This window comes from Peromyscus eremicus, chromosome 8b (assembly GCF_949786415.1).
Source record: "Peromyscus eremicus chromosome 8b, PerEre_H2_v1, whole genome shotgun sequence".
NCBI lineage: Eukaryota > Metazoa > Chordata > Mammalia > Rodentia > Cricetidae > Peromyscus > Peromyscus eremicus.
This window is the reverse complement of record NC_081424.1, coordinates 32,018,821-32,090,909: the sequence shown is the minus strand read 5'-3', so window position 1 is coordinate 32,090,909 and position 72,089 is coordinate 32,018,821. Positions and strand designations below refer to the sequence as shown.

Below are 72,089 nucleotides of genomic sequence, written 5' to 3'. Positions count from 1 at the left end.
GTGCCCATTCAAACATTGGAGTCTCTGATGTCAGAGGATGGCTGACACTGACTGCTTGACTTGTCTACTCTAAATAACTTCTTGTTTAGTGACCATCGGGGTTGATGCTCTCCTTTGGACACTAACGTGAAATACAAACATCTTCACTCAATAGCTATTCCTGCTCCCATTTTCTTCATCTGCGTTGCATGATCTCAGAACTTCCAGCCCTTCATCTTTATCTCTGTCTCTTACCTAACTATTTGTCACTTCATGGATTTGTATATTTTATAACCTTGGATCGTTCTTTTTCTAAAAAGAGAGAGAGGGAGAGAGAAATAAGTTGTGCTGTCCAAAGACAGACCTCTCATAGAGATCACCATAGAGAAAGCTCATAATGAGTCCCTCCTACTTCAGCTTGCTCTACATACTGAAGGGGACAGCTTGCAATCCATCCTTTGTTTTTTCCCCTCTTTATGAAGCAGACACAGGCGAGGCTTATATAGCTCTGTGCACATGTTGAAGAGATACTGCTTATACTGCTTAGTAAGTCATGGTGGCTGACATGGCAGTCTGGCCCACCAGGATGTGTAGCTTATTTGAGCCCTGGTGTGGTTTTTGCTGAGCCCTGAGCATAATTGAATCTAAATACTTGGGTTCAAACACATACATACATACATACATACATACATACATACATACATACATGCATACATACATATACATATATGTATATATATATATTTCAGTTCTTCATTCTTATTTTTATCATCTCTAAATGAGAATTGAGTAAAATCTCTTCTATTTCTGCAATATAATTTTATATTTTGAATAATGCTAGAAGACATTGGTTAATGCCAAATACTTGCTTTAAAAATCAAGGGGTTTTTCTAATAGCTTTATCTGTGTACACCTCAAGAGACCTTTTATACTACTGTGAACAACTGAGTCATCACTACAACAGGCTCTTCAAAGCCATAAAACAAACCCCTCTGTACTCACAATAGCAATATTTTGAAGCATTCTGCATTCAGTTTCTTGTACCAACTGATATCACAAAGTATACATTGAATTTATAGATGTTAGATGTAAACTATAGAATACAGGATTTCCACTACAGCATCCTTCTAAATGAATCACCCAAGCGCTCTTGGCCATATTGACAAAGAGAAACTCCATCACATCAATACACTACCATAGGCCCCACTTAGAACTTCTGAGGCCTAGTGTGGTCTGGTGCAGTTAAGTCTACGAGAAAGGAGAATCATGAGTGGATTTTACTTAGGCAGCACTCTAGAACCAACTTTTCTGTCTTTGACATCTTATTAATAAAAGAATTGAAGAACTATTCAAGATATATTTTCCCATGCTATGAAAGCACCTTACTGGTACTGATGTATCTGATGTTAGTGAAAGGAATTCAGTCTCCTGGTATTAAGCACAATGTCAGCTGTGATGCTGTTTAAGTTAAGGAAGCTCCCCTCCAGTCCTAGATTTTAGAGAGATTTGATTTTCAACGGGGGTTAGTGTTTGGCATCTGCCATGTCTGAGATTTGATTTTCAATGGGTGTTAATATTTGGTATCTGCCATGTCTGCATCAAGTGATCATCATGGGACTGTTCTTTTTTTAGTCTGTTCATATGGCAGATTTTCCTGATGGGTTTTCTAATATTGAATTAGGATTGCATCCCTGAAATAAACCCTGCTCAGTCATGGTACATAATTCCTTGTATGTCTTGCTAAATTCCATTTGTTAGTACTCTCTAAAAGAGATTTACATCTATATTCATGAGAGAGATTTGCCCGCATTTTGTCTCTTTCACCCTGCCTTTACCCCCAGTATCCAAGCGGTACTTGCTTCATAAAATTAACTGGAAAATAATTACTCTCTTTTATTTCCTGGAAAAGATTACATGGACATGGTGTTAATTCATTACATATTTGCCTAAGTCAGTGGTTCTCAGCCTTCCTAATCCTTCCTAATGCTGCAACCCATTAATACAGTTCCCCATGCTGTGGTGACTCCCAACCATAAAATTATTTTCGTTGCAACTTCATAACTGTAATTTTGCTACTTTTATGAATCATAATGTAAATACCTGAATTCTACAATGGTCTTAGGTGATCCTTGTGAAAGGGTCATTTGATCCTGAAAGGGGTCACAACCCACAGGTTGAGAAACACTGTCTTAAGTGATTTTTTTTTTTAAATTATTAATTCAGTCATTACTGCTTTTTAGAACTAGTCATCTGTTCCAGCCTGTATAGGTGCTTTGTGGTAGACTAGCATATTACTTCTAAGTTACCATGCTGTTGAGTGTAGGCTTATCAATAACATTCCCTTTCGAGCCTTTTGACCTTGTATAGGTATGTTTCATTTCTAGTACCAGTAGCCTCTTGATTTTGCTGTTGGGATCTGCCAAGCAAATTGTTATTCACTTTATTAAGTTTTTCAAAGGTCACCCTCCTGCGTCATTGCTCTTCTCTTAAATTTTACTGACTTCTACTCTTACTACTATTGTTCTAGATGCTTTGAGTTTATTTTCCTCTTCTTTTTCTAGATACTAAAGTATGAGGTTAGTATTGATAATTTGTTTCCACCATCAGAGTAGAAGCATTTTGGTATTATATTTCCTCTCACAGAGCTGGTTTAGTTGTGTTGTACACATTTTACATAGTATTTGTTAATTCAATTCCATTCAGTAAATGTTCCCTTTTTCTTAAGAAGTCTCCTTTCCTCCATGGAACATTTAGAAATAGTAGTTCAGTCTTGAACAAGTTAGAAGAATCCCTATTATCTTTCTGTTGCTGGTACCTGGTCTGTCTCTATGTGGACAAATAACAGTTTTAATGGGATTTCATTTTTAAATGTGTTATGTTTTATTTTATTGTCCATAATATGCCCATGATATAGTCCACAGGTTCTTAAAGATATGACTTATTCCCTGAGTTCTTTGGTGGCATATTCTCTAAGTTTCCATTAAACTCTGTAATTTTGACAATATTTTTTGAGTCCTTCAATATCTTGGCTGAATTTTTATCTGATTTTCCAATCAATTATTGCTACAATCTTTAGCCGTTAACTATAGGCTTGTCCATTAATTTTTGTGTACATCCGCTCTATCTTCTCATGAACCAAAGCTTCTTCTTACTCACGTTTTAATCAAACTCTCACCAACCCCTGTGACCATGTCTATTATAAAGAGATGCTTCGAATTCAGCCCCACGACCTTTATTACCCGATTGCTTGGCTGCTACAAAATGACTGCTCTGTGCTTATGCTCGATATAGAGGAAAACAACATTGTAAGTGCAACCCAGCTGGCCTGCTGTGTTTGGAAGGGCTCTGCTAGAAGAGTGCTGCTTCAGGCCACAAGGAACCATCCTTTTAACTGATGCTGTTCAAGAACAACAACAAAAAAAATCAGAAGAGTTCTTTCGTGGAACTTATAAGACAGAACGGCAATTGAGGGACCTCACACAACCACCACGACGCCACCCTTGGGGACACTTCTCATGCCTCGTCATAAAAAAAAAATGTCTCTGAGATCTTGTTCAGATCTTGTTCAACAGTGCTAGTGTCTTTCTGGTAAATCATCTTAAAACACATACAGATCATTCATAGGAATTTTGGTCATCTTCTGTATTTTGCCCTTATTTTTTGATTAAGACATTTTGAGGTTAAGCATTATGATCAAATCTGGGTATTTCTTTGTGTTTTATTTAACTTTTGGTTGGAGTTGGGTGCTCAGCACTCCTTCTGGTTCTTCTTTTTATCAACAACCATTGTCACCCTGCTGCACTGTAAAACCTGGAGATTGCTCCTCTGGTCTAAGTGTGTTTGGGTACCTATTCTAGCCTCCTGCTGTTCTTCCTCCTCCCTAACCTTCCTAACTGGCTTGTGACAACCTCTCTATTCTCTAAGCAAATCTGCTGTTTTAGCCTCTGCACATCAGTGAGAGAATGAAGCATTTGTCTTTCTGGATCTGGCTTCTTTCACTTAGCACAGATTCCTTTAGTTCCACCCAAGAAACAGGATTTTACTTGTTTGTTTATTTTGTCACAAGATCTCACTGTATAGCCCAGGCTAGACTGGAACGTATGTTTGTCGGCCTCCTGTATGCTGCATTTATGAGCACATGCCACCATTCCTAGTATGGGATAGTTTAATAATATTCCATTGTGCATGTATCACCACACTTTTAAAATCTATTGATCAATAAATTAATGGACTTCTGGGTTGATGCATGGCAGTTGTAGACAGCAGTAATAATCATGAAGTGGTATAGCTTGATGGGTGAATACTTTTCTCCCATGTACAGAGCCTTAGGTTGGATCACCAACATCATGAAAACAAAGCACAGAACTACAGGTATCCTCTTGGCATAATAATTCTTTCCTTTGGTATTATTCAGTACCGGAACTTCTGGGTCATGTGGTGCTTCCAGTCACAATTTCTTGAGGCACTCCACACTGTTTTCCATCACAGCTGTACTGCTTTATATCCCCAGAAACTGTCTATGGGGTTATTGTTCTCCGATTTCTCAGCAGCATTTGTTACTTTGAATCTTTTTGATTATAGCCATTCTAACTAGGGTGAGATGATATTTCACTGTGGCTTTAGTTAGGATTTCCCTGACATGAGCAATACTGAGGCGGTTTTTTTTGTTTTGTTTTGTTTTTGTGATTCTGGCCATATGCATCTTTTCCTTTGAGAAATGTTGTTCAGATCTTTAACCCATTTTTAAACTAGACATTTGTTAACAATTTAGGCTTTTTGTTTGTTTTGATTCTCCCTATATCCTGGACATCAACTGCTTGCAAGTGTTTTCTCCAATTCTGTAAATAGTCTCTTTATTCTATTGATCATTTTGTTTGCTGTAATCCTGCTTGTCTAGTTTTGATTTTGTTGCCTTCATTTTTTAAGGTCCATTTCACAAAAGTCATTGCTAAGGCTAATGTTGTGGAACCCTCTTCCTACATTTTCTTTTAGTAGTTCCACTGTTTCAAGTCTTTCATTTAAATCTTTAGTACACTGAGTTTTATTTTTGTATTATGAAGTATGGACGTCTAATTTAATATTTCTACATATGAATATGCAGTTTTTAGTACTATTTATAGAAGAGGCTGCCCTTTCACCAATGCATGTTTTTTTTTTAATTCTAAGTCATCTTTATAGATGACAAGCTATATAAGAATCCAATATTTCTTTGTGAGTACTAGCTGTTGTTTAGATCATGAGAGATGATGCTATTCAGGGTGATATTGTAATGGAGAGTGAGCTATTACAGTAGTAATATCAACAAAATGGCATGCTTATTATTTTAGAATCTAAAATATATTACATTGGATACTGTGAAAGTAAGTGTAGAGAAAATTAAGTATGATGACACCATTGTTTCTTAAAAAATTTTTCCTGTTTTTATTAGCCAACATTTCTTACACATGCCGCTAAAACTATAAACCACAGAAAAAGAAGCTAGAAAACTGAGAGTTCATGCTCTAAAATGTTGCCAGCAATGTAATCATCAGAATGAGAAAATCGAAACCTAGTTACTTATAACCAGTTAATTGATGAAGAATTGGTGTTCAGAATAGACAGAGAAATGCACATTTCTGTTTATTCTTTTTTTTCATCCTATATATTCTGATCATGGTTTCCCCTCCCCCATCTCCTCCCAGATCAATGGATATAATCTCATGGATTTCTTTGCTTTCCTTTCTGTTCTGTTGGTCTATGAGTTTAGTTTTTAAGTAGGTAACATGTTGTTTTCCTGTCGTGGCTTTAAGGCATATTTGAAGTTTGAATACTCAGAAGCCTACAAATTTGTTCCTTTTGTTCATGATTTCTTTGCCTATTCAGAAATTTTAACCAATTTCAATAGCATGAAATGTCCTATAACCCAATGGAAGAGATGAACTTGAATACAAGAAACAAACTGAAAGTCCTCGACCATTTCAACAATTTCTGTTCTAGTTTGCATTCTGTTACTGTGGTAACACCATGACCAAAAACAACTTGGGGAGGGAAGAGTTTAATTTAGCTCACAGGCTGTAGTCCATCAAAGGAAGCCAAGGCAGAAACTCAATGAAGAAACCTGGAGGAAGAAATTCAAGCAGAAGCCGTGGAGGAACACTGCTTACTGGCTTGCTTTTCTAGCTATGCTCCATCTACTTTCTTACACAACCCAGGACTTTCTGCCCAGGGACAGCACTGCGACTGTGGTCTGGGTCCTCCCATATCGATCATTAAACAAGAACACGTCTACAGGAAGTCTGATGGAGATGTTTTCTCAATTAGATTCCTCTTCTCAGATAACTTGGGTACTCTGCTAACTGTAAAATGTTTTAATGACAACAGAATACTAAGTTTTATGAGTATGTTTGAACAAATACAGACATTGGGGAAGGAAGAACCTTTTTTTTTTCTTTTAAAGAATGCTCTCTTAATATGAAAAAGGATAGTTTGAGGGTCTATAGAGAGAGCTCCAAGTCAGCCAGTGTTACATAGTGAGACCCTCTCTCAAAAGACACCCAACTGAACCTAAAGGAAGCTACACACCAGATGGCTTTGGGAAGTGTCCTGTTGTTTGATTTGAGTCAGCCCTAGTTGTTCATTTGAACTGGCGATGGTTTTCAGCATGGTGCTTTAAGAATGACCGTGTGACACCAACAGGAGGGGAGGGGGTGAAGAAGGGGGAGAGAGGTGAAGAAAGAGAAGGAAGGAGGAATGAACAAAGGTGTAGCTAGAGTTTTTCTGCCTGGCCCACAGTCAGGACAAATCTCTCTCACCCGCCAGTCCCATAGCCACTCAGACCCAACCAAATAAACACAGAGACTTATATTGCTTACAAACTGTATGGCTGTGGCAGGCTTCTTGCGAACTGTTCTTATATCTTAAATTAATTCATTTCTATAAATCTATACCTTGCCACATGGCTTGTGGCTTACCGGGATCTTCACATGCGGCTTGTCATGGTGGCGGCTGGCAGTGTCTCTATCTCAGCCTTCCACTTCCCAAACAGGAAAGATGAAGGGAGGGAAGGAAGAAAACAAAAGAAAGAGAAACAAATTCAGACATTTCAAACAGTCAGCACTTGTGGGGAAAAGCCATTATTTTTCATTCTGTGAGATTTAAATAATAAAGTAAAGTAAAACAAATTGGACAATGTCACGTGTTTATATATTTGTTAATTGCCTTGCCAGGCTTCATTCCATTCATCTGGCAACAATACCCCAGCAGATGCATTGAGGGGCCCAGCTCTCATACATGCTAGGTCAGTCAGCTAACATCTGGCACAGAATGTTAAAAGTCCAAGATCCATAAAACAGTCTTTGTCTCTGTTCCTCATCCTTATTCACCCTGTCTGAACTGAGAGATACTGTGATGCCCTAGAGCAGTGGTTCTCAACCTTCCTAATGCTGCGGCCCTTTAATACAATCCTTCATGTTGTGGTGACCCCTAACCATAAAATTATTTTTGTTGCTACTTCATAACTGTAATTTTGCTATTATTATGAATAGTAATATAAATATCTGATATGAAGATGGTCTTAAGGGACCCTGTGAAAGGGTTGTTTGATCCCCAAAGGAGTCTCAACCCACAGTTTGAGAACCACTTCCCTAGAGTCTTTGAAGTGTCACAGGTTTCAATACAGCCCTACTTAATATTCCATATAGATTCTAATGTTCCCAAGAATGCTATCTGCTTGAGAAATGACTTTCCCCTCAAAACATTTGACCAGAGTAGCCAAGACAATCATCCCTTGAAACAGTAAAGACAATTGGTATACCTTAGGTGGCATGGGCTGGAGTTCCATACATGAACCACTGTCCGAACTTTCCATGGGACAAAACAGGCCATTCAAGAGACTTGAGTATAATTTACCCCATACTAAAGGGTGATGTTTGTGCTGCATAACATGTTTCAAAAATCATCTAAGAAATTATAGCCACACAAAATGTTATTTGGAAGTATCAGCCTTTGATTCTAGGGAAAATATTTCTGTTAAAGAAAAAAATAGAAATTTGCAGCTTCTCAAAGATGAAAAGCATCTTCAAAGTCTGTATTGAAACTAAAAAGCAGCAGCTTAAATGTCTGTGGCAGGCACCCAGGATGAATATCCTGGAGATTTTCCTTTCTGAATATTAAGACTAAGCTTGTGTATGATCATATGAAAAGTTAGGTTGAGAGAATAAAGTGAATTTGGTGAATAAAGCATTTCCAACAGTGCTGCCTACCGCAAGTCAGGTTTTAAAATAATAACAGTTGTTAGGGAATAGAGACTGTATGAGGGACACTTTATGGAGGAGGCCACAAAGGATGATCTCCAGCCACCCTTACTTTTGGGGTTTGCTTACTAGCACATGTTGGTGCTTGCTTGCTCTATATATTCAAAGGGGTTCTTATGTCACCTCCTGCTAGATTTGCCTGTGTGGAGGTTGCCAAGGCAAGTGTTTCTATCAGACATGTCACTTCAGTATGTAACATGTGACTTGTGACACCCAGCAACACAGACAAATATCTAAGTAGCCACCCAAGTCCAATATCATCTAAAAGGCATCAAAAAGTGTCATCAAATAAGATATAACCTTGAAATAATGACATTTTTAAATCATAAACATCAGTAAATTGTAAAAGGTAATAATAGCACTAGAACCAAGGTCTCTGTATATTTGTTCTGCAAACATACTGCACTCAAAAATATGTATGTAGATCAATAATCTTGCATTCCTCAAACAGATAATAACAGCAAATGGGCAGTTTGATGGTATATTTTGACATCATTTTTCTATTCTTTTAAAATAAACCAAAATTATACTGATGGAGCATCCTATAATGTGAGATTCTACATCCCACTAACTTCATTATGAACATAGCTCACACTTTTAAAACTTTTGCTAATATTCATGGGTGACATGTCATTGAATAAGATGTCCCAGGCCTTACATATATTTATTATTTTTGGTCTAATTGTGGAGTTGATTCCTTCATGCCTCAATAGTCTGTACTGGTACCTGGCAAAAAAAAAATTAACTTGTTCCTCTATGACTTTAGAAGTATAGTGATGACTCTTGCTAAACTCAACCATGGTCAAGTGTGAACATGCAGAAAGACTGCTAATCATGGACAGAAGATATGCCCATGACATTGAAATTCTCAGAGCCTACTAATTAGTCTTGGCTACTTGGGGATTATTTTATCCAAATATTATATTTCAGAAAGTCTTGTGTTCTTTTATTTTGTTGTTGTTGTTTTGCTTTGGTATGATTTTGTTGGTTTGGTTTTGCTTTTGATTTTTGTTCTGTTCTGGTTTTTCAGACAGGGTTTACCTATGTGGTCCTTGATGTCCAGGACTCACTCTGTAGACCAGGCTGGCCTTGAACTCACAGAGATCCACCTACCTATACCTCCCAAGCGCTAGGATCGAAGGTGTGCTCCACCACCAGCCAAGACTTGAGAAAATCTTTGGGTTCACACTTTTTATGGACCAGCTTGTCCCTGACTCTTTCCTCTTATAGAGAAGTTGCTGCACTAGTTCAATTTTCAGAAGAAATGGAGGAAAAGCTGAATCCAGATCAAATTCTATGTTTCTGTTTCTCCTAACTTATTTCTCAAATGCAGGAAAAAGCAAACCACACAAAAGTACCACACAGGGCAAGAGAGCTGGGAAGGCAGGTTCTCACAGAACAGAGGGAACACACCAGATAGTTCAACCTTAAATCATGTCAACCACAAAAAAGTATAAACACACAACTAGAAACAACACATACACACTCACATGCACACACACATACACACACATACATATATACACATGCATACTATGTATATGCACATACACACACAAGCACATGTTCTCTCTCTCTCTCTCTCTCTCTCTCTCTCTCTCTCTCTCTCTCTCTCGCTCTCGCTCTCTCTCTCGCTCTCGCTCTCTCGCTCTCTCGCTCTCTCGCTCTCCCTCCCTCCTCTGCTCTTTTCTCAGGAATTTTCATCAGGGTAGCTTAAGAAGAGGTCTATTCATAGTCCAGGAAAAGCATATGGAATGTTATATTTTTGTACATTTCTGCTGAAATTCTTAGGGTTACAAATATTGAAAATATTCTGTTAAAATAGCAAAAGTATAGAGGTTTTGATAAAATAAACAGGCCAGAAATAACAGAGCAACATTGAAAATAAATGAACCATTCATCAGATCTTTCTCTTGGGCTCAGTGTTAAAAAATGTAGGAATTTCTGTTATTAATTGTTTTTGCCTGTTTTGTTTTATATGCTCATGTATACAGAGGTCATGATATTTTTACACTGTAAAAAAGGTTAGGGATAAAGATGTCATGAGATCATCCTTTTCTTAGGCGCAAATAATTAAGTTACAGTGGTTTAATATGAATTGTACTTCTGAAATTGGCACAAAATGTTTTAAATCTCTAACCATATGTAAACTGTTAGAATGTTAGCAATGCATTTACTTTCTACAACTTTTCAGAAAATTAAATATTGCTCTGAGTTATGCAAACTTTATTAGGGAATCTACATAGCAAAGTACACACATTTCTTTGAGAAAAAAGTAATTTATTTCCTATTTCTGTATTTCTGGGGTGATTTGTAGCTTCCAAAGATAATATGCAAACATATTATGTGATCAGCACTGTTCATTTCCTCCTAGTTCCTTTTATGCATTATGTGCCTTGTTAGGTGGCAAGAGTTTGTGGATGCACGGATCGGCATAAATCCAAATGTTACTTTTAACAGTTCAGCATATAATTTAAAAGATGATGCTACATTTTTATTTCTAAAAATATGAGAGAAGGTGGTTGTTTCAGAAAAATCAACAAAAGCACTAAATTTATTGTAATAAAATAACATATCTTTGCATTATATTTGTCTGATAAGAAAGTCAAAGACATCTTATTGTTTTATTTTTAGGTTTAATTATTATTATTTAATGTGTGTAAGTGTTTTGACTGCATGTATGGGCACCTCATGTGTTCCTGATGCCCACAGAGGCCAAAAACAGGTGTCAGATTCCCTGAAGCTAGAGTTAATGAAGGAGTGTGATCATCATTTGGGTTCTAGGAACTGAAGCCTGGTCCTCTGTTAGAGTAGCAAGTGCTCTTAACCACTGAGCCATCGCTCTAACCCCTCAAGGAGATCTTGATGGGCAGAAATTGTAGGAAAGTATCAATCCAGAAAGTAGATACATTCCAAAGCCACTGTATGTAGTAAGGACATTTTCCTCATTTGATGGCCCCACTTGATGGCTACATTGACAGAGCATGGGGCAAACTTGGAATCTGTGCAAGGGAGAACACGAGAGCCAGGAGACAGTCCCAACAAAAAAATTCCTTCAAGGTGACATCTTCAGTCAATGAACAGGAAGGAACATTCTTAGGGAAATAAGCCATAGAAGCAAATAAAAATGAGAGCCCAGCAAAGCCCAACTGGCTGATAAAGCTGAACACACTGCAGAATTTGAAAAGACATGCATGCCATGAAATAAATACCAGCCACACATTTCAAATAAAGTAAGGAAATAGCCAGATGAAGAAGGACAGGAGACTTTTCAGAAATTACCAGGTATATTTGAAAAACAATGACAAAAAAATTAAATAATGAATCTGAAAATAAAAGTGTTGCCCAAAATATAGAGAGGATAACTGAAGTTTCAAATAAAAGAAGAAAGAATGAAAGAAAAGAAAAGGCAAGAAAAGGAAAGAAAAGAAAAGAAAAGAAAAGAAGGAAGGAATAAGTTTACAGAAATAGTCAAAGAATCTGGGGATGATGAGATAGCTCAGCCGATAAATGTACTTTGCCCCCAAACCTGACTTGAGCTTGATCTAGGGCCTGCATGTGAAATGAGAGAACCCCCTCCTGCAAGTTGTCCTCTGACCTCCACATGTGTGCCACTGCATGCACGGGTACCACCACCCAACATACATGCAAACATAAAACAAAAAACAGAGAGGTGATAGATAGGTAGGTAGGTAGATGGATGCATGGATGGATGGATAAGTAAATAAATAATTTAAAATACAAATCTAAATAATGAATAACTTTGAATTTTCTAATATTGGTAGGTATTGATCTTTTGCTTCAAAAACAACAGCAATGGTTTAAAAATCCAAGGGAAGTAAAACACTCCTTGCTAGATAAGTTGTAATGAATCTGCAGAACAGCACAAAGAATAGGAAGTTCTTGAAGAAAAACTAAAAACTACCCTTGAGAACCAATTGAAAATCAAACTGAAACAGACTTCCTAGTAATGTCAGTGGAAGCCAGAATGTCTTCAAAGCCTAAGAAGTTTTGTACTGAGTACAAGTATCCGTCAAGTGATAAGATAAAGATATTTTACAAGCTCATAGGGCAGAAGGCTTAAACTACAGAATATTAATTGGTTCTTTGATATGAACCATGAGGTTCCTTATTTGAATTTATAATTTAGAGCATACTTTGGGATTTCTTTCCTCAGTTAAACCATTTCAATGTGTGATGCTGTGGCCTTTACATAAGGATTTAGGTTTTCTAAAGGTATTTGTCCAGTGAAAACTCATTTTGTTGGTTTTCTATTCTGTTTCTGGTCTTTTTAGACGGGGTCTTGTTATGTAGTCCAGGCTAGTCTGGTACTCACAATGTTGCCTATGCTAGACTTGAACTCATGGCAATCCTGCTGCTTCAGTATCCCCAGTGCTGGAGATATAGTGTGTACCACCATGCCCAGTTCAATAACTATTGAAAAATGGGGGAAAACATGCAATAAGCTCATCTGACTTTTAAAACATTGAAAAATATGTAAAGCCCCCGATGCTCTGAAAAAATCACTGATAACATCTTCTTGCGCATATGTGTGTTTTTATAGTTAACTTTTCTCATTAAAAATAGATCATAATCAGTGCTTTTTCTTACTACATTTTAATAGATAAATAGCTTGTTATATTAGTGATGGTTAACAAATAACTCTCTCTCTCTCCACTTAGATAATTCAGCAGCATGTATTATTATATAGCGAATATTTATTACCATCCCCTCTAACTGTGAAAAACTTTCTAAGTCTCTTGATGTTGAACTTGGCCATAGAACATATTTGGTTAATGGAAGTTTCCAGATTCCGTTTTGCTTGTCCTAATTAGTTGGGCTCTACTGCTCTGACTACTCTTAGGTAGCTGTGGTCCTTTCAGCACATGAGGCACTAACTTGAACCCTGGTTGTACTTTCAGCCAAACCCCACCGATGCAGACCTGCCCAGCTGTGTTCATCAGGATCCCGCCCATCAGCTGACCTGCAGACCTGGGTACTAATTAGAATATGTGCTCATCACTGCAAACCATGGTATTTGAAGACCGGTTTTCTGTGTGTGTGCATTTTATATGCAGTGGCTGATGAGTACAGTTGGTATTGGATAGAGAGGCTGTTTTCCAATCTTGCTGTGATGAATAATGATTTATTAAACTTGCTATATAATTCTATAAAGAGGACCCGTGTAAGGTCTAGTCTAATATTGTCGCACACTGTGGACATGGTTAACAAAGAAGAATTTAAAAAACAACTTGCAACTGGGCAAAGTGTAGAAAATAAATGTCAGTGGTGCTCAGCTACAAGTGAACATGTTTACCATCCCCCAACCCCCAAAGGCTTTCTGCAGAAGAGAAAGCAGAAAGACTGTCAGAGCCAGAGGTCAGGCAGGGCCAGAGAAAGAGTGTCTACTGGGTATGACAGAACTGCTGAACTCTTGAACTCACAGCAGCTGTGCCCAAACAAGACCAAGCCAGTCAACTTCTTGTAATAGGAGAGGAGGATCATGAGCCTCCAAACTCTAACTGGAGAGCTATTGATAAACAGTTGATGGCTTCTGAAAGTAGGACAGTCACTTTTTTTTTTAAAGACATAGCCCCTAGTAGGCTGACCATGCTCCACTGAATGGTGTCTGTCTTAGTTATGTTTTCTATTACTGTGAGGAAATGCCATGAATAACCTGAGGTGGAAGTGGTTTATGTCACCTACTCTTCCATATCACAGTTCATCATCAAAGGCAATAATGTCAGAACTCAAACAATGTAGAAACCTGTAGACAAGAGCTGAAACAGAGGTCATGGAGGAATGATGATTACTTGCTTTCTCCTTGTTGCTTGCTCAGCCTGATTTCTTATAGCAGCCAGGACCACCTACCAGGGGGTAGTACCACCCACAATGGTCTGAGACCTCCCCTATCGATCAGTAATTAAGAAAATGCCCTCAGGCTTGTCTACAGCCTGGCCTTATGGAAGCATTTTCTCAGTTGAAGTTCCTTCCTCTCAGATGACTCTAGCTTGTGCCAAGTTGACAGAGAACTGGCCAGCACAGTGCCATATTCGGGAGTATACATGCAGCAAAAAAAATCGGAATATGTGGGTTATAGTTCAAAGCAAATAAACCAATGAGGACATAAAGTTGGAGGTAGGGAGGTGGGGGTGGACCTGGGAGGAGTCAGGTAGAGGAGGTGGGGTGAATATGATCCAAACACCTTTTATAAATCACCCAAAGAACGAGTAAAATGTTACACAAAAATAAATAAAACATTATAAAGGAGGACACGAAGTCAGAATGGATGTGATGGGGGCGCTTTGGAGGAGTTGGGAGGGGAAAGTGAGGGGTGGGTGTGACGGGCATATGTGTAAAAACGTGTATGAAATTCCCAAAGAAGAAGCAAAAATTTTTCAAATAATGTCACATAATGAATGGCACACAGCTATAACACAACTCTAATTTTAGTCTGTTTAATACCAGACTCTATGTTCTTGATAAGAGGCTACAATTCTTGCCAATGGAATATGTATACTCTTTTCAGTAAGTTGTAAGTCTCATGCTTTATAATAGCATAGATTGACTTTGATGGCAAATATACATATGTACTGCATTTAGCCTCATTTCCTTGGCCATGTAAATGTTGAGCTGAAGTCATGTTACATGAGATACCAATCTGGGTTCATCTGTCATTTAAATCAGCCTTACTTGGGCACAATTTTTTTTTTCTTCCTGAAGAAGACATTAAACCAAGCTGTAATTTATCATGGAAATTTTGAGTTGAATATGAAAATTCATACCTTACTAAAACTTACATTACTTGGTTCTTTTTTAAAATAAGTATCTTTTGTATAATATTGCTATGGTTTTAATTACACTTTAATGTATATGATAGTGAGACAGTACTTGGAAAAGAGTGACAGTGTTTTAAAGCTTAGCAATTTTTATTAGGAGCCAATAATATATTATATACTATATAATATATATAAGAAACTATTTCATATCATTCATGTTGAATGGGGTCATAGTACACATCATTTGAAGTGGCCATCACACAAATCAATATCTACAAAGAACTCCACACACTACTAGTGGTTGATAAATTAAACACATTGATGTTGAAATGGTTTCCCAAGAACTAACAGTGTGTCAATAAGCCAGGAGAATACAATTAATTTTATTACTTTCCTAGACTATTTAACTTGATATCATGCAAACCTCCAAGACAATTGAATTCAGTTGGAATAATTTTAGTAGACAAAGTGGTACCATCCTTGTGACCCCTTTGCTAAATCATCTTTCTCACTTTGAGTTCCAGGGACTGTGGTACTGTATTCCCCCAAATATTGTGCATGCTAATAAACGTATCTGGGGTCAGAGACAGAACAGCCACAACATTAAACATAAAGGATAGGCAGTGGTAGCACACGCCTTTAATCCTAGCATTCCCAAGGCAGAAATCCAAGTGTTCAAGGATACAGCCAGGCATGGTGACTCATCACGCCTTTAATCCCAGAAAGCAAGCCTTTAATCTCAGGGAGTGGTGGTAGAAAGCAGAAAGGTATATAAGGCATGAGGACCATAAACTAGAAGCATTTGACCTGGTTAAGCATTGGCCTGGTTAGGCATTTGGCTGGTTAAGTTTTCAGGCTTCTAGCAGCAGTTCAGCTGAAACCCATTCTGGATAAGGACTGAGAGGCCTCCAGTCTGATAAAATAAGACCAGCTGAGGATCTGGCGAGGTGAGCTAGCTGTGGCTTGTTCTGGTTCTCTGATCTTTCAGTTCACCCCATTACCTGGCTCAGGTTTGATTTTACTAATAAGAGCTTTTAAGATTCATGCTACAAGGGACACTGCTACAGAAAGGAAGAGTTGAGGTATGGGAGTTGAGGTATGGGGTTCAATTCACAAACACAATAGTTCCTCTGTCCAGCCCACACATTAGCACTCTCTGGACATATGCACATCATATTCTTAATAGGTGTGCATTTTTCTTTGCACACAACAACAGCCAAGCTAAGTAATGAAATCGCAGACCTGCAAAAGCCTCTTTCACAAACAAAGCTGCTAGACATAGAGGTAACAAATATGTCCATATTTCCAGACACATTTAGAGAGCGTCCCATGCCTTTACTTGTACACATGAATGATGATGATGTAGACAAATGAGAATATGAAATGAGAGGTAAAAATGAAGTGCTAGAAGCTAGACACAAGAATCACCACCCCTGCGGATATTTCATCACAAATGTTGCAGTTGTCATGAAGAAGTGCAAATGGAGACATGGTGGTTCTGCACTGTGGCTGTGGTTGCAATACAGAATAAAGCTGGATGGAAGGAAACGAGCCCAGTTTAAAGAGCACACAAAATTCTATTTATGTTTGTGTATGTGCGTGTGTGTGTGTGTGTGTGTGTGTGTGTGTGTGTGTGTGTGTGTAGGTATACACACTGAAGTCAAAGGGTCAAAGGGTGATGTCTGGTAGCTTTTGTCATGGTCCACCTTATATTTGTTGGACAGGCTCTTATGGTGATATTTTATTTGTGCTGAATTGTGATTTTATTTGTATGTTAATAAATAAAGTTGCCTGGGGATCAGAGCTAAGAGCAAGCCATTTAGCAGAAGTCTAGCAGTGGTGGCACACACCCTTAATCTGATCACATGGCAGGCAGAGTCTCTGTGTGGTCAAGGACACAGTCAAGTGGTGACCCGAACCTTTAATCTCAGTACTAACCATAGAGACCTGGAGGTCTGTATAGAAAGGCAGTGGTGAGGAAGTCATGAGGTTGGATTTAGAACCAATGAGAAGGCAGAACAGAAAGTCAATAAAAAGACAGACACACAGGAAGAAGGTCTCGTTCTCAGGGGAAGGATGGCAGCGACCGGTAAGCTAAAGGCTCTTCACTAGTGCTCTGACCTCTTGGGCTTTTAACTCTGTATTTGGCTTTGTGTTTCTTCTTTTTTTTTTCTTTTTTTTTTTTTTTTTTTTTTTTGGTTTTTCGAGACAGGGTTTCTCTGTGTAGCTTTGTGCCTCTCCTGGAACTCACTTGGTAGCCCAGGCTGGGCGGTGGTGGCGCACGCCTTTAATCCCAGCACTCGGGAGGCAGAGCCAGGCGGATCTCTGTGAGTTCGAGGCTTTGTGTTTCTTATTTAATAAGACCGTTTAGAATTACATCTACAGGCTCTCTTCCCTGAAGCTGGAGATTTCCTACCAGCAAGTCCCTGATGCTCTCTCATCTGCACCCCCTCAGCTCTGAGATTATGGATGTATGCTACTGCACATGACTTTCATGTGAGTGTCAAGGATCCAAACTTTGGTCCTCATAATGATGTAGGATTGTAAGAATTAATATAGGGAAATGAATATAGGGCATTGTGTTTATGAGCTGGTGGAGGTAGTAGGAACTGAATCTGTACCTTTCCACACAATGCTTGAAGTAGTAGTATCATGCAGTCTTATGAACGAAGGCATGACTTTTTCTGAATTCATCCTTCTATTCTGCAGTAAGGTTGTGCTCAGTCCTTAGGAATGCATTAATTGCGTTAATGAGCCAGGCACCAAGTCTTGCCTTCAGACTCCTCACAACAACAGTAGAGAGTTGGTTGAGACAGCCCTCAGATCCTTCTACTCTGATTTTTTCCACATGCACTAGGGACATATGGGGCCAGGATAGGATTTGTACATTTATCCTGCTCCTCTTCAAAGCAGCTCCGACTGAAGGGTGTCAATACTGACATTTCTCAGTCCCCAAGAACTGCTCCAGAAGTCATTTTCCTCTTTATTTCAGACCATGGATGCTTCTGGCATTTCAGCTTTTCTTGTTGCACAGAATCTTCAGCTGTGAGGCGTCACAGTGAAGGCACCGATGAAGCCATTGCTCATTAACAAATCACAGACCTGGCAAACACTGCTGTGCACTCCCAGTGCCATGTTTGGATAGTCTTTATTAGCCAGATGCAAAATTAACCCACTGAAATCAGCTAATTCTGAGATGACTCTTCTTCCACTTAGCTGGCCATAATTATTCCCTGCTTCAAGAGTACTACATTCACAGAATGTGAATCTTTTCCTTGGATTTCCTGTACTGGTAGCCATGTCATGTTATATAAAGCACAAAATTGATATGATCTAGATTTAAAGCACTAATTAGCATCCTCCAAATTCTGACTCTCTCTCTCTCTCCTTTTGTTTGTCTGGAAAGAACCAAAGGTTTCTTTGGTGTTTACAAAATGGTATTCAGTTTCTCAATTATAATCCAAATAAGTTGTTCTCATGAACAACCCGATATAGCTAAAAACCTGATGATTAATCACATCCAACATGACTTCACAGATAGATGAAGGATGAGTAAAAGTTTACTCCTAACAGCTAGAAACTGTGGCACCCACTCCTAGATTCTTCTCATCTTGCTGTGAAGATCTACCTTCCTTTCTTCTACCTATCCAGTAATCAAACAGTAAAACTGTAGTATCTTAGTGCATTACATTGAGCTGCTGTGGCAGAGTATCTTAGGCTGGGGGAGGGGGGATTACAACAAAATACATTGATTTCTCATAGTTCTAAAGGCTGGAAAGTCAAGACCAAAGAGTCATCAGATTGGAGGAACTGGTAAGGGCCAACTCCCCACTTCAAAGATGGCCTCCTTCTTGTTCAGATGTCCTCATAGGATGAACAAACAGGACTTTCCCTAGATTCTCTTTTATACTCCCATTCAAGGGGGCTTTGCTCCCCAATGTTCCCACCTTCTAAAACCATCACTCATGTTGAGTGTTTCAATTTCAACATGGATTTCCTTTTGTGAGGTCAAGTGTTGAGGATCGCACCTTAAATGTGCTAGGCTAGTGCTCTAACATTGAATAGTGTCTGAGAATCTCAACACAGGAGCAAGGCTGTGTGGTCTTGAGAACAAAGCAAGGATATGAGTCTGAGTAAAGAGAGGGCAGGGAGAAGGCTGGAAGACTGGAGAAGAGAAAGCATGGAGGTGGAATGGAAGGAAGAATTAGCAGTTATTAAAAACATCACCCCCTCATTTGAATTGCACATGCATGGCATTTTCCAAACTACACATTTGAATTTTGAATATAGATGAAGGAATTTACCAGAACAAGTTTGCCAAAGCTATGAAGCTATAAGCTGGAATACAAAATCTAGCCTGACTGTTGCCAGAGCTCTGAGTTCCTAATACCTACATTACTAAGCCCTCAGGTCCCTGGGTCTTAAAGAGGCCCTTCTTTTCTTTAAGGATGGAAAGGAATGTTGAAAGGTAACAGAGAGCTATGCTTAACCAAGACCCTTTGACTCGGGAGAGCCGAGGAATAGGAAAGCTGAGAACTGACTTGAAGCAGTTATCTGTGGTTGCTTCCATTCCTCTGCAAGTTGTCCTGATGGGTAACTACAGAAGGGAAGAAAATGGGATTCAGGATAGCTCTGTGTAGAACAGAGATTTGGATTGACCACTTAGGAACTGACATGTTTTTAATGTTGGGAACAAAGGGGTACAGAATTCTCAAGCACTGGGAATTCTTGATTCAACAAATCACTCTCAATCATGTGGCACTTAGAATTATTTGGTAAATATAGATAACTTCATTTGTGGTCCAATTAACACTGCTTGTTAATGAACTTCAAAGAGGTACTACTATTCAAAGATCCTTCTTAGGTAGAGAACTGTACTTCTCTATCTTTTCCTATGTCTGAATCTCCCCTTGCCCTCCCCCCACATACATACCCTTTACATCCCCTTATCTTTCTATTCTCTCTCTCAATAACTTCAAATCTAAAGATGCATTATGTCTGTGTGTTTACTTGGTTTAAGTGTATGTGGTTCTTTAAAAAAGATCTCACTATATACCACAGGCTGGCCTGGAACTCATAATCTTCCTCCTTGGTTTCCTCAATGTAAGGGTCACAGGTGTGCATTACCATGTCTGGCTTTACAGTTGTGTTTTGTTTGTTGTGAATCACTGTGGTTACAGAATTAAATGATGCAAATGTAGACTTTAAGGAACTCTTCCTCTGATGCAGATCTCTGTTTTGTTTTGGTTTTTTTTTTAAAGAATTGATCAGAATATGCACTGGACCTCACTCTCAGTCACTTCATCATCTAAGGCATTAATAAACATTATGACATCACTGAGTAAGTTAGTACAGAAACAACCTCCCTGAGCAGGTACATCAGAAACTACAATTAGCTGCACAATCACTAGGATTCTGATGCATTTGGAAGAGAAATCATGACCCTTGTGAGTTTAGTAATAGTGAACTTATAATAAGTAGATGGAATGTATTTTTTTTAACCAGTTACTGAACTACCACAAAGGGAGTCCAGTTCTATCTTCTACTTTGAACTATTGATAAATACTCCTGAAAATGTTGCCATTTGCATAGAATTCTTGGCCTAGACCTGGAATAAGTACTTTGCCATACTTTCACTCTTAGACAAAGACTCAAGACCATTATACACAAACTTCTTGGGTATTATTGTCCATGTTATCCAATAATACCTTGTTATGATGCAAATTTCAATTCAGTATACCTGGATGGGTCCCAGGTTCTACATTTCTAGAGCATTCTCAGAGGTTGCTGCTTCAGCCGCTGTCTCCTGACACGTCTTTTGATAAGCAAGATTCTCAAAGATGGCTGAAGTATGCTATAGAAGTCATCCTTGGAACATTCTTGTGAATTTTTAAACACATGTTTCTTCATGATGGCCTCATCCCAACATTTGAAACAGATGCTAGGATACTTTGATGACTGGCTAAATTTTATAATGTCCTATATTGTACCAACCAATCCAAATTTAAGGAAGAGGTCAATCTATAGTAATAATAATCAGTTACCATAACCGCATGTTTCTTACTGCATTTTCTGGAGTCCTCCGGCAGAATTGGACTGCTAATGTTTATTTTTTTAATGATTAATACAGTAGTTCTTTGTCTCAAGTAGATAAGAACATACCAAAAAGCTAGAAATCTGAAAAAACATTTCATTTTAATATCAATGTTTCAAGATATGTTTAATTAAAATAAACAGAAAAGTCTTTTCTCTGAATCCACAGTCTGTTAAGCACATGGCGCCGTTTCTCACTGTAATCACAATAAAACACAACCCATATTCCCTGTAGAATTTATGAATCTATCCAAATAATTTCAGTCATTCTCTATACTCAATTATTGTATTAGTACACACACACACACACACACACACACACACACACACACACAAATGCACTCATGCATACACACAGTCATGTTCATATACATAATCAAGCACACATACCCAAGCACACATGAGATATATGTTATGTAAGGATTTCAACATCAATACTTTTTAATGTCAGATTCATGTTTTAGACATTTGAGTTTTTAGACTTTTCCATAGTACCCTGATAATTAGGCTTTGATGATCCACAAGTTAGGGTCTTCCAGGAACTGCCCATTTAACTCTAATATGATCCCAGTACACTGAGAGAAAGCTGTTCGGACGAGAATGTGCTGAAAGGATGGAGGTGGCTTCCATGCAGGGCATATTTCAGCTTTTTTTTCCAAATAACATTCTTGTGGAGATTAGAGGATAATCTGGCAGCCAGACTCAGCCAATTAAAACAGTAATTGAAATGGTCGAAAATGTTTCTCTTGGCAAAATTTTGTTAGTTTCTTCATTTGGGTTCCCTTGAGTCACAAAAACTGAGGTCAGACACAAGACTCCTAATTTATTTTGTTGGTTATCTTTTCTCATCAAACAGAGAAGCGCTGCTGAAATTAGCTGAAAGCTGTGGTATGAGGTGGTATGAAGGCAGGCATGAGAAAACACAAAACGATTCTCGAGCCAACACAAGTACGCCTGGTATGAGCCCAGAATGCGTGAGAGCGTCTGTGTTGAGTGGTTGAGGACCAAATGAAGAAGGAGATGTTGAAAATAAATAAATAAATAAATAAATAAATAAATAAATAAATAAATAAATAAATAAATAAAGACATAGAAGACATAGCCTTAATTTTTCACATTATATGCTTGTACACACACATACACACACATATATGTACATGTGTCCTTGCAAGCTCTAGTCTATGTGAGACTATACATGTACACATGCAAGTAGAGGGCTGAGGTTGCTTTTGAGTGTCTTCCTTGATCTCTCTCCACTTAATTTGCTGAGGCACAGTCTCCCACTGAATCCAGAGTTCACCTTTTCTGTACTCTAGGTAGTTGGCCAGCTCTAAAGATTCCCACACACTAGGATAACCTACAGTTACAAGGCCTGCATGGCTTTTCATGAGTTCTAGGGATACAAACTGTGTTCCTCAAGATTTTGCAGCAAGCACCAGCCCATATTCTTATAAAAAATAAGTTTAACTTCCCTCAGAATAATAGGTACTTGAAAGAAGAGACATACTTTTAAAATATCTAACATAAACTACTAAAAAGGCTAATGTATGTATCATAATTTTCTTCCCCTGAAACAAATTGTGTGATAGTGAATAAGTGTTTAATAATTACCTGTACCATAAGGGGGATCCAAGCTTCGGCAAAGCTTCGGCATTTGCCAGTTTCTTTGGTGTCAACATTTCCATCGTGGCTAATTTTAATCCATCACCTGATGTTGTTGATGGATACAATTAGTTTTCAAATCATTGTGAGCTGCTTCAGTATGTGAATAAGTCAAGTCATAATTTCACAGAGAAAGAAGGAGAAAGAGGGAAATAGTCCAGGTTGATATCAAGTAAAAAATATTCATAGCAAATTCTGCAGAGATGAGCATATCAGAAATTAATTAATTAAAGTTTTACTGAGATGGATGACAATACTTCAGAAAGCCCCAATCATATAATGAGTTTAAAAAAGAATACACTCTCCTATGTCAATCTATGCCTCTTTCCTTCAGAACCTTATTTCAAAGCTCCACTTCTCCAGGAGTATCATCTTAAAAAATATGAGATGAGTTGTAGTATGCATTTAGCATCCCCCTTGAAATTGAGACAATTTCAAGATATCATATATTCCTAAGTGTAACTCCATGAGTTAGACTCACTTAGGACCTTCCAGCACCAAAGTGTTTATTTCTCTCACCCTAGACTAAGTAAATTAGAAGGTTTGGGATGGAGTCTTGCGTTGATGATTTTGAAAAGCTCCTCAAGTGTGTGATCTGCAACCAGTGTCAAGAACAAAACTTTTTTATTATTTGTTTATACTTCCACTGAAAGCACTCTGAAAGGTGGCTATGCTTTCATCCTATTAAATTACAAACCATGTGGCAGGGCCATACGTATGATTTTTTTCCTTCCTTTACTTCTTTGCCATACCCATACTTTTGGCAAGAGTAGTCAATAAATAAACATTTTCCCCATTATTTTAAGTGTGCTAGAAATAGGATGCGTTTTCCAGAGAGTATAAATTGTTTTCACATTTTCCTATTTTTTTTTACCTGAAGGTTTCAAACCAAGTTCAGACATCCCTAAGATGGATCAAAAGCACCAGTAGCATGTGCTAAAGGGTGGCAGAGTTTAATTGTTCCAGGAAAAAAAATGCATGCAGAACAAATCACCCCTCGCTTAGCGTGGGAGCTTATGTTCTAGGTACCTTCTTGTTGCTGTGATAAAAAATAGTGTGATCAAAAGCGACTGAGAGGAGAGAGGAGTTTATTTTGCCTCGTGGTTCTGGAGGGATAGAGTTTGTAACACTGGTGAAACCATGGCAACAAGAGCAGGAAGCAGAGAGGTCACATGTGTGCATACACAGAAAACAGAGGATGAGAACAGGAAGTGGGGTGAGGCTATAAACCCTTAAAGCCTGACTCCATTGACCCACTTCTTCAAGCAAGGCTCTACCTCTCAAAGGTTTGAAAACCTCCCCAAACAGTGATACTAACTGGGGACCCACTGCCCAAATACATGAGTCTATGGAAGACATTTCTCATTCACACCACAACACTAACTGCAAGTCTGATTTAATTAATTATTAATTCATGAGACTTATCTCCACTATGGTGATACGAATACTATTATGCACAGGAGAGAAAATAAGATATGCATGCATATAAATAATGTAAAACTGTGTAGTAGTATGGGCAAGGTTTAAACTTTTCCCTGGAAGAACACACTGTATAATGGTATATCATAAAATTTAGTATGGTTAATTTACTTGCACAATTCTTCCTCCAAGAAAATTTCAAGACATTAAAAAGTGATCCAGGCATACTTTCCAAATACACAACCATCATCGTTAATAGCTGCATTGATCAACCTTCTATCTCCAAATCTTGGAAAACCACGTTTGGTGTGCAGAAATCCATGCCACCCTCAGGCCATGCAATGGAGCCAAGAATATCAGAAGCACAACAAATAACAGCTGAGGCTGCTTGCATGTGTGGTACCATTTAGGCTAATACCCAGGATATAATATCGGTTGTTCAAAGGGTGCAGCTGCACCAGCTGGCTGACTGTTGAAGGCAGCAAAGACGCAGAAGGCAGAAACTGGCAGCATTCCTTACCTTCCTCCACACCCACGCAAGTTCTGGAAAGCACTTCTCTAGGTCATGTTCACCGGGAGCCATAGCCAGCATTTGGGTAAAATTTATGGAGCATGGTCAACTGAAGAGAAGGAAGCTTCCATCCCTTGGCATGTCACTGTGAGGTCTACAGAGAGTGATGGTTAATCTTCACTGCCAGCTTGAACAGATTTAGAATAATTTAGGAGACACAGCCGTAGTCAGTCTTTCTTGTCAGACTTCCTTTGGACCACCAACCCCTAACAAAGATGTCTTATTAACTGGGAATGCTTGGCCTTAGCTTAGGCTTATTCAGAACTAGCTCTTATAACTTAAATTAACCCATTTATATCAACCTATGTTCTGCCACATGGCTTGTTACCTCTCCTCCAGACTGTACATCCAACTCCTCCAGGTCTTGCTGGCTTAATTCCAAGTACCTCAGATTCTTCTCTCTCCCTGGCAGTCCTGCCTCTCTCTCTCCCTGGCAGTCCTGTCTATTCTCTCCTGCCTAGCTATTGTCCATTCAGCTCTTTATTAAACCAATCAGAAGGTGCCTTAGGCAGAGACACATCTTCATAGTGTACAAAAATATTACGCACATCACACAACCGAGTACACCTCTGAGGGCTTTAACTGGGGAGAGAAGAGCCACCCTGAATGTGGGCACAACCACCCCCATGGGCTGGGGTGCTGGAGTAAATAAAAAGAAGAAGGTAAGCTGAGCATCAACAGTCGTCTTTCTCCACATCCTGAATGGATACCATGTGACCAGCTGCCCCACCATCTCATTTCTATGCCTTCTCCCTTGTCCTGTATCCCTTCTTACACCCTTATCACAAACAAATTCTCTTTCTTTACACTTCTCTCCTCAGATATCTTGTCACAGCAATGAGAAAGGGAAGCAGTACAACAGATCCAACAGATACAGGGTGTATTCATCATTGCTATAGCACAAGTAGCCGCTGCAGTGAAACTTAGGATCTCAAACAGCAACCACTTATTTTTTTCTTGTGTTGGAACAAGGAGTTTGGACTCAGTAGGGAGGGCTTCCTTCTCATTGCAAATCTGCAAGTTAATCACAGCAGCTCTAGCTTAGACACATTCATCTGATGGCTTGGGAAAAGAGGCCTGGGACAACTTGAAAGGGCCCTCCCCACAGCAGTAGCAGGGGGACACAGGTACAGGTGAAACTGGACACAGCTTAAGGTTTTGAGGCTTCATTCCTTCTAGTGTATTATTGTCCAAACCAAATTGCAAGGCCCAGTACAAATCCCATCAGGAAAGAAACATATTATTTATACAGAGGTGTCAAAGTACAGGGGTAGAGAAAAAGAAATTCAGCATATCAGTCAGTCACACAAACAAACCCATTATTCCAGAAAAGACTAATGGTGTCACGCTGATGCTGACATCATTAACAATAGTAGCTCTTGTTATGTATTTATAATGGCTTAGGCATTGTTCTAAGGAAGAGAGAGTGAAGAAAAGAGAAAGAAGAGAAATGAGAGGGACGAGAATACTTTGTTTTCCCAATTGCCTTATGAGACTAATACCATTACATATTCCATTTATAGATGAAGAAAAGATAGAGATTTATAAGCAAATAATGCATGAGTATTAATTTAAAAGAACAACTATGGCTAACTTTTGAACAGTTATATAGATACAATATGTGCATTGGGCTTCAAAATGTTAAAGGTGTCTGCCATGATATCTTCAGTTTTGATAGTCATCACAGACAATCTAGATCATTGAATCATGCTCAACAACATGAGCTCCTCACTAGGATTTACCTCAAGAATGAGCACACGAGTAGAACTCAGTAGAAGGCACCAATCAAATAAACTAACTTAAACCTTTATGTGAAAACTTCAAAAATTGTGACGGGTTTTAAAAAATATCACACTGGCACCGTGATACATCATTTAATGTTCTCCTCTTCCTCTTGTGTCTTGTAGATTTGAGGCTTAGAGAATTTTGCAGATAACTTCTATGGCATGATAATCGAAGTCCTTTTCCATTTGTATTTCAGAGTACACTAAAGCTGTATAGGCTCTTCTTGCTGTACTGCAGAGAAGGTGGGCCACCTGAAAACTTCCCCTGAAGCAGACACAGGGTTCACAGCAGCCTGGGGCAATCTCCAGCAGATGCCATGGCCTGTCCTCCAGTGTTGCTGAGGTCATGAACACAACAAGGTGCTTTCCTGGGATACCAACAATTCCATGAGCTCCTTGAAGGTCAAAATGGCTTTCTATGACCCATAATTCTCCAAGAGACTGTTCCCATGCCTGATTTCTTGTTTGCAACTGCTTCTATTTGAAGTAGTACTGCCCTTGTCTAGATAATGTAACTCATATCAGACAATCAGTGTTGAAAATTTATAAACAGAGATAATTTTCAATAATTATAGTAAATCTTCCAAGGGGAATATTTATGTTACTATATCTTTAGATGTTAAACATCTTTGAGAAGAAAACTGACATCTTAGTAAGTTAGATTTTAAGGTGCCTTTAATAGATTATAATATTTGGCCAAGTAAATAAATTGTCAGTTAGTTTAAGAAAATGTATACTTTACTTTTTAACAATGAAAACCACTCATTTTTTAAACAACCATTTTATTGAGGAATAATTTACATTAAAACAGCTATGCAAGGCATGGTGGCACATGTCTTTTATACCAGCATATAATAAGTGGAGGCAGGAAGACCAGAAGTTCGTTCTTGGCTACATAATGAGTTAGAGGCTAGCCCAAGCTGCAGAAGACCTACTGTCGAAACAAGAACAAAGGCAGCCTCACATATTTAATGTAAACAACGTAAGTTAGCAATACTTATGCATCTATGAAACCATTGCCACAACATACGGCATAAGCCTATCTCTTGCAGAGACTTCATCCACCTATGATGATGATCAGGATTACTATGTAAGGGACATTTAACACAAGAGCTATTCTTGTAACAGATTTTTACACACACAATTCAGTATTATTAAGTCTATGCTTAAAGAGTGACTATTGCAAATGTATTTTCCACCTTGACCAACCCCTCCTTTAGCCTCCTAGCTCCTGTCAACTCCCATTCTACTTTCTGCTACTGTGAGTTTGACTTTGTGGGGGAGGGCTTTCTACACAACTTAAGGAACGTAATGCTTACCTTTTTGTGCCTGACTTATGTCACTTAACACAAAGTCCTGTACATTCATTTCTGTTGTGGTCAATGCCAGGGTGTCCTTCTTTATAAAGCTATATCATTGTGTGCCACGTTTCCTTTATCCATTGGTCACTATTGAAAATAATGCTTTGCTGAATGGAGCTACAGATGACTCTGTGAGAGAATCCTGTTTTCCTTTGGATGTTGTCTTCATTACTTTTCTGTTGCTATGATAACAAAACAAAACAAAACAAAACAAAACACCCTGACAAAGCAGATTAAAGGAAAGGGGGCTTGTTTGGGTTTGCAGTTTGCTATGTGATTAATCTTTTCCTGGAGAGATGCAACAGACATGTCTACTAACCCCAAATAGGGAACCCACGACAGACCAAAGCACAGATAACAACAAAGCCCAATTTGGTGAACCAATGAGGCTTACTGGAAGTTATTTACAGGAATATTGATGAGGGATTACTTACAGGAGCAGAAATGAATCAAATACAACTGCATCACCAAAGACCACCCCAGCATGATTGACAGCTCACAAAAACTGGGAAACCTGGAACATACTACACAGCTGTAGGCAACTAAACAGGTTGGAAAGTGTCCTTTCCAGGTGCCCCAGTTGGTCTACACCTCTCCCAGGAAGTTCACATGGTTGCTACTTCCTCCAGGTCTGCTCTCAGAGCCTTCTTTGTAGCTTTTTCCTCTGAGGGTCTTCTTTGCAGCTCTGTTCCACTAGTCTTGGAGGGACTCTCAGCTTTTACTGCTTACTGTGGCAGGGAGGGGCTGAGTGAGTCTCATCAGCTTCAGGGACTTCCTGAGGCAGATTTGAGTGGCTTAGCTTCATGCTTAAGGAGCTTCTTTGCAGGCTGAAATGTTTCACTCTGGGAGGGAACTGTTACACAACACAGTTCCAGAGACTATGTAGTTCATCGTGGAGGACAAGATGTAGCAACAGGCAGGGAAAATCTGATATCAGGCATGAGGCTGGCCTGTCACAATGTATCTGCACTCAGGAAAATGAGTGAAAACAAAGTGAGGGTGCTCTCTAAAGTACCCCTCCCCCCATGACTCAGCTCCTCTAGTGAGGCTCCATCTCCTGAGGATTCCACAACCTTCTTAAACAGTGCCACCACCTGGGGGCCAAGCGTTCAAACACAGGAACTAGCAAGAGCACATTTCACATTCAACCACAATAGATATGTGCACAAGAGTCAGATTGCAAGATCATATAGCAGTTCTATGTCTTGTTTTCTGATGGACACCCAAACTGCTTTCTATAGCCCTTAAATGATTTTATATTGCCAAAGAAAGTTTACAAGAGTTTTTCTTCCTACACATCATACCAGTTCTTATTTTTTAATAGCGGCTACTCTAACCAAACACATTTTAGTTTTTATTTACATTTCTCCAGTCACAAGTGATGTTGGATATTTTTTCATATACCCATTGGCTATCTGTAGAAAACATATTTTTTAATATTTTACAATCTGTATTGAAGAAGGAGGTTTTTGAAAAAAAATGAGCAGTAACCATTAATAAGCTAATACGTTAGATGTGTTTGTCTCGATTTTTAAAATAATAATCCGTCATAGAAAACTTAAAAAGCAAAACAAAAATTCCTTCTCTTGTTTTTGTCAGCAATTATTCCAGGCAGTGCTTAGGTGTGAAGGAAAAGGAGTGAACAAGACAAACACACCCTTGTTCTTGAAGAGCTTAGCCCCAGACAACAAAGATGTTCTGTATACACACAACAACAACTTTAAAAGAAGAGATTTCACAAACGTGAAACAGACACGCAATTCTAAAATGTAACTTTGCAATTTAAATAGCTTGGCTGTGGCAGGTCCTGTTAAGAAAGTGGTGGGTAAATTCAAACTCAAAATGGACATGAAGTAAGATATATGTGCAGATAATACAGCAAGGTTTACCCAAGCATCAGAAATTGTTTTTGCAGAGGGAACTTACGTTAAAGATGTACCTGACATATTCCAAGAAAGAACAGGGGGTATTTGAGAAAAAAAGGAAAGAATGAAAATAAAGTTAACTGTATGGCAACCAGGAAGATGGGTATGTCCAGCTGTTTGGCTCTTCTGTCTTTATTGATTTATCTTACTAATTAATTAGCTGGGCACACAGGTAGGTAAGTAGGTGGCTAGTTTTAAGAATGTAATATGCACATACCATATGCACTTTCAAGTTCTGCATAGTTCACAGGGATATGCATGTTGGGTGAAAGACGGCTTTAAGGTACCCTGGCATGGTATCAATGCCCTCACCCCAAACGAAACAATGTCACCAGGTCTTCTATGTATCTTTCCAGAGACATTCCATGACTACTAATATGCTCTCCCAGGTGAGGTAATTCGGAAAAGCAAAGTGAGTCTTTGAGACCTGGACAAAGCTTGCTTTCATAGATTCAAGTTCATCCTTGTCCTGTAATTATAGGCACCCAAAGAGCAGCCTAAATCAGGCTAATCCCAGATGGGTGGAGTAGGACCTATCTTCTGATGTCACCAAGTCACCCCATGAAGAAGTTACCTGTGTGTGGTCACTAATTTTTTTTTCCTGAGAGCTATTTCTGTTCTCACATCCAGAGGACGATTCCACGGCTTTCTGTCATTCTCTCCCATGGATAAAGAGTGACTTCACCAAGTGCTTGAAAACAGGTGTAATATAGTGAAAACACAAACTCTGGGCAACGTCAACAAACAAACAGAATAATACTAAAGGGAAAAATAAGTGGAAATCTCTGTGCTTCACCAGTAGACACAGGAGGAAACAGCAGATTCTTTGTATGATGAAAGTGAACGCTGCAAGTTTGTCCTCTTGGTGCCACCAACCCGTTTGTAACACACTCTTCAGGCTTCCAGCTAAACAGATAAACCACAAGACCTTCTTGGGTTCTTTGATGTTACAGCCAGTCCTCTATTTTATTAAAGTCTGAACACTTAGAATCTGCTCTGTGAGATGTCCTGAATAATTTTCTAATAGAATCAGGACAGATGTGATACAGTTATAACTTCTCAATTTTATATTAAAAGAAGGGTGTTCTCTCCCCTCCCCCTTTGGAAAGACTCCTAGGACCATCGTTTTGTCATTACCCAACTTTCTCACTCTGGAAGATTTTGAAACTGCTAAGTCGTCATCACGAGCACCATCATCACCATCATCATCATCATCATCATCATCACCATCACCATCACCATCATCATCATCATCACCATCACCATCACCATCATCATCATCATCATCATCACCCCCAGCAGCAGCAGCAGCATTTCTAGCATGTAAGCATCACCCAAGTTTTAGTGCAAACACCTTGGCTAAGCCGCCCCCAAAGGCTAAGCTCTGCCACTGGTTTGAACACTCCAGCTGCAGAGATAAGCATGGGTAAAAAGTAGAGAAAGGAGATGTCAGTAAGTGCACTGGGATGATGAGCAAATGGAAGGGTCTAGCGACCCCATGCTCATCTTCATGGTGTTGATATGAACTTTAGATCATGTTTTCTTCTGGGATGCCTATAATCCCAGCACTTAGGAGGCTGAGGTAGGAAGAATGCCATGAATTTAAGCCTAGACAATGCAATGAGTCCCAGGCTCACTAGAGTTATAGAGCGAGAATAAAAATAAATTAGTAACTAAACAGAGAAAGGATTGCGGCAGGAGAAAAAGGTATGCATAATTAAGCATTCCTGGTCAGGGCATGTGTGTGGGTCTCTGTGACCACCAGGGCCAGCAGAGTAATGATCTGGCAAGAAGGAAATCTGGTTCAACACGACTCAGTAGCCAGTGTTGGCTCAAACTTCTAGAATCTGATACCAGGCAGTTTACTGTAAACATATTTAAGTACAGTACAATTTGGGGAAAAGTTTCCCAGTTTAATACAATCAATCCCCTATGCACAAGGAGGCATGATTACATGAGTATGTATGATTCTTTCATGAAGATGGGTTCTAGAGATAAAATTCATATAATATCTTGAGGGCCTGGGGGAGGATCTGGTGTGGTCTCAGTCATACAGATAGTGTAGAGGTCATTTGGGCTATTAGCCATTTCCAGTCTTGAATGTGGGATATTGGGAAAGTCCCGGGCATACAACTAACACAAAGGTCACCTTGACTGTTAGCTACCTCTGGTCCTGCTTGTGGGAGCTTGGTATGGCCTAGCCCTATAGATGGCCCAAATCACCAGGTTATTAACCACCTCCATTCCCAGTCTTCTGGGTGGGAAAATGGGTTATATATCTCTATTGTTGAAATCCTGCATGTTTAACATTCCTGGTTTCCTTAGTGCTTATCAGTGAGCACAAGGACCTTTGTGCTCCCTACAGGCACAGTCCTGCTGGTCGTTGCCTCAGCTCTGAGTCTGCAAGGTGGTCTGATAATTTTTTTTAATCTGTTAATTGACGTCACACTCAAGGGGACAAATCTGGTTCTTACAAGATGATCTGCTCTAGGGTGTAGCATCACCATCATAGACAGTGGTTGTGATCACGAAGATGATCTGACCTGTCTGTGAAGTCTTGCTCTTCTTAGAATCCGTGGTGACATCAGGCTTAGGACAATGACTCTGTACCTTTAGCCTTAAAAGGAAATGAGATACGTGACATATCACAATCGTCTAGACAGACGCTCCTTGGAAGACTAGCATGCCTTATGCACATAGGCAAACAAGGGACCCCAAATAAGGAGACAAATGCAAAATGGAGACATTGATGCCAGGCTTTCTCTTGTTTTCAGTCACCCTGTGGCCCTAGCAAAGCAAATCCTGTTTAGAGAAGGCAGTTTCGAAGCGCTTGTAAAAGCCCATGAGACAAACAACAGTAACTGTGCCTGCCACATATGTAGGGTAGGCCAATCTGGATCAGCTCCCCTCGGCCACAGTAGTCACACATTTAGTCAGACTTTATTCCTCCTAGGGAGGAGTTTCAAAATTAAGATTAATGTTTCAATCAGTACATTTTGAGTAGGTAGACTATGCTTCATAATGTGTCTAGAGGTCCTTCCGACAGATGAGGGTCTTGAAGCAAGCAGACTGACTCCTGAAACAGAAAGGTACTCTGGCAGACTGGTAGCTTGGCAGCTTAGAATTGAATTCAATTTTTAATTCTCTCCTGGACTCCAGACTAAGGAAGAATTGAAACAAAGGAAAATTTCAGGAGCTTGAGAAGGGGAGGGAGCCTCTCATCCCAGAGTCTCACTAAAGAACTCCATAGCTAAGTAAAAATTCCAGCACAGTCAACATTTGCTTCAAAGGCTACTGAAATAAAATCAATATTCTGTTCATAGATAGATGTTTTATGTTAAAGCAGCAATGGCCTGGGCTTAAGGCCTGCAAGTATGTGACCTTGGCTAGGGCCTCATTCCTACCCCAGACGTCTCCTGAGAATCTCGGTCAAGCTGTTAACTTGGGTTAACTAAAGATATCCTTCTTTCCAGTACCCCGTGGGCTAGACGTTTGCCTTAGCATTTGTAGTCCTCTTAGGTGCCTCTCCAGAACCACGCAGGGACTTCATTTACCTTTCTGTTTGTTTGTTTGTTTGTTTTTTGAGACGGGGTTTCTCTGTGTAGCCCTGGTTGTTTTAGAACTCACTTTGTAGACCAGGCTAGCCTCCAACTCACAGAGATTCACTTGCCTCTGCGGTCTCGAGTGCTGGGACTGAAGGGGTGGGCAGCCACTTCCCAGCTTTCATTTACATTTCTTATCAAGGTTTTAAAGATAGGAACTCCAAATCCCATCAAAATTTTATATATGACTAGTGTCAAAACACAGTCACGTGACTCCTGAGCCGCCTAAGCCTGATCTCTGGGGTGCATGATTTTTTTTTTCTCTCTTAAAACCCTGTGCTTAAGCCTATTCTAAAGTTCCTTTATTAAATCCTGCCTCTATTTTATGAACTGGCTACTACTGAAATTATTTTCTTCATCAAAGTCCTGTATTCTAATTTGTCCGGAGTTGTAGTCCCTAAAAGCCTAGGGGGAACTCATCGGTCTGCTGAAGGGAGACAGTGGGAAGCTCGCCCATCATGCAGCTTTTGGAATTGCCAAACTTCTAAAATAATCTGAACTAATTTCTCAAAGGTCCTTCCTTCCCTTCCTCTCCCTACTTTCTCCATCCCCCGACTCCCAGCCCCACCCCTACCCCCGGTCTCCTATTGTTTCTCAGAAATTACTTCTTTGGAGAGGTATAAGCAACAGGCTTAATGCATCCATTGCACTAGAAATCTTGAGTGTCAGCCCATTAGGTTTTTGCCTTTAAATTTGTTTACGTATTTTTCTAATGCTCATTTATTCTAGAGGGGCCTTCTGGCTTTAGCACAATGATTTAGACTTTAGCTTAATACTTCAGCTTCTAACTCAACATGTTAATGCCAACCAACTAGTGACCTAGTGAGGAGGCAGAACTTTGAGAACCAAGTAAATCCGTAAGAATGCTGGAGAAGGAAGTCATAGACACACAGGCCCCCTCAAAAGAAGGCAAGAGCAGCTGCACCCCAGCAAGGGTCTCCTTTGGCATTCTGTCTCTTATTCTTGGGCTCATCCCTACTCCCTTGTCAGGCACATTTCTTCCCCGACTCCAATCAGTTTGCTATCAAAATGTTGTTCTCCTTTGTTCCATGTTGTGAGGTCCTGGATATGAGTTTTAACATGTGCTAACGTGTTAAGACTGGGGCACTTAGACACCTACTGGCAGAATTTTCTACAGGAAAAAGAAATTCTTAACCTGAACAATAGGATGCATTCATGAGAATTCCAGTTCCTCTCTGATTAGAAGTAATATTTGCAGTTAAGATAACTTTTGGAGCCAAGCAAAATCCATTATGAAAAAGACCATTTATGCAAATGGGATTTGCTTATGAGACTATATGAAAAATTCTCTGATATAATTATGTTATATATATATATATATATATATATATATATATATATATATATATATATATGGCTTTAATAACATAGAGTGAGTAGAAATACTAATCAGCTTTAGGTGAGGATTTTTATCATTTGGTGTATTTTATATCCCACTGTCAATGCTGACTTACTCCCTAAAATCATACAGTTGGGAAGATGAAGCCCTTTAAATACAGCATCCATGGGGAAAACAAAAAACAACAACAACAAAAAAAACCAGAACAACCCAACTGCTTCCTGTGTGAAATGGACAGATTACCCTGCAAGATTTTAAAAGAGAAGGCTGGGTGTGGTGGTACAGGTCCGTCACTCTAGCATTTCTGAGGTGGGGCAGGAGGACCACAAAGTCCAGATCTCTGTGGATTACACAGTGAGCCTGTCTCAAAGAACGAACAAACAAGAAAAAGAAAGAAAAGTGACAGATGAGGTCAGAGAGCTGTAAAAAAATTTTTTTTTCCTCTGAAATGAGATACTGTTACCCATGTCAGGAGTCATGAGACACAATGAAGTTATAATTGGGTACAAAATTATATTTGTAGATTTGAAACATGAAATAGAAGTTTCTCTAAGAGGAGGAACAAACTTAAACTTTTTCCTATCAGACAAGTCCCTGCAGTGTGGAGATCTCTGTAACGCTGCTGTGGGAACCTCCGGTGCAGGCTGAGGAAAAGGAAAAGTTGCCGGATCTCAGATGCAACTCCTTTTGTGAGACCAAAATGAGCTCATATCACTAGCATTTCCTCTCTTGCTCTTTGTCTAAACTATTCTTTGAAACTGATAGTTAGCCACGCCAGTCCCCAAGGATCGTCATATTTCTGTCTCAGTACCGCCCCTCTTAGTAAACAAAATTCTTACCAAAGCATTTCTAGAATTCAGCCTCTAGTGAGACAGGAAAGCAGAGGTGGGGCTATGCCATGGACAGGTTCACATCCAGTGCGAGCCTGGTGGAGAAAGCACAGAGAATGGGGAGCCATGGCTGTGTCCATTCTGGCCTTCAGCCTTTTGTGGTCTTCAATAACCTATCTTTACCTTTACATGGTCCTGGGTAGAGAGAGAGAGAGAGAAATGGAATAAAGCCCTTCTCCAGTGAGCCTCCAACAAGGAGAAGCTGATTGTGTCTGTAGAAGTAGGCCTGTATGTTCCTGAGAATGGGCAATATCGTGTGCTTGTATGTGTGTGTGTGTGTGTGTGTGTGTGTGTGTGTGTGTGTGTGTGTGTTCATGTGTATTCATGTGGGTAGGTTCACGTGTATGGAGGTGAGTGTGCCAGAGGACGTGAATGGAGGCCAGAGGACGATCTCAGATATTCTTCAACTTATATATTTATTTAGTTATATATTACACTTATTTGTTTATTTTATTTGAGAAATAGTCTCTCACTGGCCTGGAATTCACCAGCTATACTAAGCTGAGCTGGCTTTCCACTCAACTCCCGGAATCTACCCATCTCGGTCTCCCTGGCACTGAAATGTACCAGGATGCACGACATTTTCGTTTTTGTTTTTGTTTTTATATCCCAGCCAATGTTTCCCCTCGCTCCTCTCTTCCCACCTCCCCTCATCCCACCCCACACCTGCCTCCTCCACCTCTCCTCCACTGTTTCTCTTCAAATACAGGTGGGCCTCCATGGTTATCAGCCATGGTTTATCAAGCTGCGCTGAGACTAGGCACCTCCTCGTCTGTTAAGGCTGAATGAGGTAACCCAGTAGGAAGAATGGGTCCCAAAAGCAAGCAACAGAGTCAGAGACAGCCCCTGCTTTCACTGTCACGAGTCTCACACAAAGACCAAGCTCCCTGACTGTAACACACATGCAGGGGACCTAGGATGAGCTAGAAACCTACAACAATGGAAACTCCCAGGAATCTAGGAGGATGACCCTAGCTAAGACCCCTAGTAATAGGGAACATAGACACTGAACCGGCCATTTCCTGTAACCAGCTAAGACTTCCAGTGGAGGGACTGGGACCCCAACCCAGCCACAAACCTTTGACCTACAATTTGTCGTGCCTACTAGATGTACTGGGGGTAAAGAGGGTGCAGACAGTGTGGGAGAGGCCAACTAACGGCTGGCACACCTGGAGACCCATACCCTGAAAGGGAGCTCCTCCCTGAGGACCAGGACCCAGAGGTGGGATACCCTAGAGACCTAGCATGGCATTTGTTTGTTTGTTTGTTTGTTTGTGTCTTTTCTTTTCATTTTTCATGAGTTCTGGCAATCAAGTTCAGGTCCTCATGCTTGAGAGACAAGTACTTGCCAGTAGCTATCTCATCCGCCAACGGGCAACCATGTTAACTGCAGTGCATAATGTACACTTCCTCTCTCAATGACTTAGAGAGTCTCAAGTCTCAAAGAAAATACAGCTTTGTCGGGATCTCAGGACTGCACCTGAATCACTCAGGTAAGCATTTCTAAGATCATCTCAAAGGTTCTTCTCAATAGGCCATTTTCACAATTTCTTTTCATTCCTGATGTCTAAGACTCCTCCTTGATGTCTAGCCTGGATCCCCCTACTGGGTATTTTAATTCTTTTCCCTTATTCTCCTCTCAGCCTAGAGGGAGAGTGAGTTGGGCAGATCATCCAAATGCTGTCTTCTATTAAGCTGGGCCATGGTCAATGTGTTTGTATGAAAGTTTCTGTGGTTTTACATTGCATTCCAATAAGATGATAGAATCTGATCCCCAGGTGGAATGTTCTCTTTCAGGTCTAGCCTGCAAGATAAAGGCTGACCTGCTGGCAGGAATCCTGAGTTCTTGATAGTGGCCACAGGAGAGGCAATTGTTTCTCCTACAAACCAGTCTCCTCACATCCTATCATGACTCATGACATAGTGCAAGTTTAGAAATCTTAAGCTAATTCTTCTCAAGTGAAACACAGGCTTAAGGAATTGTGCCTAAAATATCTGATATCCTACTAATGCCTCATGCTCAATAGAGAAAAAGAGCATTGAGATATGGATGGCCTTCCACAGCCACCATCTGTGGATTCACCAATTCTGAATTGGAAGTATTTGAAAAAGAGCCTGTCTATACCGAACCAGTTTGACATTCTTTTTTCTTGTCATGATTCCCTAAAATGTATCAGATAGCAACTATTTACACAGCATTTACATTGTATCAGATACTATGAGAGATTTAGAGATTATTCAAAGTATAATGTTGTATACAGGTTATATGCAAATATTCCATAAGGAATGAGTATATCATGCATTTTCTGATCCATGGAGAATCTTAAGACCAGTTTCCTGCAGACATGGTGAGATGGCTATGTTGAAATCGTACACTTGGACCCTCTTCCTTCCCAAGGTGTGTTCTTTTTAGACCCATTTTTCTCAATAAGGAAGTAGAGGAACTAAACAGCAACTTTCCAGCATTACATACATTTGTAAGCATAGGGTTAACAATATAAACTTGGTTTATATTTGTCTCAGAAGGGGCAGACAGAATTTTGAAATCTCAAGCACTCAAAAACTCCCGAGAAAGGCCTTTCTGTTCCCTTTGACCTCTTCTTAGAGGCAGAGTTGTCCAATGAGAAGCGTGAAAGGGAAAAAGAAGTGAGCCCAAGGATGGGCTTCCCCAGCCTCCTCCAGAATGGTCAGTCCAGGTTTGTGAATCAGTGTCAGAACTGGGCAGGGCAAGCCTCCACTCTCCTGCAGGCTGTGATTATGAAGGCATCCATCTGTCAACAGAGACTCTCTGCTACATTTCCAGCCGGCTTCCTCCCCACTGACTCACTCAGTGATGCCACATCTAATGTTTATGACCTAACGGTTGATCACCATGGAACTAGCACAAACCGGAGACTGTTGAGGAGCAAAACCAGCAGAGAGAGACACTGGGCACCGCAGGAGAAAAGAGAAAAAAACCCGTATTCACAGAGACCACAGGTGAAGACAGAACATCCCATTCCTCATGTGGACACTTCCACCAGTTGCTAAAACGGATCCTTGGACGCTTTCAAGCTTCTTGAAGAATCCAAATAAGGACTTAGGGTGACCAAGGACAAACAAATACCACAGAAATGAAGACCAAGGAATGGGAGGAAATGTGTATGTAGCAATAAAGTTTGGATCACACATTCAGCTTCCTTTCTTTTCTGCCAGCATGTGGCAATGGATGAAAAGAGAAAAGGAAGGCACCGAGTGTCGGGAGAAAGAAGAAAATCCCTCCCCAAGCTGAACCTCAGGAACAGTCCTGGAGGTATATTCTCCAGTTGGCAGGGTCAGGGTACAACGGCGAGCCCATGCCTCCCTATGAAAAGGAAGGCCAACGGAAAGAAAGTAGTGCTTTTCAACAAAGATCGTCACAGTTAATGCTGTGAGCAGCAGCAAGCTTTGGCACAGACATGAGAACCAGATGAGGACTCCGGTGGCATGGTCGAGGTGAAGTGTGTCCGACTTCCTGGCCTGCCCTCTCCAGACTAATGATCAGGAGAGGCCGCTCTCGAGCCCTAAAGAGCCTGTATGAACAGAGTGTCTCCTGGAGTGCTTGCGGCTTACAAGTAACGGGAGAGTCTTTTTATAACCGCTGTGGTTTTATTTAAAAAGAAGCTCGGAATCAGTGGTAAAGGGAGGGGAACCTTGTGAGCTGCAGACCATCTGAAAGGGGGGGAAATCATAAATACCAGAGTGTCTGATTATTTGAACGTCTCTTGAAGTCGAATAATGAACCTTCTTCATGTTTGGCTTTCCTGGACTTGGCTCCCTCCGACAACTTTGCAGGCATCAGGGTCTGTCTGGAATTCATTCCAAGTTGGAGGGATATTTTTTCCCTTGACATTTTGCAGCTGAGGCGGCCCTGAGGAGGAAGCTGAGGAGCGTAGCATTACCAAATATGTCCTTTCTCCTGCTTGTATATTTTATTTCCACAGGAAAAGAAGGCAGATGCAGGCCAAGGAGAGCTAGCCAATGAGAATGTAGCCACAGCAGGCAGCTTCTGGCAATGGAGATATTGATCAGACGCCATGGTTCTCAAGAAAGGAAATTGTTGGTGCCCACCAGTAGAAATCTGTGCTTTGCTACAGGACGAAGTCTGACAACTTTTTATGTGTTACTCAGCTATTTCAGAAGAATTGTCCTTGTGTTGGTCTCCTGTTCTTGAAGGCACTTGAGTGTGATTAAAAACCTCTGTGTGTTCCTTTTTAACTATAAAACCACTGGGTGTTCTTTTAACTAGTCCATTATAGTCTTTCACTGGGAAGGTCGGGGTACAGTGGGCCTCAGAAGCTTCAAATATAAAATGAAGGTGCAGACTGCCCAAGTAGCTTTAGGTTCCCAAGACTAGGCTCTCTACCCTTGTTTGATCATGTGATTCAATCCTTCAAATTTGAGCAACCTTCCAAATATGTTTATGCACAATACAGAATCACTATACTACGTTTTTTACTTTGTTTTAAACTTACAAAATATATGAACTAGAAATTAGGGGCAGTGAGATGGCTCAGCAGGTAAAAAAAACCTGCTTCTAGGCCCAAGGACCTGAGTTTGGGCCCCAAAACTCACATGGTGAAGAGAAAAGACTCCCACAAGTTGTCTACTGACATCTACACATTTATGGTATGAACATGCCCACACATATATGCATACAAAATAAAAATGTAATTGTAAATGGAAGTTTCTGTCCCGCCAGCAACTCCCAAATACCTGGCAGTCACTTCCCAAATAATTGACTCAGAGGTTTAATATAAATTATAAATGCTTGGCCAGTAGCTTAGGCTTATTACTAACTAGCTCTTACACTTGAATTAACCCATAATTCTTATCTGTGTTTGGCCATGTGGCTTGGTACCTTTTCTCAGTGCGACATTCTCATCTCGCTTAACTTCCTACCCAGCTACTGGCCTGTCAGCTCTTTATTAATCAATGAGAGTAATACATGTTCATAGTGTAGAAAATAATTGTTCCACAGCATTTAATACAAATGATTTTTAAGAAATAAAGGGGAAGATACTAGGCTAGGGATACAGTTCAGCTGTTAGATCACTTTCCTACTACATGAAGACTTGGATTCCATCTGTGATAGTGTATGAATTAGGCACAGAGGTACACATACTTGTTATCCTAAAAGAAGGCAAGAGGATTAGAATTTCAAGGTCATCCTGGATTTCATAGTAAGTTTGAGGCCTGCCTGGGCTATATGAGGGCAGTGAATAAACAAACAAACAAACAAATAAATAAATAAATAAATAAATACAAATAAATAAATACATTCTAATGCCATTCTTTTTAAGTATCAGTAGTTTGTATTACCACTGCTGTTGTATAGTTATTACTACCCTTGACATATGGCCTTACTCTGTTTCCCAGGCTGGCCTAGACCTCACTATGCAGTCCAGGCTGGTCTCTACCTTTCCATCTCTCTGTTTCATCTTCTCCAGCATTGAGATTACAGGCACGTGTCACCCACCACAGTTTAATAGCTTACTGTTAAGTACTCCCGGTAGCAACTCATCCCTCTTTGGAAGTTCCTTCTCTAAGGTCATTTCAGGTCTGCCTTGTGGTTTTTTCTCCCCTTAATCATGTAAGGGCTTTAGGTGAGAGACTTGCATATGCCAAGCAAGTGCTGCGCTATTGAGCTACATCTACAGCCCAGCTATGCTTTTCTCTATGGGTAGAAGACATTTATCTCAAACTAGCACATCTGCACCCATGAGGGCTCATGAGGAACACACACACACACACACACACACACACACACACACACACAAAGAGGCTGCAGAATGTACACCTCACACTCACACATTAAATATGTCAGAAAACTCAGTTTTAAAGACATAATACCCTCGGCTACACATTTGCTACACCGTTTTCAAAAGAGAATTGTTACAGAAAAAAAACATTATTTATATTTGTGTGAGATGATATGTGTGCTTGTGTTCATGTGTGTACATATATAGGCATACAGAAGCCAGAGATCAATGTCTGGTGTGTTGCTCTAGTACACTCCATTTTACTTTCTAATGACAGGATCCCTACTGAACCAAGAGCTCACAGATTGGCTAGACTAGCAGGCCTGTAAGCTCCCAGGATCCTCTTGTCTCTGCCCAGCGTTAGGATTATAAGAGTGCATATTTCATCTGACTTTTTAAGTGCATTCTGGGGATCTGAAGTCAGGTCCTCAGGTCTGCACAGAGAAATCTTTGGCAAATGAACCATCTCTTTAGTCCCTGGGGGATGGCAGGGGGAGGGGAATAAACTAAACTAAACAATTGTTGCCCTTAGAGATTGTGATCAACATTTTACCTTGAGTCAGGAAACATTTGGCCCTTAGCAAGGATTAGAGGTGACCCAGAGCACCTTGGCCCCCAAGGTGGGCATAAGCTGCTCTTTGCAGGCTGCTACAACTGGGACTAGGACTCTAGTGCTACTGAATGTGATTTCTCAGGAGAATAGAGACACCCAGGTCTTAATACAAAATAAAGTTAATTTGACAAGTTTTTGACACCAGGCATTGCAGCCAAGCAGACAATACTGCTGGCCATACCCAGCCTGTGGGCAGACCCTGGATAGTCCCTGATGTGACACCCTGCTGAGTTAGCAAGGTCATTTTGTGACAACACTAGCTCTTTGCAGCAGACATTCAAGCACTTGTGGGTGATTATGTGTGCAATGTTTTCCTCAGTTTTATGACTCAACACCTATTTCATCAGTCCAAGAGGGAGCCTTCAAAGGACTCAAGAAGTGGCCCCTTATGTAAACTTAATGAGAGAAAAAACATGGTGGAATTTTTTTTTTCCATAGTATTCTTAAGAACATGATTTCATGTTTTTCTGTCTCCCACATATCTCATCACTCTCTCTGACTAATAATAAGATTAAGATAGTGGAATGTAAACAAACAGCTTCCTCGGGTTCATTTGCCAAGTCTGACATGATTTGTGGTGGATAATGATTAAAATAGCTAAGATAGTTGGGTGGCCAAGCAAATTAATTAGCTTGACAAGAATATTCAAGTTACTGGTACAGGTGTATTGACCACCATTGGGCAGAAGGGATGAAAATATAAGGAATTAAGGTGTGGACTTCGTGGAAAAAATCAAGAATGTCATACATAAAAGCAACCATGTGGATTTTCATCAGCTAAAGAAATGAGAAAACCTCTGAAATGAAAACCAAGCTAAGCTGGGGAAAACTTCAGTAGTTTGGAAGGCCTATAGATTGACAAAGAAAATCATGATAAAAGAAAGATGTGTGCATTTGAGAATTAGAAAAACAAGGACTACATATGGCAGGCCAGGAGGAAGAGGAAACAGAAGACTTGATCTTGACCTTCCCAGCCTCTGAACTACAAAATTAACTTTTATCATTTATCAATCATCCTCTCTATGATGTTCTGTTATAGTGGCCCAAATGAGTTGAGATCAATATTACAATGAGCCTAAATTTTACTTTGGACAGGGTTTCATGTAATAAAGCTTAGCCTCTAACTCAATATATACCCCCAAATGACTTTGAACTCCTGGTCCTATTTCCTGAGTGCTGGGGTTTCAGGCAAGCATCACCCTGGCTAGTTTAGACAGCTCTATGAATCAGACCCAGGGCTTTGTCTAGATGATGCTCTCTATCAACTGAGCTGTATTTCCAGCTGTTGACTGCAACTTTATGCAAAAGGAACAGCAATGAGTATCATTGTTAAAGATCCTTTAAACCTATAGAGCAGAGCTTTTATTTCTGTGTTTTTTAAGACACTATTTTTTTTTATTTTATGTGTATGAATGCTTTGCTTGCATATATGAAAGTGGACAATATGTGTGTAGTGCCCATGACAAGCTAGAAGAGGATGTCTGATCCCCCTGGAACTGGAGTTAAGGATGTTTTTGAGTCACCATGTGGGTCTGGGAACTAAACCTGTGTCCTCTGCAAGAGCAGCAAGTATTTTTAACCACTGAGCCACCTCTCCAGCCCTAGGATGGAGTTCTTAAACCAAAGAGTTTTAAGAAATAAAAAAGTAAGAACATGGTAACGAGGCTGAGAGACGACGCTCTGTATTATGCAGATGATGGTGTCTTGGACTCTCTAGTCTGGTTTTTCAACATTTAGGGAAAGGTTATCTATAATTATTCCTTGATGATGTTAATGCTTGCCAACTTTTTTTCTTAAAATATAACTAATCTTAAACCACTTTTCATAAGTAATGATTATGAGTAACTGGAATGTTAAGTTCATCAAAAGTCCTACTTCATCATTTAACTGACACTAGAGCTCAAACGTTTTTTGAAAATTAGGCACAGTTTAAAAGCCAAATGTTACATTCTTTCTTAATGTTTAGATATTATTACCCAAATGATTTACCCAGAATCTCCTAAGCGTGTTAGGAATGAACAAAGAGTGCACAGCAGTGACATCTCCAAATGATAGTTTAAGGGCTGGGCTAATCAAATTTATGCAGAAAGCACTGTTTGCATCCTTAACTTTTCCTTAGAAGAGAAGACACAGCCTCTTTTTCAAGACTATCTGAGACATAACTAAAAATAAAAATGGGAAGCAGGGTAGCTCCAAAGAGTCTTGTATAGGTCAGAGGACAAAGAACTGAGGGCATGTCAGGGAACCTGAGTTGGATACCCTTAGTGCAGATGCCACAATGTATCCCCTGGACCACTCATTTCCAGATCTAATGATCTCATGAGCAACAATAACAACAAAAAAAAATTAGCAAGAGTCAGGGACTCACAACCTTGGCAGCTAGCCCCCCATCAGTGGGAAGTATTGTCTTTGTCATTTGCTCTTGGAGACAACCCACCATATCCCCCCTACTCAAGGCAAGTTGCCTAGAGTATAAATGGCTTTTACTTAATATCACAAGGAAAAAATTTCTAGGTACAAATACCAGCAGCACCCAATACAGACACAACAATTTTCTTCGCCTTAGTTTCTTTATGAATATAAATTCATTATAAATGTATACATTTAATTATACATTTGTATGTTATGTGCATATGTATGAGTACAGACTTACTCCACATCCTATTTTATTACACCCAAATGCAATTCGTAAAACAGTAAAGCAACATTTCCTGTGATTCTGCCCAGACAGTGGTGGAGTTAGTGCTAAAAGTAACATTTGCTAATGAGTGACCTTTAAAATGTGTTCATTTCTCTTGAACCTTTTGCTATCCGAGGCGGGATATTCTGCTACTTATTCTGTACTGTACTAAAATTGAAAGAAGCGGAACATAGAAATGACTGGGTTTTCCAGGAACCTGATCTTTTTCAGAAAGGAAACTACATCACCGAAGCACAAGGCATTGAACAGTGGCATATGGGTAAGGAAGTTATAACGCTATCAGGTTAGGAGGGCACCATTTGCTTGAAACTGCTCTAAGCCAGTCCTGATGATCCAAGTTACTCAATACCAGTGACTTGGACAGCACCATCTTGTGCAGTGGGATGGGCCACGGATTTGCTCAGCTCAACAAAAGGGTAAGCTGGAGGCCAGTGTACCATATATATGTCTTACCCTTTCAGATGTAAATCATCCTAACACTCCAAAAGAGAATGCATATTTTATTTTCTTACCTTGGCACACATACTTTCAAAATGAAAAAAAAAAAATAGATAAACATAAATCTATCGGTTGCATAGGACTGCATGCCGGCAAACTCTACAGACAAGCACGTTCATTTTTATGATATCTGAATATTCTATTGAAGGCACATAATATTTGGGTGACTAACAATAAAAGAGACAGAAATAATTAAAGGGTAAGATGATTTTTTTTAAAACATGCAGAATGCACTGTAGTCACCACCACAACTGTTGTGACAGCTCACTAGTTTGGGGTGACAATCCTGAAATCCCAAGCTAGAAGGAAAAGTAAGAGAATTTTCTTAAGCAAGAAGTGCACTGAACACTGAAAAGAAACACTGTCTTGTTATGGAAGAATGCATTGCATGTATAGTATCTGAGAGGAAGAATCCGAAGTTACTTGACCCTTTTTTTTTCTTCTCTTCCCTGAGGCCTCCTGCTGTTCAAATCCTGTCTCCACTCCAAAGCAGTTTGTCTCTTCAACAGCAACAATGACATAGATACAATCGCCTTTTTCTAGGACACAGGGAATGGAACAAGCATTGCCCTGAAGCATGGACAGTGCTCGTCTGAAGAGTAAGGTTTAGTGTTACAGGCTATGTCAGTTCTGAGTATTGAACCCATAGGGAGGGGACCCACACATTCTTCAGTATGATTATTTGTCATATATATATATATATATATATATATATATGTGTGTGTGTGTGTGTGTGTGTGTGTGTGTGTGTGTGTGTATATAAATCCAGTCATTGTTCTTCCTTTCATGTAAAGTCTGTTGTGGGTCTACGTAATTTCTCAAGGGTTGTGATAAATGTGCAAAATCCCAAAGGCTTAAGGTATGAGCCAGCTTCTATAGAAAAATGTTTTTGTGCTGTTCAACAGACTGAGACATCTTACATAACTCTATATACCTTCTTGTCCTGCCGAGGTAGGCATAGATGCATGAGAATACAGTTGTGTTTGCTCTCCACTGATATTTTCCCTTTTGTGGATATGGTCAAGGCTACGGCAGAAGAAATTTTCTGCAGCGTTGTTTTGTTTTCTTATGAGAATTTCTGATCCAATTGAATGTGGCACCTCCTTGATCCTGACCCTGGTTTTCTTGCTCTCAGTCCTCTATGTCTCTTCACCCCCCAAAAACATCCTGTCACCCCTGGTTTACTTCAGTTTAATTACAAGCATTTTCAATTTCTGATCCATCAAGAACTCTAGTCTTTGCTAAGCACGCACTGCTCACTCCAGAAGCATAACACTTTACAGACCTTGAACAATGGCTATCTGTTCTCTCCTGTGAAGCTTCCAGAAACAGGCTTTAGCGAGCTGCCATGTGTTTATCTTTCTTAACACTCCAACAGGCACCCCTCCGTGACTCACACAAGCAGAAAGCCAGAGGCCTTGAGTGGTTGTTTATTCTCCCCAGCTGGATAACCCTGCACGTGGCTCTCAGCAAGGGCCAGGATTATACAAGCTTGGGGGAGATGCTCATGTCCTCCTGTAGATCCAAGTACAAATGGAACCTTAAGATCTTGCAGTTTCCCAGATCCTTTAAGTAAGTTTAGGATTGACCAAGAAACCCAGCTCTGCTCACCAGCCATCTTTTCTTTTCCTCATTTAGACTCAAATGAGAGAGGCGGGGTGAGCTTAGATGGCACAAATACAAAGAAGCTTGTTATCATTTTCAAGAGCTTGGAACACAGTACTTAGCCTGGAGAAGTGATCCACTGTGGCTATGAAGGCGTGGCTACAGCAGCTTGCTACGTGTGCCTTGGAGACATGAGGACGAAGCACAATGAATTGTATGTGAGCTCTAAGAGTTGCCCAGCTTGCAGCTGCCTTGGCACCCAGTTGTTCTCTGCCCACTCTTGTGGAGTTTTACTGTACATGAGTTAATATTCAGAAGCAGGCTCAAAGGACCCAATGAAAAAGATGAAGGTCCCGCCCTCAAAGCCCTATCCCTTCTCTCCAGATATCTCTGTCTCACTGAACTGCAGTCTCCATCTTCTCTACTCTGCAAGACTGTAGTAGTCTATTTGTGTTCTTGCTCCATGAATGATTAAGTTCCTTTAGGTAACAAGCAAGAATGTTCACTGGGGTCCCAGAAATGGATCCCCTCTTTTTGCATCACAACATCACAATTCTGAGTGTTGTTATTGTTGTAAGCGTCAGTCTAGCTTTCTAGTAGTATTGTGTGACACTATTTCTGGGGAGACAGAAACAAATATCTACTCATGCCGGATAGGGGACCAACAACAAACCAAGTGTAGATACCACTAGATCCTTGGCAAGGCAATGAGTTTTATTTATTTTATGTACAGGATTAGTGTACATACAGTATCATTGAATGGTTATTCATAGGAGCAAAAAGGACTCAAAGACAGGGCATCAACAAAAGCCAACCCAACGTGGGTGACAGACATGAAAGCTGGAAACCTGAAGCACATAGTCAACTTTCAGGCAGCTCAACAGGTTGGAGAATGTCCTTTCCAGGGAGAATAGTTAGTGTAAGCCTCTTCCAGGCAGCTCAGCTGGTCACTGCTTCTTTTAAGCAGGTTTTTACAATTTATCTCCACTTGGGGAGAGAGGAGCCTAGCGTATCTGGTCAGTTTCAGAAACTTCCTGAGTTTATGGAGTTTCCCTGCCACGAGGGAAGTTTTCAACTCCCCTTGGAACATCCTGTTTCTTAACAAAGCTTCCCTCTGAGATGGACGGTTTTAGTCTTGGAGGAAACTGTCGTACAAGACATGCTTAGAGTATAAAGGCAATAGGGCTGAAAGGTTTTTCTACTTCAGCCTGACTCAGCAGACAACACCCCCATAATAGTTCGAAGTCACCAGATTCCCACTGCTATGACTTTACAGTTTTTAAAATCCAGTTGCATTGAGAGTTTTTTGTGATCACACTATGTAGCCCAGACCAAACTCAAAATTGTGATTCTCCTGCTTGAGCTTCCTGAAGGCTGGGATTACCCATGTGTGCTACTCACCAGGTTAGGAATATTTTTGATGAAGCAGTGGAAGGAACTTTATTAAACCCTCCATCTTTACACAAAATCTTTTCAATATTCTTCCTGATGAAATGGGGACTGTCCATGAACTAATTATGCTGCAATGTGGTAGTTAGCTCATAGGGGGCAAAAATCATATTTTGTGGTTTTTGTTGTTGTTGTTGTTGTTGCTGTTAAAACTGAATGAGCTGCTCTTTTCCCTAGACATCATCTCAAAAATGCATTGAACTGATTCTGTTATTTCAAGAAAAACAGCTAAAGCTTTGGGTACCAGTGATGAAAATCAGAGAGAAAGTGAAATGAGGAGGAAATTAAACAAAATGTCTACTTTGAGTCCAATGGCCTCTTTGTAGTTCATTGTTTTTATCCTTTACTCTTTGAGTAAACTGCCACCCAGTTCCCAAATAATCACACAGAGACTTATTCTTACTTATAAATGCCTGGCCTTAGCTTGGCTTATTTCTTGCCAGTTTTTCTTAACTTATCCCATCTATCTTTTGCCGCTGGGCTTTTACCTTCTTCTGTTTCTACACATATTTTCTTTCCTTCTTATTCTCTGTCTGGTTGGGTGGTTGGGTGGCTGGCTCCTCACTTTCTCCTCTCTTTTTCTTGATACCTGATCTTCTTCTCCCAGATTTCTCCTCCTATTTATTCTCTCTGCCTGCCAGCCCCACCTATCCTTTCTCCTGCCTCACTATGAGCCACTCAGCTCTTTATTTAGACCAATCAGGTGTTTTAGTCAGGTAAAGTCACACAGCTTCACAGAGTTAAACAAATACCACATAAAAGAATGTAACACATCTTTGCATCATTAAACAAATATTCCACAGCATAAACGAATGTAACACATCTTAAACTAATATTCCACAATACCTCTTATTAAAATAGCCTTGGGTTATAGGCTTGTGACATTATACCAGACTTAGTAAAATTTTAAAACATCATTTTTGTTTGTGTTCTTTAAAAAGTTCATTATTTAAATGTAACATTTACAATGGTTACCAAGATGAGTGAAGGTAATGTGTTTACTTTTACTATATATACAGTTAAATTGTCTATTTTACATAAATTTTTGAAACTATATCTACTTCTCAAAAGGAATGGTCAATATGCAATCACCACTTAAATTTTGTGTGAACAGTAGGTAGTGTATTGGAATGAATTTATCATAATATTAACCTAAGAATATAGTGCAAGTATATTACCAGTCAATTAATATTCTATATTCTATTTGTATGTCTTATTTCTAAACATTAAAAGTATACATTAAAAGTATAATGTGAGTACAAATTACTGAGGCACAAGTCACAGCTAGGGATTCATGGTGTAATCCCATGAAGCTTGCAGATTTGTTGAAGCTTGCAATTATTGACACCAGCAAATCTTTTTTTTCCCTATGCATTTCAAGTAGATCTGGGTAGTAAAATTTCTATCTTCAAGCTTCTGCAAGGATATTCCTATTTCCTGAACAATTGTGCTTCCCATGGAAGGATCCAAGATTGCATGCTTCAGATTAGTGACATCTATCACAATTACCCAGAAAACAAAGATAGCTAGAATTTGACAAATCATTTGCTTAGTCCTCTCTCCTACGCAGTATGAGGACATCCTTAGTGGCTTATCCTTCTTAGGTTCTAGATTTTCCTGTAAGCTTACTCTTCAGAATTATCTGTGCTTTACATCATTATAGACTACTTTGCTTTTGGGTTTAACAGTTTTCTTCCCCCATCCTCTTTTTTGTTTCTGGGGACAAAGATTCCAGGCTCTTTTGGATATCTGATAAGAGTGATACTAAGATCCAAAGAACAAAATTCTTACTGTTTGACACAATGACTAAAAACAAAGAAACACATTGCAAAAGAATTTAAAAATACATGAAGTATTTTCAGAGGTATGAAGTTCCCTTAGATAAAGTCTTCTCATTTTCGTTCATATTAATTTCTAAAACAGTGGCTTAAATATCCCAAAAAGCTTCCCAAGAATGTAATCTTTTACTCTCAGCTGGAGTATTCATTCCCAGTTAAAGCCTCCTTTTGAGTTGTTGGTCAGGGTGGCTCAAGAGAGTTTCAAAACAATATAGTCTGTTGCTGTTGCCCATGGTTGCCTCCCTGAAGTTGAAGGTAAGTTTCTTTTGCTGAAGACATCACAAACTTTGGACTTGGAAGATGTGAGCTCAAAGGAAGGGCTCGAAAGCTTCCTCCCTAAGAATTAGTTTTTATAGTACTCGAAAGTGCTATGTGAGCTGCTAAAGGAGGGAAGCAGTCAGCACTCCTATCCACCTGTGATGCCTGTGAACCACAGCAATGACCAGAAGGGCAAGATCTCCTTGAAGATGCAATAGTGCCACTTACATCTTGGCAGTAACCAACAACTGTCTAATTGGATTCAAGGCCCACTTAATGGGAAGGAAATCAGGCATGATGCTATCAACCAAGCCAACTACATGCAGTGAATGAGGTCGCGGATCCATCTTACAATTGAACCTACGATTGCCAACTTCCTAAACCAGTATAATTCCTAAGTGTAGTCTAAATACTTGTCTTCATACCTACAGATTAAGTACAGCTTTCACATCTCATCAAAGAAGGTTTTTAATTTTTTTTTTTTATTTTGCAGCAGGAGACAATTACAGAAACTCATAAGTAGTCAAAAAGTAGAGAACAACTGATCATGGGGTGTGCAGCCCCAGTGAATACGTATACAACACTACCCCCGAGGCTCAGAGAATATGGAAGAGGGAGTGGAGTAATTTTAAGAGCCACAGGAATAGGAAGTCGGCTGTGAGATTGTACCTTCTAGTTATGGCATGGAAGCCACACAAGTGAAATCACAACAGTGTGACTGCCTAAGCAAAATCTGATTAATTCAACGTCAATGGGGTAAATCTCATAGGTCTTACCCTTAAATGAACAGCTATGAGCAATTAACAGCTACCAAGGGGGGAAGAATTAGTCTTCTCTAGGGATGAGGCTTCCTGGTTAGTTATCCAATACCAAGCAGTAAGCCCTTCTAGTTTCTAGGTTATCCAATACCAATCAGTCAGCCCTTCTAGTTTCTAGTCCTTCTATATTTCTAACATATACATGCAGGTGACAATGAACAGACTTAGTAGGTTATATTTATGAATTTATTCATTTGTATGCATATGTAACAATAGCAGTTAAAGAAGAGATCATGAATTTGAGAGGGATCATGGAATAGACAGGATGGAGGAAAGAAGAGGGAAATGACATAATTATATTTTAATTAATTCAAATTTTAAAACTCACAAGGTTTATTTTACAAAACTAAAATAATCACGAGTTTTTTAATCTACTTAACCCTTGTGTATTTTTTAATCTTCCTTGAATATATATACACATATATATACATATATACATACATATATATACATATATACATATATATACATACACACACACACACACACACACACATATATATATATATATATATATATATATATATATATATATATATACTGGAACCATGGACTGTACAAAGGAAATACCTTTTCAACAAACAGCCTTTTTACCTTTGATTTCTGTTCTGATTCTTTCCCATAGATCTTTGATATTATCAAAACCAATGAAAAATCTCACCACACTCTGATGTTTCATCCGATCATACCAATTAGTTTCAAAGCAGCACTTATATCTCTCAGCAGGAAATCCTCTGTGCCTGGCCAACTCTTTCTCTCTCCCCAGCTGAATCACCCCAGGCAGAAAGACTGAAGGGATGCACTCTAGCCTTCCACAGCAACTCAACTTCATCTGTCAACTCTTGGCTTCAGCATCTTGGGGAATTCTGACATGGGGAAATATTTCAAAGCAATTGGATTGCCCTTTGGATGAAGCCCAACTCTAGTTGTTTTCAAGATAAGAAAAAAGCTTCCCACCACTTCCGTTATCATAGTGTCATTAAACATTTTTTTTTTTTTGGTATTCTGTGCAGAGTTCTGGCTGGACTCTGAGGATATAAATATGACTCATATGAATGAGAGAGTCTCTTATCTTATGTGTACCTATCTCACAAGCTGAGACACGGTGAAGATAGTTGCATAGGCTGTGATATTATGTGTTCAGAGTGTCTGCCGTACTAGACACTGTGTTGACTATGGTAATACCAGGAACTTAGAGGAAAGGCCATTAGCCCAACTGAACTTTAGAGATGACTTTTGGTTGAAATAACATTTATGTTGTTATTATAGAGACGGGCATGGAGTGAGGGCATTTGGGGTAAGCGAAGGGCATAGTGAAAAGCTGAAAGGAGATGGTTATGTAAAGGATGTGGCATGGACAACACCAGTACCTACACACTATTTGCCACATTTAGCACCTAAGAGACCAGGACTAGAGAACTGCCAGGTAAAGTTGGAGTTCTATGAAGAAGACAGAGTTTCACGGAAACAATCCATGTTCCTCGAGGGCCCCTGGCTGAAGGGACTTGGCAGCCTTCTCTAAGAAAGTGCCGTAAACTTGTCAGACTACATTTTACCTATAGTCTAGAATCTGGGCAAGAGATTCCTATCATGTTCAAGTAAGTAAAGGTGGTTTGATTCATGATATGGAAATAAAGCAGAAGTTTAGCTTGATTGAAGACTGGATTTTTTTTTTCAGAGATACAACATGAATGCACGGTTTAGCATAACAATTTATCTGCACTGTATTACCTAAAACACATGTTGTGACTACCCCAGTGTGTCTAAGGTCACAGCCTCCACCATGATTAATTTGAAAATGAGAACAATTTTATCAACTTCAATCTGTCTTCTGCTCACCTCAGTTCCATGGATCATTCTTGGTTTCTGACTTTTAAGGCCACCTTTAGTAGTGGCTGGGGAGAGACAGAAAAGCACTAAGTGCTCACATTTCCCCAATCCCGTTCTAGCTCCGCAGAACTGGAGAAACGTCTGTTCTTTGGTGTGCACTGCATACAAACTATTCACAGCTGACCACATCCGCTGGGCAAACCTCACTTACCCGTCCCAAGGAATGTACAAACTCAGGTTCCAGAACACAGCCCGACTGATCAGTCTGGCTGTCTAAATTGGGAACTAATTAAATGTTTTAACTGGAAGTCTCTCCTCACTTAAGCAGAACAGCCATTCTGAAGCAAACATTCCAATGAAGCACTTTCTGGGCGCGGAGGGGGGTGGAGAACCCAGTCAGACAACAAGAAACAATTGCCTCTTACAGCGTCACAATGTATTGCTTCCTCGGTGAATATGCACAGATGGACACAGGATATGGGTATGCCCTTATGCAGACAGATGTGACCACACAGAAGGAATTAGATTACATTTTCCTTGATGTCAAAGTAGTCAAAAAGATCTTCCTTTCCTCTTTACGTAGGATTTCAATTCAGCCTACCAGCAGGGATAAAATACTACATTTATAGCCTGCATGATTTAGAGTGGCACTTAAGCACGCTGGATGCCATGTAGATGTGGGGAGAGTAGGGGATTAAGTTGGTCATTTCATTTCTACTCAAAAACACACTAAGCACAGAGCCAGGGGCCTGTGATCCAGTCATTTATAGAGGCTGAGGCAGGAAGAAAGAGGATGAGTGTAAGGCCAGCCTAGGATCTGTAGCAAGACTCTATCTAAAGAGAAACACATTGTTTGGTGGGGCTAGAGAGATGGCTCCATGGTTAAGAGGCCTTGCTGCTCTTCCAGAGGACTCCAGTTGAATTCTCGGCAACCGTACTGGGCAGCTCACAATCCCCTCTAACTCCAGCTCCCGGGACTCTGACACCCTGCTCTGACCTCCACAGGCACCCACACTCATGTTCATGTACTCCCACAGACACACAGACATAAGCTTTAAAACTTAGAGAACTGTTTTAAATATCTTCCCCACATACACAAGTACTCAAAGCAACAAGGTCCAGAGCTTCTCTAATGAAGAGCTTCTGCTTATACCAACAGCCCACGCTGCTTTGAAAAGACAGCTGACTTAAGCTGAGTTATGTGCAACTGAGACAAAAATCCCGTAAGAAAATTGAAAATGAGGAAGTTGTTTCCAAAGGAGACAGGTCCATCTGGGCTTCCATACATCTTCAGGAGCCCAGGGACCTTTAGCATAGACTCTCCCTATGACACTGATCATTGATGACATCATTCAATTGCTGTGGAGTAAACTTGGAATTGGCTGTCACAAGTAGACAAACATGATCAAGCGGTCAGTATCCGGGGAAAGAGTCATTTAGCTTGAAGGCTGCTGTCAATGTTGAGTGACATGAATACTTTGCACGAATGAGAAATTATGCAATGTGGTTTGATAAGGGCACACAAGATGAAGCAGACATGAAAGAAAAAAAAAAGAAAGCTTTGAGAGAGTGAGATCAACTCCAAGGTGGAGATGAGGGGCCGAGAAGTGGTCCTAAGGGTAGAGACTCAGGAAGATTCTAGAAGGAAAGAAAACTAAATTATATACTTTATATATGATTACATATTTTCACAATGCCAGGCATTGGCCAGCTTAAAAAGGAATGGGATGAGGGTTCCAAGAAGAGGGTGGGCTGCTGGGGGATGTCTTTCTGTACACTGTGAATGTTTGTTGTTCCCATTGGTTAATAAATAAGCTGCTTTGGCCTATAGCAAGGCAGCTTAGAGGCAGGTGGAAAATCCAAGAAGAGAGACAGGAAAGAGAAAGACAGAGTTCTGGGGAGACACCAGTCCACTGCCAAAGGAGCATCATGCCAGCAGACTGGTAACACCACAGCCATGTGGCAAAACAAAGATGAATAGAAATGTGTTCATTTAAAATGATAGAACTAGCTAGCAAGAAAGTTAAGCCACTGGCCATACAGTTTGTAATTAATATAGGCTTCTGAGTGATTATTTTATAAGCCGCTGTGGGACCACAGGGCTGGGTGGGACCTGAGAAACTTTTGACTGCAGAAAACAGTCACAGCAATGAGTGTACAACTGTCTGATAAGCTACTTGGTGCCAACAGGATTCCTGCACACTGGGACAGGAGGGATTGCAGGCAGTGAGAAGGCAGGGGACACAAATAAAATTGTTTTTAGTGAAAAACAAATTTAGCTTTCAAATCAAAAAGAGAAAAGTATAATTTTTGAATGTTCACAAGATATGCATCCAAATATTATGAAAGGAACTATCTGAACATTCAAGAAACATACAACTAACTATCTCTTTGGTACTCATAGACATGAAATAAGTCTTCCCACTGTGATATAAATTTTGGGCATGGTTCAGCAGTTAAGAGCACTTACAGCTATTGCAGAGGACACGGGTTTGGTTCCTGGAATTCATAACCACCTGTAACTCCAGTCTCAGGGGATCAGATACCATTGGTACGGGATACTCATACAGGATCACACACACACACACACACACACACACACACACACACACACATACATTTTTTTAATTCCACATGACTTTAAGCCTCTGTTTAACATCATATTAGATTAACAATACCACTGAGTACACATATACTCAAGGCTTTTGCGGAAAACCCTTTACCTGCTTGACTGGCAATCTAGCCTTGAGTATACGTATGTACTTACACTCACACACATACACAAACACATACATACACACACATGAAATAATAATAAACAAAACCTAAATTTTAAAACTGTCAGTGAGTCAGACAAGTGAAGAAATAAAGTGCATCTTACACATTTAAGAATAATCTTTTTAAATGCATGAACTATTGGTGTACGCAGTGGTATTGTTAATCTAATATGATGTTAAACAGAGGAAGTCATGTGGAATTACTGTGTAAAATGGAAGAATGGTAAGCTCATCTACAGTATTAAAAGACACTTTGAAGGGGCTGAGGAGATGGCTCAGTCTGTACACTCACACACCAACACACACTATCATACATTACACCCACACCATCATGCTTACACATGCAATTATACTCATTTTAACATGGTCTCACAGTATCACACCCACAACCACCAACATACTCACACTTGCACATACCTACCAACACACTTACTAAAACACTCAACACACACTTATACAAATCCACACCCACATTCACTCTCACAGTCACATGCTCACATACTAACACACTCACAGACACACATGTCCAGTCACATTTCCTTTTAAATTTATTTTTTATGTAAGTTTGCATATTTATGCATATTTTATCAATGAATCACGGTAAAAGTGGTTCACTTTATTTCTTCACTTGTCTGACTCATCCACAGTTTTAAATTTTTGTTTTATTTATTATTATTGTGTAAACTATTAAATTTATTTATTTATGTATTTTTTTAATGTATGAATATGCTGTTTGCGTGTACACCTATATACCAGGAGAGGGCATCATATTCCATTATAGATGGTTGTGAGCCACCATGTGGTTGCTGGAAACTGAACTCAGGACCTCTGGGAGAACAGCCAGGGCTCTTAACCACTGAGCCATCTCTTCAGCTCCAGTCACACTTTCACTTACATGCATTCACACATAAGCACTCACACACAAACATGCTCACATGTATACACACACAAACAGGCACATTCACTCACCTTCAGACATATTCACATACTCTCACACCCTCCTATTTACACTTACACGCTTATACTCACACATCTGACTTCATATCCTCTCAGCCTCATACTGACCCACATACTCTTAAACACTTAGACGCTCACACTCATGAATATTCATACACAATTTCACACATATTCACACTCTCGCATTCATGCACATTCACACACTTCTACCTACATAACTTACACACTCACTTGCACTCACACACTCACTCTCTGCTCCCACAGACACAAAGGCAGTGAAGAATTTTGGGATACTGATAAGGCTTTATTGAAGGGGTACATGACCTAAGATTTTATACTGTGTGGTATTTAATTAGACAGTATAGTTACAATTTATGGGTCTTACGTCTCAAAAGTCATATTTTAAAACCATGTTGGTAAGGGTTGGTAAAGGATGTAACATCACCATTTAGAACTGAGACAAAAAAAAAAAAAAAGTAAGTAGGAAGTTGGGAGAAAGGAAAGGCAGGCTGACCCATTCAGAAAGTTTGCCACAGCTCTTACTACACTGTGATCACGGGTGACCGTTCGAGGTCTTCTATGGAGGTTGGACGAGCAGGACCACAACATAAGGCAACCCATTCATGGATGCAGAGTATCATGCCCGTACATTGTTCAGAAGGAAAGCCTGGAATCTCAGAGACGCTTCTTTGAGAATATTCATGCACAGGAAATAAAACCGTCTCAAACTGTAATATTTGGGATTTGCTTCCAGTTACTTGTAATCTACTTCAAAACCAAAAATGTTAGTTTGTATCCACATAATTTTGTTTTCTAGCTAGACTTTCCTCTTCAGAATTAGCTGTGTAAACATGGGTAAGGTTACCAATGTACCCAAAGCAGGTTGTTAAGGGACTGGCCTGGGAGTCTAAAGCAGTATATATTTGCAACCTGGCTCAGCTAATTTTTTATTCATTTTTTAATTTTTTTCTTATTTATTTGCCCTTTCCTTTAAAGGACTGTAGCAACTTGCCTCCAAATAAGCAGCTCCATCATGAATTCTTCCTTCTGAGGGTGATGAACATGATTCTGTTGTCTTTCTGTGGTCACGCAGCATGGCCAGCCATCTTACAGCAATGCTTTGCAGACCCTCAAGACATAGCCTTGCTTTGCTTGGGTACAGGGCATGCCAATGTATGAGCTACTCTATCTGAATACTGGATTTTCCTTGGTCCCTACTGAGATTGGCAACATTAGTTTCTTCAAACCTAAGGGAGGCAGGAAATGAGCTGGCCTAAGGGGCAGCTGGACTTAGGTTGGCATACGCTGAGTGAACCGAGACAGCCCAATCAGGAGCGGTGGGGGGTGGGGGGGTGAAGAAAAAGGAAGTTACTAAGTGTCAACTTCAGGAACAGACTTGTTTACCCACCAGAGTCGCCTCCGAGCTCCAAACATCACTTAGGATGACAGACCCACACCAAGGGCTTGAAACAGGACTCTGGGCTTGTTTAAAGAGTTGCCACGGTGGCCTGGGCCCTTTCCTTCAATGCTGGCATTGATTCTGGGCTATTGTCCCTTTCAGTAAAACCAGAACTGAAGACAGAGGTGCAGCGTTGGCCAGGGCTTCCTTCCCTTCTCAGGAATGTTTACTGAGGTGTGGTGTTTTGCAAAACCTTTAATAAGTAGTACGCCATGTTCTCCGAACCTCTATTTTTCTAAACGTGTGGGGAGGACACTGTTTTTTGCTACTTTGCCAGCAGCATTCCAGAACATTCCTACAACAGGGAATTCGATGCCATCCTCTGAAAGTAGACACTGTGACCAGAACTTGTACTGCAGTACTATATTCACATTTTCAAAATGAGAGGGACCTGACTTCATAGGCAATCCCAGACTAAGGTCATCAAGGTGTAAAGCAGCCATCTTTTCCCAAAAGGCGATGTACATGGGAAGGAGCACTGTTCAAGTTTGCCTTCAGTGTATCGAGAGGTGAAAGAGATAAAAATGGCAAATAAAACTTTCTTTACTATCTTCTTCAAGCCTTTTTGATGCATTCTGGAATTAATCATCATAATGCACTCGGACCAAAAGCACTGTGGGCTAAATAGTATAAATATCTGTTTCCCGTATGTGAACACAGGTTTCTTTCTGATCTACAGCTGCGGGCCAACAGCGACAGAACCTGTCTCTCCTCTCAGCGTGGCCACACTGGCTGCTTTTCCTTTCTCATGCCTGAGAAAACGTGGAGGAGACGTTTGCCTCCAGCTGACGAACAGACTCATGGCACAGGCTCACTAAGGAAAACCATTATTTTTGTCCCTTTCGGGGGAGAGATGGAGGTTTACCAAGAATGCACATCGAAGACATTTCCACCTAACCAGAGAACAGTTTTTAGACTTCACCCAAATGCTTGCCAACCATGAAGGATATGACGCACTCCGAACTCCGTGAACTGGAGGTGCCCATGTTTTAGGAAGGATTTGCTTAGGTTTCTTTCTTTAGCAGTGTTATTTCAAAGTACCCTGCAGTTACATGAGGTGTCGCTCTCCAGAGGGCATCCTCATGGCACATGTGATTTACTGTACTTCGGGGGTTAGAGCATCACCATCCAGCAAAAGCCTTTGGAAACTTAATGCTTGGCCTTCGTAGTTGAAAGGGGTGATCTGATAGAAAGTGGCCAGTGAGTGACAAATTGCCTATAAGAATTGCCTTTGAAGATGAAGTTTTTTTTTTTTTTACTTTAACCTTGAAATATCAAATATAAAAATAAGAGATTCATCTATGAAGAAATATCATGGGAAGTTTTCTTTTTTTTTTTCAAAAATTAACAAATTACATGAGATAAAAAAAAAGTTAGGAAAGCAGTCAGTGACAGAAGAAAATCTTGCATTTATTGGAAAGACAAGTAATTTTAACTGTCTGTTTGTAAAGAGTTTTAAAATTTACTCTTTTATTAAAATAACATCATCAAGGCCTCTTTGCCTACTAGTCATCAGAGAATGGTGCCAATGAGCTGTGAGATTTTTCTTAAGGTCTGCAAAAACTATTAAAAAATGAAAAAAGAAATATGGGCTCTAAAACACAAAATAAAGGTTCAAAATGGAAATCAATAAATGTTTAATTGAAAATGTTAGTAAAATAGCATGACATCAGCTGGTCAACGGCAAGTCTTTTCTCACAAATATATTATATTTGATGTGGGGGTGTGGGGGGGTTAAAGGTTGGGTTTTTAATTTGTGTGATACATGTTGTGTGGCCAAAACTTAAGAGTACAAGGGCCTGAGAACTGCCCGGGATAAGATCAATAGAATCAATATGGAAATCTCTGTTGTCCTAGAGTCATTGGAAGTTAGACAATGGAAAAGTGAGAATCAGGAAGGGCAATGTTAAACATCAAAGGAGTGGACTTGGGGAAGATAACCACCACACCTCCCAGGAAGAAGCAACACTAGCTGAAACCTACCCTCATTCCTATGCATTGGGACCTGCTATATAACAACATCTTTTTGTTTGTTTTTAAAGGCAAGTTTATTTCAGTGTAGGTAAATATGCTAATCACATCTCATTCTGGATCTACGTCCCTTATGAACACTCCCTGGATAGCTGACATCTGGTGAGGGCGCTGGGTGTTGAGGCAATGGGAGTGAATTTTAAATGTGAAAGAAGACTTGGTTCAGAGCAAGCCCACTATTTGGAAGGCCTAGTACATGAATGTACGAATTAGAGAAATACAGTTGAGGACATGGCTTGGATTTAGACATGGTTGCCTAATATCCCCTTTTAATGGGAATTATCCATTTCTCATATCCATTTCTCAGTCAACAAATAAAGCAATAGAGAAAATGATACCCTGTTCAAAGTATAATCTCCATTCTATGGGTATGATGGAGAAAGCCTCAAATGTTTTTCTGAAGACTATTTTCTGTGTTCTCTCTCTCTCTCTCTCTCTCTCTCTCTCTCTCTCTCTCTCTCTCTCTCACACACACACACACACACACACACACACACACACACACTTAATATTCCCAAACTAATTATGTTACTTTATGACAAGAATTTTGACAAACAGCGCTCCAGTTCCTAACAAAGAGGCATGTGATTGGCAGCGTGTGTAACACTATACAAACTGTCGGGGAACGAATACCGTTTAGACTTTTATTCATTACGGATGAAACTGCTTTGGAACCTCTTTCCCAGAAGGGTAAAAATAACATCAGGCCAGGAGGCGAATTAGGAGAGACCAGAGCTGAGCATACAAGGCAGAAGTAAGGGGAAATAGAAAAGGAAGTTATTAAAATTAATTTAACAGAACTAAGATTGACTCTTAATAACGTCTTTTTGTAACTGCCCCAACTTGCAGTAATTCTGTTGATTTGAGACACAGTCAAGGCTGAGGTTGATAGGCAATTTTTCTCTTTCATTTTTGCCTGTTTGGTTTCTTGGTCTGGCCTGTCCCATACCCCCACATTTTTGGAATCAGCTGCCTCATCAACTGCTTTTTTTTCATGCTTTCAGCTTTCTGAGACAGGTTTTCACTATGTAGCCCAGGCTAGACCTGACCTTTACAGCAATCCTCCTACCTCAGCTTCCAGAGTACTCGTCCTCGGATTACAGATGTGAGACCCTTCACCTAGCTGGAAATTTATTTTAAAAACACTATTAGTCTCTCTGGATAAATGAAGCCTTGTGCTTTTTTTTTTAAAACTGAGAAGATACTAAAAACATTACTTTCCATGTGTATTAAGTTTAAAAATCTAATTTACAATAAATGTGATACCTATTGTAAATGTCTAAATGACACTTAATGGAAGTTATTCTCCTGGCTCACTTTCTCATTCTTTCTCACCTCACCTCCTGGATGAATATAATTGCTTCTATGTTCTGAAGCTTGTTTTCTGTTGTCATGGCAATAGGAGTGACTTCCACTCTAACAAAGGACACTAGAGCCCCAACCTGAGCACAGAACACTGCTTTCTCTTGACTTGATTCTTTTCCTCTGAGCTGAGTTTTCTCAGGATGCAGAAGAACATCCTATAACATGGGGTGCTTGTCTCTGTGTAGTGTAACCATCTTGTTGACTTCACAAGTGGGAATCTTTCCCACAAGGATTCTTAATCTATGACAGATATGTGTGAGACGATGCGTCATTGTCTGAAACACTGATGGGGGACTCAACTTTGAATATCCTGTGCACAGGGCCAAGGTGCAGCTACACTAAGGCATCATTGAAAGGATGCAACTAAAGTATATATAAATGGATTTATTTCATTATTGTTACTTTCAAACTGTGCATTTGCATACTTATGCGTAGAAGCACAATATATGCAATAAAATGAATTCCAGAGAATGACTTAAATGTGTTTAATACAGAAATATAGATAGGCACACGTTTTTGATGAACCCAAAAGTGGCTTTTATCCTCTAAGGTTCATGGAATATTTTTAAAATTTATTTACACACTTATTTATTTTTGTATGTATGTGTGCATGTGTGTACATGTGGCTAGGCAGGCTGGCCATCAAGGCCCCGGGATCTGCCTGTCTCTGCCTTCCAACAGCTAGATTTAGAAAGATGTGTCTGACGTTGAAGAACACTGTCAATATTATCAACCACAACAAAAAGTGGCCCAGAGAAGCAGATCCTTTAGGGCTCAGAGTTGAGATTAGTGGTAGAGCAGGAAGGAGACTCTGGGCTTATCATCTGTACCTAATACTGAACATAAAAGCAAGACCCTTATTCTTGGTGTTGATGCTGTGTGACTGTCCTCAGTTCCTGTGTAAAGAGCAGTCACTTGAATTATAACTGAAGTGCTCAAAGCTTCAACTGGCTTAAGCAAAACATATAGGGAAAGGGTCAAAGAAGACATGAGTTAGACTCACCATAAAGTATTTCTTTCTTCCTTCATGGTCAGTGACTTATGACTTAGTCAGTTCTTTATGAACAGATTAGAATGCCCCTGGTACATGAAGTACTGGGTTCCTTACAGATAATTGTCTTCTGTAACTAACCCCACCTTGAACAGTAGAAATATCTCTATGTGTCATCCCAGAACTCTTTTTAGCCACTTATTTCACACTTACTTACTGTCATGCATTTCTTTGAACCATGAATTTTTATTTCTGATAAGACTACAGGTATAGGACCTATGTGCCATCCAATATTCTCATAAGCACATGTAATGCCAGAGAATAAAGAACTTCTGCTTTGCAGAATCTAGCTGTACTTATGCTATGCATAGTTTCAAAATCTATTTGAAAACTAAAGAACTGCACTGTATTAAATTCGGAAATCTTATTCTTAGTCTAAGTTGACACTTGGCTGGGGTACTTTCAACTTAACCCCTGTCATCTTGGCATGGTTCTGAATAGGAAACCATTTCAAATCTATCCAGATTGGAAAATTAGTTATATACCTACCATCTATTGAGAAGAAATATCTACCCTTGTTCCAATTTTCTCTTTATTCTCTTCTGCTTCACTCCATACCACAGTCTCAGACACCAAAATTAAAGGGTACTGGTGGCATGCTCATTGAAAAAATACTGACCCCCAAGCTTACAGCACAGCACTGAAGAACACACACCAATTTGGACTATAAGGAGTTCTCAGCACGACGTGGTTAAAATCCACAGCTCTTTGGGGCTGACGTTTTTGCAAGAAGGGACAGCACCTTCCTATGGAAGCACCTCTGTCTCTGCCTTCTATTAATTCCCCTGACTGTGACCCAGGCATTCTCATAAGGATGTTGATGACTTCTTCCCTACTGTCCTAAAGGATGAACTAAAATTCCAATACAGCACCAATGATTTGGTGAGCTAGCTTTCAACCTGCCCAACAACAACAAAAAGATCTGTTCAATACCTTGATAACCTTTGGAAAGTTTACACAGAAAACTTTAGTCACTCTATTCAGTTTTCTGAGCATATCACCCTATTCTTTGCTGTCATTAAATGATCCTATCTACATGATATTCTTGAAAATGCATTTGACTGTTCAAGGATATTATCTTCTGTTTAGAATCACTTCCTAGTTCAGGTATTTTACACTAGATCTTAACCATCAAACACAGTTTAATTAAGGTGGAGGCCAGTATTTTTTTAAGGAGATTAACTAAATTGGAGTACCTCCTAAGTCAGTTCTGTACTTTTGAGAAATAATGACAGAGTCATGCTGACTTTTCTTGTTTGTCTTTACACTTTGATCATATCGTAGCTTTGATATGAGGAGGTGTGGTGAAAAGCAACCTCTTCCTTTTCCAAAGCATTTTGTAAGCTGCTCACATTGTTATGAAAATACTTAAACAAAACATTCTTGTGTGTGTGTGTGTGTGTGTGTGTGTGTGTGTGTGTGTATTATGTATGTGGTGCATGTACTAATATGCATGAGTGTGTGCAGACAGATGCCAGAGAAGAACATTAGAGATCCTACTTTCCATCTTATTGCTTTAAAACAGGGTCTCTCACCAAGAGTGGGCCAGAGCAGCACCTAGTAAGAGCTAGCGGCCATCTGTTTTTACCCCAAGTAGCACTGGGGTGGCAACCATGCATGCATGTGGCCACACCCAGCTTTCTTCTTTAACAGGAGAGCTGGGGATTTGAGTTAATGTGTTCGTGCTAGTACAGCCAGAATTCACACTTACTGAAGCCATCTCTGCAGCTTAAAACTAAATGATTTTTGCATTACAATGGCATTAGTGGACTGACTCTATGTATAAAATGTCTCTTTAGGTATTTTAAGAGCTAATCTTTAACAGGAGGAAAAATTCTTACTTTGTCTCCTCAAATGTTGTACACCTTACTTTAACTCTGACATTAAAGAGACTAACTTCTTTCTCTTTCCCATATTCTTGCTGCCTATCATAAGCATCTTGCTTCTTCAGTCTTCATGAGGTCGTCTTTGCAAATCTCACAGTACAGCAAGCCTAGCTGCTGGTTACCTGGACCCATGCCTTCTGTGGCTCTTTGCTTCAGTCTCCTTCTGCTCACCCCATTCCAATCTCCTGTGTGAATATGACTGTGTCCTTTTTCAGGGTGCCCAACAAGGTACCCAACATAGCCCAGCTTGAGTAAGAACATCTTGTTTTCATGTGTGATCTTCTCAGAACAGCTTTCCATAACTTGCCCTGATGAACCATGTGACAAAAGACACCCTGAAGAATCTAAGAGACACTGGCCTCTGGAGAGCTGGATTCAGAAGACACAGTTCCCAGAACTCTGTCTTCATTCTAGGGCTCCTGACTTCTTTTAACGTCAGTGTAAAGCTGTAGCACAAAGCCATGAGTGCATCCTCAAATTCTAATGAAAAGAACGTTCCTTGTTTTGAGATCAGTCTCCATCTCAGGCCCAATAGTCTCAAAGCCTCTCTACACCACTGAACTTCTCGGTTGCTCTACTTAAGGCAATTGTTAGACATAGCCATCATCAGTTCTGTCCGAAAACACAGACATGGAGAAAAGGGGAGCAACAATGATGCCCTGGTTCTCATTATTTCTTTCTCTGCTTACTAACTAACCTTCGATGGTTTTTCCATAAACCATAAGGCAATTGCTTTCTTTGATACAGAAATATTCTTTATAATCATTCCAAGCTGACACTCTACCTTCGTTGTCATAGACCAGCACTTTATAATCACCCCCATGTCTATGCACCCTACATCTCAAACAGAATGGCCAAAATAGTTCTCCCAACTGACTTTGTGTTACGCTGTGTTTCTTTCTTTTTCATTTTCCTGAAATGCTTTTCTATATTTTTCAGGATGAATGCTGGTCATGTTCTGGACCCACTGGACCGTCTCCCACCCTAAAACACCTTCCACAATCCAGCCACAAAATGGAATGGGTTTATTTCTCTCACCACTTCACACCCATTGTTAGTGTTCTCATGGTTTCTCAAAACATTGTTACATGAGAGAAGATGGACATCCCCAAAAGTCATCTCTATATGCAGAAGCAGAGCTGACGTGAGCAGAACTCTGGCCTTGAAGCAGTCACAGGTCATTTGGGTGTTAGCTATGATGTCAGTCTTTCTGGAGGCCTTGGCTGAGAGTCCAAGACTCAACACTGGATCAGGCATTTAGCATGAAAGATCTCTTCACAACTATTGGAGCTTAATACGGGTGACTAGTCTTTGGGCTTTCTTTTAAACCCCAGTATCACATATCCAAACTTCTTTTCTACTTCCATCAAGCAGGTTGATAACAGGGAAGAGCCTCTTTTCTTTGAGATTTTGCTGATATGAATCATATATTTTTTTATATTTTCTTCTTGAGTATTTGCATTTCTTAGAGACACTTGATTGTTTTTATATCTTGATCCTAAAGCATTTCTTTTAAAAAAGTAATACCCAAGAAGAAAATATAGAGAATATATGATTCAGACTACCAGTCTAAACTGCATGGGTATGGAGATTATTGATATAGCAGCAAGATACTTAGAAAGAATATATCATGTCAAGAGGTAGAAATATGCAGATTTACAAAAATGAAAATAATCCTAAATGAAGTTAACAAATTACTTTACAAGTAAGATAACTCTAAACAGAATCCCAGCAGCTTTCCTGAAATCTGCTGCTTAAATTTAGTATAGGAAAACATCTCATGCAATGGGTAGGGGCAATAGTTCAAAAGGTCATCGAAGTTAAAATGCAAGAGAATCTGAACTACAGTGACCACAGGAAACAGCATTAGGGGGAAAGCTGAAGATTGTGTGTTTGGACATGCAACAGTCCTGTGGCTTCATTTCCCATAGTTTCAGCTTTCTTTGGTTAACCAAGATAGAAAATATAAGACGGAAAATTCCAGAAATAAATAATTCATGCATCTCACCCCCTGTCATCTGAGGCATGAGTCATTGTTCTGTCTGGCCTGTCCACAGTGTCCAGCATACCTGTATGTAAGTCACTTCATGGCTCCCTTGGCTACCAGACTGACTTTCAGTGACTCAGTGTCGTGTTCAAGCCATGGATAAATCCTAGTCACCATATCACACTGTGTACATCGTTCACCTCACCTCATCTCACAACACTGTTTTTTTATCAACCCCATGTCACAGGAAGAGTGAATAGAGGAAAGCATATTGAGAAAGAGATAGTGCATTCTATATCACATTATATCATTGCAATTATATTTTATTATCATTGGTGTTAACTCTTGCTGCATTTGATTTATAACAAAATTTATTCAGATATATATAGCACAGGAAAAAAGACCGTGTGTGTGTGTGTGTGTGTGTGTGTGTGTGTGTGTGTGTGTGTTGTGTGTGTGTGTGTGTGTATGTGTGGTGTGTGTGTGTGTGTGTGTGTGGTGTGTGTGTGTGTGTGTGTGTGGTGTGTGTGTGTGTATGTGTGTGTGTGGTGTGTGTGTGTGGTGTGTGTGTGTGTGGTGTGTGTGTGTGTGTGGTGTGTGTGTGTGTGTGTGTGTGTGGTGTGTGTGTTTGTGTGTGTGTGTGTGTGTGTGTGTGTGTGTGTGTGTGTGTGTATTCCAGTCCTGTCACAGGCTTAGGACCCAGTTAGGGTGTTAGAATCTGTTCTGGCCACATAAAAGAGGAAATCTATTTTTAGCTGTTTGAGGCAACTCCTTGAGGCTTTCCCTACGGCTTTTACAAATTTATATGTCCACCAGTAGCAAACAAGGGCTCTCTTTTCTCCCATTCACTTGCAATGACTAGTGTTTCATGACCAGCCTTTCTAACAGATGTGGGGCCATAGGACATTATGGTATTCATTTTCATTTCCTGATACTTGGTGATATTGAGCATATTTTCTTATGTCCATTGACCATTTATATATCCCTTTAGGAAATGTCTATGTAGGTCATTTGCTCACTTTTAAATCAAATTATTATATTTGCTTATTGTGAAATTGAGTTCCTTATATATTCATGTTATAAAAAACTCAATATCCTAAGATTTTAGTCATTTTACTACCCATTAGCTTCTTCTGCTCTTCTGGAAAATATTTCAATGAAACTCATTACTCTTAAAGGTGAATTTTCAGATGTATATACATAATGATGTTTATACATATTATTATAGGTTGAATCTGGAATGTCCCCACAGGCTTATGTTTAGAGTATTAGTTCCCTAGTCTGTGGCACTGTTTTAGAAGACTCTGTGTACTAGTCACTTTTTATTGCTGTTGTAAAACACACAACTGAGGCAACTTATGAGAGGGTGAATTTATTTGGACTCACGGTTCCAGAGAGATGAGCCCATCGCCAGGAGAGCAGGAAAGTGTAGCAGCAGTCAAGAATGGTGACTGAAGCAGCAATCCACGAGCTCACATTTCAATCCTCAAGCTGAGGGAGTGTACTGGGAACGATGTGTGGCTTTTAAAACCACAAAGCCCACTTCCAGTGACACACTGCCTTCAACAAGGCCACACCACCTAAGCCTTCCCAAAGAGTACCACTAACTGGGAGACCAACATCCAAACACTGAGACTCTGGGGAATGTCTCATTCAAACCACCACACTCTAGAACCTTTGGGAGCTGAGTCACTAAAGGCAGAATCTGGAGACTCATGTCAGTCTAGAATGCCTGTGTAGCTCCACGTGTTTCTATCCTCTCTGATGTGAACAGTCTCTTCTACAGGCTGCTGCCTCAGAATGAGCTGTTCTGGTAGTTTTCCTACCATAGCAGACTGAAGCCCTCTGCAACTGTGATCCAGAATGAAACTTACCCCACTTAAATTGTCAGACATTATAGTCATAGGAGCACAAAAGTAACTAATATACATATTCAAGGATTTTTAAATATATGTGAGCTTAGCCGGGCGGTGGTGGCGCACGCCTTTAATCCCAGCACTCGGGAGGCAGAGCCAGGCGGATCTCTGTGAGTTCGAGGCCAGCCTGGGCTACCAAGTGAGTCCCAGGAAAGGCGCAAAGCTACACAGAGAAACCCTGTCTCGAAAAAACCAAAAAAAAAAAAAAAAGAAAGAAAAAGAAATATATGTGAGCTTTAGCTTCCATTTGATTTGCATAGTGTAGAATTCACCAATTTAAAGAATTAAAGAATTCCATCAAATTTCTTTTAGTATTTTTTAGCTCTGCCATCATTTTCATAATCAATTACAGAATAGTATAATTTCCCTGTGATTTGAACTATATTTTTCTTTAAAAAAAAAAAAATAAAGCTAAATCTTTAAAGGAAGGCTCTTCAAGAGAACCACAGAATTTCAGAGTCAGAAGCAATCTGTCACCTCTACAGTACAGAAATGCAATTTCCATAAATCTGATAGCCAGTGTAAAAAAAGATTCCTGGTTCTAGGACCTCAGACCAACATCAAAGATAATAGTATTTTGCATGAATAACTCACAGCCTTGTTTGTACTAGCTCCCTTCATAAAGAACATAGACTCATTTAAGTCTTCCAAGATCTTCATTATGAGAAACAAAGGTCCAGAGGCTGGGGAAATGGCTTAGTCAGTAAAGCATTGGACTTAACCAGATTGAAGACCTGAGTTCAGATTCTCAGAACCTATGTGAAAAGCCAGATATGGTGCAGTGTTTATAATCCGAGGGATGATGATGAGACCGGAGGCAGAGAGAGGTAAGTCCTAGAGTTCTCTAGTCAGCCAGCCTAGTCTATCTGGCAAAGTTAAGGCCAATGAAAAACCCTGCCTCAAACCAAAGGTAGAAAGTGCCTGAGAAACGGCATGTGAAATTGTTCTTTGACCTTCACACATTCACACAACTGCACACACACACACATACACACACACACACACACACACACACACACAGAATCTTAGCATGTGATTAGTGGAAGTATAAAGTCATGTGTTAAGTGTTTTGTTGGCACAATGACAAAAACCAGTGTTATTTCAAGTAATAGAACCCAATGATCAAAAATATGTATTTAAGATTTGTATAGGTCCTTTAAAGACTTACTTTTTCACTTTTAAAAATGGAAGTAACAATATTTACACCTCTTACAGGGTAGAGAGGGTCCTTGAGCTAATCAGTATATACCATGGTGTCAGTGTCAAGGTAATGTAATACAATATGTAATACATAATATAAAGTGCCATTGGGAGAGTTCATTTACCCCTTACACATTTGAACACTCTCAATTTTAACCCTATTAAGGACCCTCAACTTAATGATTTGCTTTCTTGCTTGCTTCTGACAAGATCTTTCTGTGTAGCCCCAGCTAGCTTGGTATTCACTGTATGGTCCAAGCTAGATCTGACACTCAATGCCTTCTATCTGTTGCTGGAATTACAGGTGTGTATCATCATGCCTGACTCAAAGATCATATTTAAGTTTCTAAGGTAATATCTAATTCTATAACATTTGGAGTACATGAAAGCACATTCATGTGCATTATTTCATTTCATCTACTCTAAAAATCTAAGATAAGCACTGAGAAGAATCCCAAATTTGATGGAGATTTTTCCTTTCTTCAGTGTGAAGATGCTTGCTAGGTCAAAGACCTGGAAAGTGAGGGTGGGGGAAGCATCTGAGGCCTCAGCTTTACAACACACTGAAACAAATCCAGTGGCTAACGGCTTTCTAATGAAGAGCTGAAGTCTTCCTGGGGTCAAATTACAGAAAGGTCCCTTTCTCTTGGGCCTGGTATAGACACAGTCAACAATGAGTGCCACCCTCCACACCAGTGTGCTGTCACACCAAGAGCTGCAGGGAAATGCCTTCATCTAAAGGAGAGCTCAACACGCCAATGTAAGCAAACACTTTTATAGGAAGAAAACAAGTATATGCCTCATATTCGATTTCAGTTCACAAGCCAATTTCCAGTTTGGAAGGACAGGCTACCCCGATCAGGCCAGTTCTCACAATATCAAATACTTACAAAGCTCAAGGAAAACCTCTCAATACTAATTAGAATAGTTGGAGCCAATTTTTTTGGAAGGAAAGGCTCCTCTGGTCTACCATCTTGCCTAAACCGGTGTCCTTGTCAATTTTACATAACAGCAACACCTTTCTTTTAAACTGAGTGGGCCTTTTCTTCATTCTACCAGTAAGCCACTTAACTAGGCCCTAGTTCTCCCTAGCTGCTGCAGGAAACACAGACCCAGCAGAGGTAAGGACCAGTGGATTGGTACCCCTGCACCAACACCATGCAGACATTTCATTTGTCATCTTTTCTTTTGATTAACATTTCTCCATGAAAGTTACCCTTGGCCCAGGTACAGGAAGACAACGGAAACTATTCTGAGGTTGTTATAAATGGCTAAGATACTGGACAACGTCATTTCATACTGTGTCACGTTCTTTTCTCCCCCCCAAAGAAGAGTTTAAGCTGTGGACTTTGCGGTCTTGGGTTGTTTTGTTTAGGCTGAGTCCTGCTTTGAAGCTAGGCTGGCTTCCCACTCAAGGCAATCTTGTGCCTTAGACTTCCGAGTGCTGCAATTACAGGCCTCTGTGTTCCGATCCCAGCCATCTTAGCAGGCACAAAAGTGTTCACTCCCCTTCAGTCTTTGGATAAGCTGGGCAGTCTGTCTGCCCGCACACAGGGCTCAGACCCTACTATGCCCAACGACATTTCCTGAAGTCACAGTGGTTACAAGCTGGGAGCTAGCACTCGAGAACATTCAGAGTCACTCACACACACTTTTCCGTGATCCCACAGCATGCTTCCAGCTCTGTTTACTCTCCAGGCACTGAAATAACCCTCGCAGAGTTCAGCAGCGGCTCAAAACAGATCATCTTTTTCACTTCACCATGTATGGTTTCCATCTCACAACCTCCCTTTTCCATGTCACATGCTGTTCCTGAGATAGGTTCTCCCAGGCTGGCCACAGGGTCACCTCAGCCCCCGAAGGGAACAGATGCCTGCTGGGAAGAGGCACGTCGAAATTCTGCCCAATCGCTTGCAGCTTCGATTCTTAACACAGTGCTGAAAGGTTGACTATCTCATCTTGCTGTTATAAATAGGCTCTGATGTCTGTCCCTGTAGCTCACTGGGAAAGAATGCAAACAGTCCCAGGAATGAATGTTCAGGAAGACTTCTCTGCCTGGTAAGAGCTATTTTACTTTACATGACAACACCATCTTTCCAGACACGGAGAAGGCCTTACATTTTTAGCCTGTGAGTTTCTCACCCTTAGGAATGACGTTTCACAACGATAAAGAGATGAGGGGGGAGGGGGGCATAGAGAGTAAAAAAAAAAAAAAATGTGCTGAACAATGCCTTTCTTCCTCAGTTGCCCTTTCAAGAAACACACTATATTTTAACCAAAACTGTCTGGTTACATTCTCTAGCAGCAAATATCACTCACATAAAGTCCTATTGAGAAGGATATGCAGGACCTCAA

At 40.0% G+C, this 72,089-nt stretch overlaps 1 long non-coding RNA gene across 2 annotated transcripts; it reads right to left on the bottom strand.

Moving 5' to 3' along the window:
* Positions 1-27,255: 27,255 nt before the first annotated feature.
* LOC131918518 (uncharacterized) lies at positions 27,256-68,110 on the bottom strand. 2 transcript variants are annotated; one of them, XR_009381006.1, is made up of 4 exons: positions 68,005-68,110; positions 35,666-35,751; positions 32,408-32,481; positions 27,256-28,121 (listed from the first exon to the last, which is right to left on the bottom strand). It is a non-coding gene; the product is annotated as an uncharacterized LOC131918518 (long non-coding RNA). The 2 variants fall into 2 exon arrangements; XR_009381005.1 differs by lacking the exon at positions 27,256-28,121 and having other exon boundaries at positions 31,840-32,481.
* Between the last annotated feature and the right edge of the window lie 3,979 nt (positions 68,111-72,089).